This window comes from Nuphar pumila, chromosome 5 (assembly GCF_984573655.1).
Source record: "Nuphar pumila chromosome 5, dmNupPumi1.hap1.1, whole genome shotgun sequence".
Lineage (NCBI taxonomy): Eukaryota > Viridiplantae > Streptophyta > Magnoliopsida > Nymphaeales > Nymphaeaceae > Nuphar > Nuphar pumila.
The window spans coordinates 11,768,921-11,823,467 of record NC_143253.1 but is presented as its reverse complement, the minus strand read 5'-3'; the positions used below and the strand labels follow the sequence as shown (position 1 = coordinate 11,823,467).

The 54,547-nt window shown below is 37.5% G+C and overlaps 1 protein-coding gene across 2 annotated transcripts; it reads left to right on the top strand.

The window, feature by feature from the left end:
- The first annotated feature begins 20,305 nt into the window (after nucleotides 1–20,305).
- LOC149836794 (uncharacterized) lies at nucleotides 20,306–33,278 on the top strand. 2 transcript variants are annotated; one of them, XM_090007121.1, is made up of 7 exons: nucleotides 20,393–20,442; nucleotides 20,556–20,640; nucleotides 20,742–20,872; nucleotides 20,969–21,581; nucleotides 31,362–31,489; nucleotides 32,437–32,920; nucleotides 33,018–33,278. In XM_090007121.1, exons 2-6 carry the CDS (start codon nucleotides 20,637–20,639, stop codon nucleotides 32,911–32,913), a joined length of 1,353 nt encoding a protein of 450 aa, XP_089863247.1. In that variant the 5' UTR covers nucleotides 20,393–20,442; nucleotides 20,556–20,636; the 3' UTR covers nucleotides 32,914–32,920; nucleotides 33,018–33,278. The 2 variants fall into 2 exon arrangements, with proteins under 2 accessions (XP_089863248.1, XP_089863247.1); XM_090007122.1 differs by lacking the exon at nucleotides 20,556–20,640 and having other exon boundaries at nucleotides 20,306–20,442.
- Nucleotides 33,279–54,547: the final 21,269 nt, after the last annotated feature.

Genomic DNA, 54,547 nt, shown 5'->3' with positions numbered 1-54,547 from the left:
ACGGGGACAGGGGTATCGGGACGTAAGTCCATCCTTGCATGGGAATGGATTTTAACCTTCATCCCGGCCTCCATTCCCATTTCATGCCCTTCATCCCCGGTCCAAATAAGGCAAGGCAGGCTGGGCTCTGTTTTTTCTCTATTCATTGTCATCCCTACCTCTACCCCCATCAACTCTACACGTTTTGTTCTCGCCCTTACATGTTTGAAAAGAGATAAGTGCAATCGTCATCAGTGCAATCAAACACTAGTCTGGATCGAGTGCAATATGATTGTACAAAAATTTGTGTATTAAGCACCCGATTGCCCTCCATTAGGTCTTGATTCCCACACCTGACCGGTACTGTTCCCAAGATAAAGGGCGAACAGGTGCAAGTCAAACACCCTCTAAGAGTGTGAATCATATTTACGGAAAGTGACTTCCTTAGAAGAGAAGTGCCACGCAAACTAAAGCATTGGGAAAACTTGCTTCCTGTTTGTGGAAAAAACTTCTCTCTCTCTCTCTCTCTCTCTCTATATATATATATATATAAAACATTCTTTTTGTTTTCTACTCATTTTCGTTTCTCATGTTATTACTTATTTTTTTACTCTCTTTTGTTCTTCTCGCTCATTTCCCTCTTGTTTCCTTTACTTTTAGATCCAATAAGTGACATGAAGGTTGAATTCCAACCATTCCCAAGGTTGAATTTGAACCCGAAATATATACTATAATGCTAAATTTGGTAATAAAGAAGAATAAAGCAAGTTACATATATATATATATATAATATGAAAAAAAATACAACTGGATATGATTTTGATCCGAATCCAAACTAAAACCAACTTAAAAATACTGATCCAAATTTGAAATCATTCAATTGAACATACAATCTGAGCTGAATGCACATTGAAATTCTACTTTAAGAATCTGAATCTAGAAATAATACACCCAACTTAGATCGGATGTCCAATTATATATGATCTATTTGCACCACTTGACAGTAAAAAGAGCCAGTATTTTTTTATTGTTATTATTCAGTTCCGATATAGCCAATTTCAAACCCGACTAATCGGATATTGGTTGGTTAATCAGACTCGGATTCAGATGAAAAAATCTAATATAAAAAAAACAAAAAGAAATACATGTGATCGAAATTCAAATATCCATTGGGATCAGGTATCCGGTCATTGGGTTCGATCACGAAATCCTAAACCAAATCCAATTCCGATTACTAACCGAATTCAGTTTTTTCCTTGACCAAATCCAATAATCGGATTCAGAGTCGGGTCTGATATCGGATATACCTGATCCATTGACATCCCTAACTGCAGTATCTACTATCAAGTTTGGTCTTTGAGGGAAGAGGCGATTTGCCTTATGGTAATTTCACACCTCAGAACCGCATACTCCCAATGTGGGGCCCGCTTATTCGGTTAGCGACTTGCAGAGGGCATGGTGGTGGTTTATGAGAAAGGTGAGGGGACATAGGTTTGTCCTAAACCTTCTCAGGTGGGTCCCACCTGAGAGAAGGCCACTAGTGCGCATCCTCGGTGCCGTGACAGATTTTGCTGGTTTATGAACGACCGAAAAGGCCAATTTGACTTTGTGGGCCCGCTTTGGTCCCTGCTTTTTATTATTATTATTATTATTATTATTTACTTTCAAATATTATTCTCGACTATATTTTGATTTTTTTATAATTCAAGAAAAAACTTTTTGGCATGAACTCTATGATTTTTTATTAAACCCTTGATGTTCTTTCTACTCATTGAGGAGTAGAGGCTACTCATGGGTTTCGAGCTTGTGATGTCTTGTCAATTTGGTGGCATTCACAAGTTACCCCAACCAAGCCTATCCTGGGCTTGTTATATCTTGATTCTTGACAAAGCAAATATTTAAAAAAAAATCTGCATTTAAACACTTAAAAATTTTAAAGTAAGAAAATAATTACACATATTTAGATAATAAAATACATATATAATAAAATAAATAAATAAAATCTAAAAAAGAAAAGAAATTCATATTTTAGTTATAAAAAAGTAATAAATAATAAATAAGATTGTAATAGTTGATCACATTTTTTGATATAGGATACAAATGATCCCATGTCAATCCTAGTTGCCCAGATGATGCATCTGGATGGATGGCTAGGATCAATTTACATCTAGGTGACAATGAGGACCAATCGTTAACTTTCTTTGTATGCCACAAGGACATGCTATTTTGGTGGTGTGTCCAGGTGACATGAGTGGACACACTTGGACAAGTGAACAAGGATTATGGATAATATTTTAAATTTTAAAATTTTTATTTCAATAAACTATTTTTTAACATTAAAATGTCAATAAATTAGTTTTTATTGATTACAAAAATCATATCCTCATGCCTTATTTTCCAAAAAAAATATCAAACTTGCTAGTCAAAAGTGACATAGCTTTCCTTCCGCAAGAGTGTGATGGATCATGTCATATCTAAATCTGAATCCAAAATGCAAAGTGTTCATGTGGAACCGAGTCCAGAACCAAATCAATGATGTAGGGTCGAATCTGGATCCCAAAGTATATATGTTAATACTAAAACTGGTAAAAAGATTAAAGATAAGTTCTCCTCTTATAAAAAGATGCAATCAGATTGGGTTTTGATCTGAATCTGAATTACATCTGACAAAAGATATCGATTCAAATCGTCGCCAAAATAATCTGATTCAGCAAATCTTAATTAAATTCAAATGCACGTTCCAGTCTTGCTTTAAGAATTCTAATCCAAAAATAACGTCAGATTTTGGATCAAATATCCGATCTATTTGCATCGCTTACTGTCCGGTAGGTAGGGATGTAAACGGTTCAGATTCAGATGGGATGTGGCTAATACCATATCCTGACACAAAACCTAATGCGAGTTCAAGAATAAACACATTCATCACTTTTGCCATGTCAATCACTCCCCTAAATGGGTGCAAATGGTCAACAAAGGTGCATTTAATTCAAATTTGATTTTTTTTTAAAGGCAGGATGGGTTAGGCAGACCCCACCAGTTACTATTCAACTTACCACTGGGTTTTGAACCTGCAACGTCCCACCACAAGGAGACTGCACTGACAGCTCCTACCAACCACACAGAGCCCCTGTCGGTAAACCTGGATTTTCTTATTTGGATTATTTTTCAATTCGGATAACATTCAAATTAAATATAATTATTTTTTCAATTCGGATAACATTCGGTTGCATCTCATGTGATTTTGAATGACAATAGATTTAAAAGTGAATCTCATTTAAAAGCAACTAAATATAAAACTTTTGTGGCACAGAATTTAAAAAAACAAGCTTCATATTGGAAAAAAACTTCAAAAGTGAGATTTAAAAAGTATATCTCATTTGTGTCGCATTCACTTTCTAGTGAAGTCTCATAAAATTTAAAAGGTTTTAAAAATGAATCTCTTCTAAATAGTATTTATACTTTTTAAAAACACAACCAAACGTACCCTAAATATACCCCTAACTTTTAAAAGTTGTTATACTTGACGATGGAGTCATCATCTCATACAAACTAAATTGAACCTAACTATTCTTTCCCTACCACTAAGGTTGGTAAACAAATCCAACAGTTGAGCTCGATTTGGCTCGTCATGAACTCGTTTGTGATTGATTCGTATAATTGTTGAACTGAGCTACGAGTGACTCATTTAGCTTAAATGAGACAAGCTCGAACACAGGGTGTTCGGCTTAACTCAACTCAAGTGAGCTCGTATAAATAAAATATGTATATATTTTATGTGTAATATATAAAGAAAAGAATGCATAGAATATACATATGAATTTTTTAAGTGTAATACATAAAACATATATAACTTTAAGTGTAAGAAATAAACATTATATATATTCTATGCAATAAATAACATGAAATATTTTATGATAGTTCTTAGTGCAATGGGTATTTATGCAACTTTGTTTCCAAGATATAACTGAACTTTCATCCACGCCTTAGTACCGGGTGAGTCCGAAAAACTCGACATGAACTACCTTAAATAGCCTCTTCACTCAAACCAGTGAGACTCTAGGCTTTAACTAGACAGACTATTGACTAAGTTAAAAACTAAACTCACTAAGAGATGGAGAGAGGGGGTGAGGGCAAGCTAAAAAGCCTAAGAGCCCAAAAGAGAGAGGAAAAAAATGAGTGCTTAAAAAGACTTCAGAGAGAATGAAAAAGGTCTACTGTATATAAGGCCACAACTCAATAGTTAGCAATCAAGACCCATAATGTGCAATAAGTGAGTCCAAACAGTTAGAAGAGGATGAGTTACAATCAACGGATAGAAAAGACAGTCAAAGGGTCGAGAATAACACTATCAAATCTAAGGGGTACAGTCAATGAGCCTAGAATAAAGAGGGCATCTAGGGGGTGTTGGAGCATTCAATGGGCTATGCAAGAATGTTAGGCAGGTTCACGTCGTAGTCAAGGGTGGCTCAAATAGCCCACTAGACCAAGTCAAGGTAAAAAAAAATGGTCCAACAAAAATTTAAGGGCTGGTCAAAGACTTGGGGATGAAACCATTCCAACTAAAAAAAAATGGTTAAGATCAAATCAAAACTCAAACCCAAATCCAAGTCCAAGTCCAAAGTCAAAATTCAAGGTCAATAAGCTTTTGCTTATGAAAATAACTCTACCCTATATAAATTCGATTCGATGGGTATAACATTATTCTCTTCATAGGACTAAACTTTTTTAAAGAAGTGAAATGCCTAGTAAAAGCTAACTTAATTAGGTATATGTAGGATAATAATTAGATAAAACTAGTTCTAACTCAATAATTTGAAATAAAACCCCAACATTTCATACTTCTTATCTTCAAATAACAGCTAAAAGAGGGACCCGAGTTTATATTTCTCTTCTTTTCTGTTTTGCTTTTTTTCTAGTTGATTGTTGAAGGAAAAATAGGTAAGAGGGGGGATAAGGTTAGTCAGTGATACACCTGGTCACCCTCGATCTTTGAGATACAGTCTATCAGCTAGTGATGGGATCAGGTGCAATCATAATGCACAAATTCAGTGTGCTTGTCACCATCCATCTGTTGTTCCCCACTATGACAGGTAGTACAACAGAAGATGGAGGGTGATCTAGTGCAGCGGCACATTGCATTTGTGCAATGTGAATGCACCTGATCTTGCCTCGATAGCTGTAGGGCCCAACAGAAATTAGTAGGTGACCAGGTGCAAACAGCACACCAAAAAGTATGCAATCACATTGCACCTGATCTACCCTCCTTAGATAATTTGTCTAACTGCAAAAGAAAGAGACTGCATATTGTTCCGCGTACAGCTTCTCGCTGCTGAAATGAAGTCTGACCAACCCTGTGGGACTTGGATCTGCATGGCCCATGTAAAAACTGTTATTTTCATGGAAACAACGCCGTGTTTGAGCTATGCAAATGGGCCCTAAAGGTCACTTTGGCAAGATTTAACCCCAAGTATCACTTTGGGGAAGGTCCTACAAATTGTACAATTTTTTTTTTTTTAAAGGCAAGCATGGGGTTAGTCCGACCCCTACTAGTTATGATGCTTTCTTGTAATGCAAAATTAAAACTTTGATCACTAGCAACTCCAAACTGAGGTTGCATATAGATGATACAAAGAGAACGTAGGTTTTTAGCTAACCTAGATCAATGAGGTTTCTAGGTAGGTTGATTTTTTTGGTTAGGTTTGAATAAATGGTTATGATTGGGTAACCTTCAACCATATGTCCTTTTTCCTTTTAGATAATTATTTTATATTCATCATGATCATCAATACAATTTTCTTTTTTTTTGTCTTCTTTTCTTTATTTCATCGTCACCACCACTCATAGTCTTTATATTTATCATCATCATCCTTATAGATATGAGATTTTTTCTTACACTAGTTACTAGCACAAAAAACTTCTTGATAGAAAATAAAGAATTGAATAAACGATTAAAAATGGTTTTTGTTGGAGTGACCAATTATTCTTCTACTATACATTGATGAAATAACCAATCAAATTTTCGCTTGTTAATATTTTTTTTTCACTTTTAGCAATTTTGTTGATTAAATATGATAAAATGGAAGAGATGGCATAGTTAGCAAGACGTGAAATGACAAAAAAACGTTAAATATTGAATACGTTATGTGAAACTTTTCACATTCACAAAAATGTCTGGAAAAACGTCATAAAAAAAAACGAGTCACAAAAAAATCAGTAAAAAGTTCATACTGTTTTAATTTTATAAAAAGGGGTTCAAAAAATGAACATAGATATGAGATTTAATTTTCTATGAAGTTAGGATATATAGGACTCAAGAATCATTATTATCTGAACATAAGATCCGATCCAATTGGATCCATAATTGACTTTTTTTTTTAAGTATTTTGGTTAAATATAAATTTTCGTGTTTTAAATGCTTCGCTCAAAAGAACATGTTATTTTTTGTTGCCTGTTTTTTTTGACAAAGACAGAGTTTCAATTGTTTTTTCGTTTTTGAAAATGGAAAAGCTAGAACGTGTTTTTGACATAGTTTGGATAACTATGGGAGATACTCGGCTTGTGTGGTAGGAACAGTTAGTGAAGGTCACCTTGTGTTGGGATGTTGCAAGTTCAAAACCCAATTGTAGGGGTTTGCCTAACCCAGCTTGCCTATCCAAAAAAAAAAAATGATTAAGATGTTCTTTGTTATAAAGCAATAACCCATGAAGTTTTACACTGCAAGAGCTGTAATCGTAAGTACGGCAGGCAGAGCTAATGCAGCTACGTCTCTGATCCTGGTGGTGGTTTCTTCGTGTAAATAAATATCTGAAAAATGTAAATACACAAGGTGATGGACCTGCTTCCATGGTTGCGGGTGAGGGTGTTGGCACAGTGCGTACCTATATTCTGAGTTCGAACCACGTCATGGACATTCGTGCACAAGCCAAAGCTAGGTGTACACCATAGTGACAAAAGTTAAAATTGAAAAAATATCGGCAGTCAAAAACACATTGTTTTGATATTTTTTAAAAATCTTGCATGGTTTTTTACAACAAAAAATAGATTAAAAATATATAAATTAACTTTTATAAGGAAATAAAAATAAAAATATTTAAAATAAAAACTACATGGTTTTTTTCATGATAAAAATATCTCATTTAAATCATGATATTTATGTTTTGACAAAAAATCATGATATTTTGAATATATTGCAAGAAATTACCGTTTAAAACGTTCAAGTAATTTCTTGCGATGATAATAACACGAGATTTTCATAAATCTCACGGTATTTATCACTATGGTTTACACACCTCTTGGGGTCAGGAAGGACCTCTAGGTTTTCACTGATGGGTTTTTTCTTGGCTTAACCAAAAAAAAATAAAAAAAAATACTTAGTGTGAGAATTTTTTAATCAACTAAAAAAAGTTTGACTCATTTTTTGTCGATATAATGGTAAATACTAGGGGTGGCAATCAGGTCGGGTTGGCGAGTTGGCGTGTCAGCATACCTCAACCCGAACCCGACCCGTTTATTAAACAGGTCGGCTGTGGCAAACACGAACCCGACCCGTTTAATAAACGGGTAACCCGACACGACCCGCCAACCCATTTAATAAATGGGTTGGGTCGGGTAAACGGGTTCTCAGGTTCGTGGGTTAGGTTGCCGGGTCGGGTTGGCGGGTTGACAGATCGGGTTGGCAGGTCGGGTTGGCGGGTTGGCAGACGAGTTGGCGGGTCGGCGAGTCGGGTTGGCGGGACGACCCACCCGCCTAACCCGTTTATTAAACGGGTCAGGCGGGTTGGCGGGTTGGCATACCCCTAACACGAACCCGACCCGTTTATTAAACGGGTTCATTTTTTCCAAACCCGAACCCGCCTAAGAGGCGGGTTGGCGGGTCGTGTCAGGTTTTGCCACCCCTAGTAAATACTGCACAATAAAAATAAGAGCGCTCTATTACAATATTTTCATACTTTATTGGTAAGTGAAATCAATTTGACTAAAAAATGGTTGGTTGAGCACAAAGGGTTACATGAGGTGTGACCTTTCGTTAAACATAGGGCCATTTAATTAAAATCTCAACGGTCCAAATTGTGATTGGTACGTCCATCCACAATGACAAAAGCCATGAAAGGGACCTTCCCTTTGGAATCACACTAGGTTATCTCAATAAGATCAATGCACTATCGGGTTTGGGAAGTAGGCAAGCATTTTTTTTGTTTACTTTGTAGTGGCCCTCTATCGGAATCTCTCCACCAATTTTTGTTTGTGTTCCTTCAGCATCCCTCCACACTTTTTTTGGCTTTTATGCTTTGTGGGGCCCACCTTTTTGCCTATTATTTGAAAAAGAGTCGAATTTTCCTAACATTATTATTATTTAGCTCAAAATTATACTTTTTTTTGGAACCAAGGTCTTTGGCTATATAACCCTCCCCTTGCATAGTTTTTGAGAAATTCATCTTGATGAGAAAAACCTATTTTATGAAAAATGTTTTAGTCCCATATTGAACATTTTTTTATAAAATACATAAAATGTGTAGAGTTACTCAAAGGGCAAGTCTCTTAAGGAGCTTGACATTTAAACTTTGGATTTGGATTTGGAATTGGATTCGGCTCGACTCAATTGGTCTGAGTCTTGATTTGACTTTAACCAATCGATACCCAAAATACTAACATCTTTGAAATAATCGAAGTTGCGTGTTTAAGTTCACAAAGAAGATAGCACGAGAAAACTCAAAGAATCCGTTGAATGGCAAAAGCAATTTAGCTGTCTGACCTTGAACGACTACTTTAGTTTAGTCCAGGTCTTGTCGTGTGAACCTTACGTGATGCTGTAACTGGATCTGTCTTCAGGTCAGGATCTGGTGACACATTAACATCAACCAATCCCATTAAACAGCATTGGCCCTGGCAGCTGACAAAACATGAGATCCATATGGAAACTCCTGCATAAGATTGGCCGAAAAAGTGATCCAGATGATTGCTCCGATCACATGATCCTTTTTTCAGTGTGAAAAATGTTGGTGATATTTTGATAATATCTCAAAAAAAAAAATAGAGATTGGGCAGCCATTTTAAACATAAAAAACCATCATAATTGTGTTAAAATGTAAATATCATGACTCTATCGCTATATTTACATTTTTATTGGCTATTTTCCATGCAAAAACAGGTGATTTTTACTTTTATTTTTTTATTTTTTTACCCTCTTACGAATAAATATGTATTTTTGCCAACAAGAACGCTGGAAATATGAAAATTTTCATGCTCTGATGAGAATTTGGCTGGTCATCCCGTTTTAAACGTTTCTCACTGTCCCCTTTTCATAAGGCCAACCTGGTCTGTCTTACCGCATGACCTGATGCCCACCCCTACATGCAACTCTTAGGCTTTGTTAAATACAAGGTGCAAGATCACATGTCATACTTTATTTTCTGTTGGGCCCTACAGCTGGAAGGCCACACTGTAGAGATGGAGGGCGATAAGGCGCAGCAGCATACTCAAAGTTTGCAATGTGATTGCACCTGATCCACCCTCATTAAAGACGGCATCACCAGAAAACTTTGTATTTGCCTCACCAAGGAGTTGTTGGTCATGTAGGGTTACTAGGCACATGAAGTTTAGCAACAGTGCAGGATGGCCAATGTGCAACCCCTCCTGTTAGTAAGTGTACCAGGTTCCATGTCCAACTTTTAAAGCAAACATAATAACCACTCACAATGGACTGGTCTATGCAACACCTAAAAGGCAAGCTAATCTTATACGCCCGCCCGCGTTCTCTTGTATAAGATGACATGCTTCTTAATTACATCAGATCTGCGTCCTAAACTAGACAGATCAAGTGCAATATGATTGTGTGCAATCACATTGCACCTGTTCTCAAAGATGGTGGGTGATCAGGTGCAGTAGCTTTGATCTGTATTAGTACATAAAAGTACATTGCTATAACAAAAATTCGGCCTAACCACAACAAGAATTAATCTCATTTAGAAAAAGGGAAGGTCTATCAGCTCTTAGCCTTCTTCTGAACCAGAATCTTGAATATTGTAATAAAGTATGACTTGAAGAACCAAGTGTTATGCTGTCACCAGATTATTTTTTTTTAGCTATAGGTCAAGGGGAACAACAACACGCCCCCTCCCTCCTCAATCACAAACCGCATATTGGCAGGCCTCGATCCGGTTAATAAAATCCTTAAGGTCTGACTACCCACTGGATCCAACTTCCAACTCGCATCAAGGAGCATCCTCTCTATGGCTAGCTTTTTGAACTCATAACATGCTGACAACTTGGTGATGTTCACAATTCACCCCTACCAAATGAGTGGAGCTCTTGTGGGTATAGTGAAGTAATGGACTTATGCTCAACATAGAGCTCTAAATCGATCTTGTATGCCTTTTCTGTCAATAGGTTCAATGAAAGGCAATTTGATAATTAAACACCACAAATGTGCCAATCAAGCAACCAAACACCACAAATGATTGCACACTTAATTTTAGTGTGCTGATGCACCTGATCACCCTCCATATCTTTGGACCCAAGCAAAGATGGTGGGTGATAAGGTGCAGCAGCACACTAAAAGTTTGCTATATCACATTGCATCTGATCTTTACTCTTAGGCTGTTATATAGTCCTCATTATATATGCAGTAAGGATAGAGTTATGTCTGCCTAATTGCTTTTGGTTGGCCACTTGCTTTTCAAAATTTGACCAAAACAAATTGTACTTATACTTGATACGTGGAGGCTGCCGTTGCTTTACCACAGTTGGGGGACGTATAAAGGCTGGGTGGCTGTGTCCACAGCCCAGATCAGTTTTACCTCCCAGGCAGGTGGGCGCGCTCATTAAGGGCGCGTTTGTGTGTCACGGAAAGTAGGTTGTTTTTTCTCAAAAACGCATTAATGGGTGTGCGTTTCCGGGAGGTCCACAGTGACAACACAAACAACATAAACTTGTGTTTTCCACTACAAGAAACCTGTGGATTAGCGACGACCTAAATTCGTCGCTAATCCATCGTTAATCTGTCGCTAAACAGGTTAGCGACGAAAAACTTTCATCGCGAATTTTTCGACTCTAAGTAGTGCCAGAACTTATTAGTCGCTAAATCCGTCGCTAATTTGCGACAAATTAGCGACGGATATGATCCATCGTGAGTCCTTCGCTATTTTAAATTAGCGATGGATAATATCCGTCGCTAATCCGACGTTAAATTTTTAAAAAAAAAATTAAAAAAAAAATTGCTCGCAGCCGGCGCATTCTCCGACAAGGAGCAATTTTTTTTCACAGAACCGGCGCGTTCCGGCAGGCTGCGACTCCGCGCGGATCCGGGGGAAGCTCATCTTCAAGTTCCAGGTCTGCCACGAGAACCAGCCAAAGAGCTTCACGGCGGGGGCGCGTTCCGGGGGGAGCTCCTCTTCAAGTTCCAGGTTTGCTACGAGAACCAACTGAAGAGCTTCACGGCGGGGGCGCTCAGCTTCAGCTGCGACTCCGCGCGGATCTTCGCGAGCTGCAGGGGGAGGAGCAACGAGTACGGCATCTTCGCGACTCCGGCAGGCTCTTCGCGACTCTGGCGGGCTCTTCGCGACTCCGACAGGCGCTTCGCGACTCTGCGTGGATCTTCGCGACTCCGGCAGGCTCCAGTGGCTCCCCAACAACAGCTTCCTCTTTGTCGCCCCCTTGACGTCTCGGCTCCGGCGAAGCCACAACGGCTCCATCTGCGACTTCTCCATAGGTGGGGATCGACTCTTTGTGTGAGTCGTCAAGTGGGGATGATTTAAATCGAACGGGAGGAAAAAACAAAATGGAGGAAAATTTCTGAACGGAGGGAGGGAAAATTTCGCGCCTCAGGTGGGACGAAAATTAACGACGGAATTAGCGAGGGAATTTTTCCGTCCCTAATATGTCGTTACTTAGCGACAGATTAGGGACGGAAAAAATTCCTCGCTAATTCCATCGCTAATTAGCCTTTTTGTAGTGTTTTTGGCGACGAAAAAATGTTGTCGCTAATCCCCCGCTAATTAGCGACGGCTTTAGTGACGGAGATATTTCCGTAGCTAATTTTGCAAATATTTCAAACGTTAGCGACAAATAGTTTTCACTCGCTAATCCGTCGCAAATTGGCGACGGAAAAAATCCGTCGCAAATTTCCGTCGCTAAGTAGCATTTTTCTTGTAGTGTTCGCAGAAAACTCTCGATAGATGGTGTATCGTTTTACATGCCAGAGGTTGGTTTTCCACGGAAACGGTTCCCGTGGGGGGGAGTCCGATTCCATTTCCGCGGCAATGGAATCCACAAACGCCCTCTAAGTGACCTGGTTATCGCCCAGGGTTTTCTTTTATTATTAAATTTTTTTTATGGTTATACTCTATTCCATTTACATTTGACTTTTTTGTTAGGTCAACCTCTTTGACCTTTTTACTCGAAATGGTCTTCAGGAGTATCATGTTGTGTTCTGAAAAGAGTTTAGATGAGGTTTTGACGTCGCAGAAACTAATAAAAAATATATAATGATGAATGGGTATCAGGTGAGATAAGTCATGATAAGTATGGATGTAAATGAATCGGGTTTGGGTTTGATGTCCAACCAAACCTACATCCGATTAATTAGTCCATTTGTGTAAAACAAATAGAATCCAATTAATATTCAGATCGGTATTTACATGCAGTTTTTTATCCAAATCCAGTGAACTATCTTGCCTATTTACTCTTAGGATATACTTGATTAGCTAATCAAATCCGGATATGGTATTGCCTTTTTCCCATTCCAATCGAAATCCGATTAAGCTAAGACCCAATTAAGAGACACTCATCAAATGCTTAGAACCAGTGAGAGTATGGGTGCCAATAGCTATATTGGATATAATCGGGTATCTGACCTATACCTGACATGTTATTTCTAGATACAGATCCCTAAAGTAAGGCCAAATGTGCATTTGGATGAGATTGTTTAATTTTATCTGGACTATTTTCATATTCGGATCAGTACATAGGTCAGATCTAATCTGGATTCAAATTAAAATCTGATCCAATTGCAATTTTTTACATGTGAAGTGCTTATTTTTAGCCTTTTTTACATATATATTTTGGATTTCAGATTAAACCATACCTCCTCCGTATATATAATTCAGATTCAGATATACTGTTAATTTGCCTTTTGGATTTGGTGTTGGATCTACTATGGTCCGGCCCGTGTCTGACTCTTTGCACCTTAGAACCGGGTCCAACACATAGACATCCCTATGACGAGGCAAGGCGTAAACCTCAAATCTGTGATATGCGTCGTGAACAAATAATTAAATTATTAAAAACAAAAAAATTATCAAACTAAACAAGAATTAACATTATGCATGCAAATGAGAACATCAAATATCATATTTCTTTTACTATATGATAAGGCTCGTTCCTCAAAAGGAGGCATTTGTACGGCCTCGGCATCTTTAAACTTCCAAACAGAAATCATTACATGTATTAGTTTGTTCTAAACGGTTCTCATTATGCATAGGTTTGCTATTGGCTATAAATTTTATCGTTACATTCCTGCACACATTTTTTTTTAGACAGAGAAAGTTGGGGTTAGGCAGACCCCTACCAGTTATACAATGATACCATTTGGGGTTCGAACTTGCAATGTCCCAACACAAGGTGACGTGATGCTTACTAATGCATAGTTTTAATGAAAAATGACCATACTGTCCGGCATGATTTTGAAAATGCTTTACAATTTGCCAAAATGCTCTCCATGCTCAAAATTCTGATTCTCAATTTTTCATAACATTTTTACCATTCACACAAGCGAACCGACGATAGATACTTACATTATCCAAAGGCTGCAACATTTTAATAAAAAAAATATTTGCATAAACATTTCGCATACTCACATAAAGTATTTATGAATATGCTAACTTGAATCTCAACATAGGAGATTCACATATGAAATGCGTGAATCTTTTGAACCTTCTAGAATTTAAAAGTTTTAGCTCGGCAGATACATTTTATATATTTGCAACAATCCTGACATTTGCGAAGACGTCATGTGAACTTTTAACTAAAAATTTGCTTACATTTTAGAAGTATGTCTATAAATGTATATATGATGTTCCCAAATATGTATTGTGAATATTCTTACCTTCATATGTTTTCTGATTCCAGTAAAGTTGATTGGCATCACACATTTGTGAATGTCATGTCCTTTGTGCAGATACCATGTGAATCTTCTTTAATTAAAAACTCATATAAAATTTGAAAGTACGTTCACAAATGTATGTCTGACATTTATAAATATGTGTTGTAAATGAACTTATCATTATTGTAATGTCAATATATTTTAATGTGTCAATGTTCTTACTTTCACATGCTTTTTTATTCATATATAAAGTCATTGACAGTTGTTTTTTTCTTGTTAGAACCTTACCTCTTTTTTCATTAGAACACTAACCCTTTTTTCCCTCTCCTTGCTATGATTTTTGGGCATTTTATCTTAAGTGTTTCGGCAACATTGCAATAACTTTTTAGTTAACTTTTCTTGTCTTTAAGACCCCAAAACTTAAGATAAAAATTGAGTTTCATATGTTTTTTTTAATAAATTAAGGTTATATATATATATTGATTGGTTTGCTTGTATTTTATTTAATACTAGATTGCATATTTATGATTCGTTTGTTTTGGGGTAATGAGATTATAATTGATTGTGCACAAGCATTCAATTGAAATAATGAGTTTAGGGTTGAAATGACCGGATTCGTGTTTGAGACAATACGTGTTGAGACAATGTTAAATAATAATTGTGCTAGCCCTGGATATTTGTGATCACATGGCAACTAATCTCCTAAGTTCAGAAAAGATTTTTTTGTTTGGAATCCTCCTAAGGCATGACAGAATGTCATCTCCACTTGAGACAAAATATAATGCAGAAATAGAATGCTACAAGTTGGAGCGAGAGTATACCCACAGACAAAATAGAGCATTCAGTTCCTGCCTGCTCTGTTTTCTTTCTATGCAGTAGCTTCCTTGTATAGATAGTTGAAAATCCTATGAATTATTTTGCCAATTTACTTAATTGCGTATTCTTGTTGATTATGTCTCAGAAATCTTGTTGTGCAATAGAAACTCCCACACCATATAGCTCATGTGTGTTTACAATACTCTCTCTCTCGCTCTCTCTCTCTCTCTCTCTATCTCTCTCTCTCTCTTCCATTAGAATTGCATCTCCTATGATGAGCCATGGTATTTATGATTTGTGAACACTTCTTCACAGGAAATGCTTACTGACTTCAATTGATCAACCAGAGGGATGACTTTTCCTTTGCACTATTTTCAGGTGGCATCTCAAAAGTATGTTCTTACTTTCCTATAGTTTTTATTTGACATTCCCTTTTACTCTATAACTTCTCTAATGTGAATGATGTGTTACTGTTGTTTCTTTATAAAAAGTTGATTTGCCAAAATGCTTAAAACAAAGCCAATGGTGCACATTAGCTGTAATATACACATACATTTAGATAACTTGATATTAGCAGACCTGTACATAACTGCCTTGGTAGTTCAATACAACTTTCTCATTTACCGTTCTCAATTTAAGAAGACCTATCGTCCCCATTAGCTGATTCTTTATGCAATCCTGCAATCATACACTGATAATTACATGTCTGGTTGTCTGTAATGTGTGAAGATGAACAGAGAAACATGAAATGAACTATTTTTATAAAGTTAATTTCAGCTAAATCTTAGCTTGGTATAGGCAAAGTCTAACCAACCTGGCAACCCAATTGGACTAGGTTCTGCTTAGACTCACTGGCCACCCAATTGGCCCTGGTTGTACGTGGGCCTATATCTAAATGGACCTGGTGTGATCAGACCTGGCAACTTAGCCAGATTCATCTAACAGAATATATATATATATATATATATATATATATATATATATATATATATATATATATATATATATATATATATATATATATATATATATATATATATATATATATATATATATTACGAAATGCATCTGGATTTGAACTTACAAACTAAAAATACAAGAACAAAAAACAATGATATAGCTAACTGACAATCACCAATCGATAAGAGAGTAAATTGTCTTTATAATACATGAAGAACACCTCATACTCTCAATTAAAATTAAAAAAGAAATAGTGTTAATTAAGAACAGGAAATATATAATTTAAAAAAACAAAGTTTACTGGCGCTGTTTTAAACTGCGCTAGTAAAAACAGTATTTCTTGTAGTGAATGGTGCTGACACGTCCACCTGTCATTTGCAACTGAGGCGTAAGCAGCTACACATAGAAAAGAAAAAAAAAGTGTTTAGATGAGACTCGGTTATTAGGTTGAATTTAATCTATTATTGAGTCTTACTAATATTTTTACACGACTAGGAGCCGATATGGGATGACTCGACCAAATAATGAGCTGACTTGCAAAGTTTGTCAATTATGGTAGGAAACAATGAAAAGATTAACTTAATTTAGTGGGGAAAAAATTTATCATAGGAAAGGAAAATTTTGCCTATGAGAAGTTTTGATATGATAACTTTTTCAAATGAAAAAAAAATGTTTGTTTGTGTAGCATGAGAAAAACAAAGTAGAAAATGTGAGAAAAAATGAGCGAGAGACCTAAAAATGGTGGTGGGTGAGAGGAAGATGAAATAGAGGAAGTTCTTCTTATAGCAACTCATGAAATGAAATGTATTGTGGGTGAATGGTTACCCAAATGCAAAAAAAAAAAATTAATAGAAAATTTTCCTCTATCTCGCTTCCAGGTGGAGGATTTTTTTCTATAAAAAATCAGACTTTTAGAAAAACTTGCCTTTCAAAAAAATTCTTTTGTTTGAAACGGTTGGAAAAGTTATAACTTTTTCTTTCATATTTCACTTTTCTTACTATTTTCTCACTTCCAAAAGTGCCTTAAAGGTGCATGAATGCATGGATAAATGGCCGTGTGCATTCATTTATCTAATATAAATAGTCAAACCCGTAAGGTCCCACTATTTATCTTCACTTTTTAAGGATAATTGTGCAACACAAATAAGAAATTTGTTTGATTCAATTATGTTTTTTGACATTCAAACGCTCCCTAAATTATTCTGATTGAAATGATAAACTCCTAGCTAGTAAACAAGGATGGTAATCTTGCAATTATCAATCCTCATTTGCATTATTTGTTATATATATGTAATTTATTGTTTCCAAGCAAGAAAGAGGATAAAAGATAATTGGGTATATTGAACCTTGAAATAATTGGGCATCTTGAATATTTGAAAGAATTGAAGTTGTTGCCAAACAAGACGGATTCTTCTAATTTTCTCCAAATTCATTTCTTTCCCTTCCCCTCCAACTCATTTATGTCAAATGCGTTCAATTACCATCTCCCAAACATAGCCTTATTCACCAGATTGTACTAGAAAACAACCCATCCTTGTGGACGGGTCACACAGGCAACGTAGGAATCTATTTAAAAATTTAAAAGTAACTTTTTTACTCTAAATCAATGTTGTCAGTATCATTGAGAATCGTCCTGAATCTGCTGATCTATGTATCGTTAAAAAACAATATGAAACTGAGTTGATTCGGCTTATTTTTAAATAAATTTTAAAAGTTGTTTAAACTAGTTTTTAAATATTTTTTTCTGACACACTGTTGGTTAAAATTTGGTCGATTCAGCCTGATTAGATTCAGAATCGAAATTGACCGATTCTCTGATACCATTATGACAACATTGCTCTAAATCATTTTTAAAAAAATGTACTTTTTTAATGCTTAAAAACATTTTTTCATAGATTCTATTTTGTGCTGATAAATAATCATCATAGGAAAAGAAGATTAATAAACAGGTAGCACAATGTCATAGTAACATGTGGTGAGAAAGTTTTGTGCATTTGTATTTTTTATCTTGAATGAGATTGTTGTTGTAAAATTGATCTTTGTCAATCACCCGTTTCTTGCTCAATACAATTTATACTGTTTACGGGTCACTTGTTGCCCTTGTTTTGTGCATTTGTATTTTCGAATGTGAGAGTTTCTTCTATTCTATAAGCTTGTAATGAACATATCATAAAACATATTCCAATTGAATCTTGCTTGCTGAACGTCTGAATACTCATCTTTGTTGAAGAATAGGCATTCCCACATTTCATTGAAAGTTTCATTTAACATTTGGTTGCTAAACAAACCAATGAGTTCAAGTAACGACCAAACCAACTTTGAAGTCTTTTTTTTTTAAAGAATATATCATGCACTCAGCAAGTGACGCACCTACGATGAGATATCGTTGGGATGCCGAATGAGATCAGTATAGAGCAGAAAAACAGAGAAACGGAACGCAATCTGCTATACCCACATCTGGAGTGCAGAGAAGAAGAAAAAACAGTAATCAGAAAGAAACAACATTTTCTGCATAAAAACAGATCTGCTGAAACAGAGAAACCGATTAGTAGTAAGCCGGTCCTGCAGGAAAACAGCTCGTTGAAGTCAATGAAGTGGAAGCACCATAGACTTGAAGAAATGTAGCAAAAAAACAAAAGAGCCAAAGAGAAAAACGGTGTTAGAGAGAGAGAGAGAGAGGAAGCCAAGAACCTTCTTTCCCAACTTCTCCTTTTTCTCTAATCAAATGGGACCCTAGGTAGCAAAATATAAACAATTAAAGAATCTGGTCAATCGCGGGGAACTGGTATCCACCACCATTTCAGTGGCTCAAGCTTAACATTTTCAGCATATTGAGGGATCGGTGGCAATATGGTTACTCCTCAAGAAATGGGTTAGCCCAATTTCTTGCTCGTATATGGCTACCACTGTTATCGATCACCAGTGGCAGGATATGAGTCCAGATTGGACTCCCCCATTGTAAAGTTGTTTTTTTATTTTCAGTTAATAAACAGGTAGGGGTTGGACTAACCCCAGCTTTCTCTGTCGAAAAAAAAGTCTAGTTTATTTAAAATTTAAAGGTAAATTTGAAAAAAAATGTTATATTGCTAGGCACCATGTCGCCACACTTAGGCTGCCAAGCTCTATCTTCTTCCAAAAAAAACTAAGTCTCTCCAAGTTAGACATGTCAATGGATCAAATTTTATCCAATATCTTACTAAATTCCACTCTGTTTAGTCAAATATAGTTTTGATTTTTTTTCTTTTTTCTTTTCTTGTAGAATCCTGCGAATATTCGGATTTAATGGATATTCAAATCTGATTACATGTAAAAAACACTTTTCACTATTTGAATCTAAATTGGAATCTGAATCCGTTTAGCCAACACCTGATTAGTAGGATTTGATTTTGGTCATACCCAAACCCAAAATCAAATTGTTTGCATCCCTACTCCCAGTTGAATAAAATAGTTCAAACTAATTGGAGTCCTACTCTACTGACCTAAGGATTGACATGGGTTTCAATTCCATGGGGCTCCCTCACCCTGACTGTTATCCAAACCTCTGTGATAAATATCACAATATTTGTAAAAATATTGCCGATATATAGTGAGGAATTGCCTGCATGAGATTTTCAAATCGTGACAAATATTGTGATATTTATATTTTTAAAAGATATTTATCATGAAAACCCTCGAGATTTTTATTTTTAAATGTATTTTATTTATATTTTCTTATAAAAATTATTATTTTTTTATTTTTCATTCCCAAGATTTTGCCAAAAAAATGCCAGATTTATAAAAATTTTCAAAATCTCCTGAGATTTTGGACTGCCAAGATTTTGCCGTTTTTAACTTTTGTCAGTGATCCAAACTGCAAGATAGAGAGAAGAAAAAAAAACAATAGAAGACACGTGATTTATGTGGTTAGCAAATAAGTATGTCAACGGGTTGGATGTAACCCGATTTCTGTTTCGATGAATCCAATTAGTTGGATTTGGTAGATAAATCTAGATCCAATTAAAAATCAAATTAAGATTCAGTATTAATTTTTCATTGAATTCCCAATTTGAATCCGATTAAGCGTAAATATTAGGTCTTGGACTAATCTGATCTGGTTTCGGTTCTATCTTCTTTCCATCCCACTTCAAATCTGAATCCAAATCTGATTTGCTCAGATCTGATGAAGTCAGATTGGGTAATGCTTAGATCCGACCTGAATCCAACCGGTTGACATCCTTAGGAGCAAAAGTCCACTAGCAAGATGCGAGAAAATACATGAGCGATATGGAGAGACGCTCGATACCCATTACACCCTTGACTATCGGACCGATACAACCTGAATCAGCTGATTTTGTGTTTTCTATAATTTGTTGTTTTATTTTTTCGAAAACCGATTCGTTTCATAAACCGATTTTGACATCATTGGTCTCCATTCCACCCCCACCCCCACACACACAGAGAGAGAGAGAGAGAGGGATGCTTCCGTCCGCTGTTTGCCCCGATTCTCTTTTCTTACCACAAAAAGATCACCACATGGAGATTTGGTGATGGCATCACTCTCTCTCTCTGAAAATGTACTCGTTGGATCAATCCTTTGCTTGAGAACGAAGGTAATAATAGAAATTCTTCAGCTTTCACATTCTTCCTTCCTCTTTTCATTCGATGTTCGGATTAAGGTTAAGGTTATGCGGCTAGTGCATTTGTCCATGTTTGGTTGACAGAGTGCATAGAAAAAATTGAGGCCTGATTTTATGCTTCTTGCTCATCATGGTGGTGAGAGTTGTACTTCATTGTAATTTCTGAAATGGGTAACGAGTTTAGTTTTGTTTTTCCTTTTGTTTCCCTGTTAATTTGTGTCCAAGTGCAAAACTTTAATTCGTTTTCGCTATCTTTGTGTTTTGTGTATCAGGAAATGCAATAATTTGTGATACCAATGTAAGGAGACTTTGGATTTCTTTTAATCAGATGGGGAAAAGGGGGATTGTGGTTGCATTTCTGCTACTCGTTTGTCTAGTGGAATTTCATGGAGCGGACTTGGAGGTAGCTGCTTGTCTTTTAAAAATAAGATCAGTTGGCCTTTGTAGATTTTGTGGACAGTTGCAGTGGTTTTATGGACATGGTTTTATTTGACTGCAGATTGATGGCAAGGATCCAAAAGATAACGCCGGTTCAGAATTACATAAAGAGTCCGGTTCAACGCCTCTTAATAACAGCGGTTCTGTTCCATTATCACATAGCAATTCAACTTTTGATGGCGAAGGTGACGATATAAAGCATGATATTCAAGTTGGGAAAATAAATTCCTCGCAAGTGGAGGTTGAACAAATGAAGAATCGTACAGAACAAGTTCAGGAACATCTAAAACTGAGTGGGAATGATACTGCTGAAAATGGGATTGAAATAAGGGACCGTGAACGTTCGCCCCGAAAAGAAAATGGAAAGCCTGATGAAATTATAAAAACAACCAATAAATCGGTTCCTGCAGATACACTTCCGGTTCACAAACATAAGGTTTCTGCAACCGAAGAACAGAAGCCAATAGATGATTCTGAAACAAGTGATAGAACTGGTGATACACGTGAAGAAGTACAACATAAAGCGGTGCATAAAAAGAAGAAGAGAAGGGGTGGATATACATCAGATAACCCTTCTAAGAAAGATAATTCTGGTGCAGAGGAGTGCGATACGTCTAATAGGTGCATCGATGAGAAGAACAAGCTGATTGCTTGTCTTAGGGTTCCTGGAAATGGTATAACTGATGCTTTCTCTGGTGCCTTTGATGATCTGATTGTTTTTATCTTTCTGCAAAACTGGTGTTTTAGTTGTTATAGTTCCACATGGTCACCATGCAAGAATTATGCATCATTGTGGTAGACGGAATTAAGTCTATGGGCATCTAAGGCCGCACATAAGCCGATCTTGGGTTGTTTGAGCTCACATCCCAGTTCCCACCCATTAGGGCAGGACTCTCTTTGTTTTTTTGCAACAAAAACTCTATAGGACCTAAATAGATTAATTGCACATTTTAAACAAAAAAACCTATGTAGCCTAATTGAGCTTTATCAAGCTTTAATGAGCCTAAGTTCCAGCTCAAGCTCAGCTTGTTGAATTTAGTGCTCAAACAAGGGCTCAAACACAGGTTCTGGTGCATCCCTATGGACATCCTTTCTGCTGGAACTGGTGATGCCTAGTTATATGCTATGTAACATGGACTCTTCTAACAGGGTGCCGGTGTGGGTGCGACACTTGGACATGGCTTCCTTTGTGTCCGGTGAAGTCAACCACACTGAGGTTCATTTTTGTCTAAAAGTAGATTCAGTTAACCCTAACCAAGTCCAGTTTTATAATATATATATATATATATATATATATATATATATATATATATATATATATATATATATATATATATATATATATATATATATATATATATATATATATATATATATATATATATATATATATATATATATATATATATATATAGCACCAATGTGGTGTTATTATTTATTGATGAGGAATAGCAATTGTAGATTGTTAATTTCATTTATTTCATGAATTTATGCATGATGATTTGATGATATGATAGTGTTAACTTAAAAGTGTTAATATATATACTCTCCCTGCACCCCCACACCCAAGTTTTTTAAAGTGCTGCATCACCACACCTGCATCCACACTCGCACCTATGTGACATAGGTTATAAGCTATCTTTCAAAACTAGCCAAAATAACTGAGTATAGTGGTTAGCATATCCATGTATGTCCTGGGAGATTTTGTTGTCTAATTAAGACTTCTATAGGTCCAATTCTTTTTAAGATCTGATACAAACTTCATAAATGTGTTGATATGTAATATATCTAGATGTCTTTTAGAAGAAAAGGATAATGTGCAACATAATAGGCATTTATTCTGCAAATTGAAGTGTTGAAAGATAGAGCTACTTGAATAAGTCATTGACGGATGATGATGAAAATCAAGAAATTGTCATGATCTTTTTCTTTTCATGATAAAATTTCATTTTATATTCCTGTACTTGATTTGGTGCCTATGACTTACCAGCATATTTTCCAAATGCAATGAAAGGGCACTGGGTACATTTTCTAGTTTTGCATTCAGGATCGAAATAAATCAGCTTATATCAATTGTCTCCTCAACTTTTCTATCATGCAATCGTTGAATATCTAACTCTTGTCGAATTAAGCTACACCTGCATTCTAAACGGAGAATCTTATCATCTGAACGAGGCTTGGAAATATTACAGAAAACCAAAACTAGCAAAATTGTTGGTTGATATTTGGGCTTCCATCGGCATCACCCACTTGGTGGCTATAAGTTTTGTTTTAATCAGTGCAGACCTTTTTAAGCTTGAATTTTAACCATCGGTGTTAGCACATGTTATCTCTGAATGATATTTTGGTTATTTTACACTTATGGGTACTTAAGTCTTTATTTGACCGTTATGATATACTTGCATTTTCTGTTTCTTCTTTTGTTAACCTTGATGATTTTATGGATGTCATATGTATGTTGCGTCAGTGGCAGTTTTGTAATCAGCCAAAACCTGAAACCGTTATTTATATGAAATGTTAATAAACAATCCCAAAGCACATTCCATGGTTTTGGTTACTACTGCTGCCTCAGATATTCTTCATCTCTCCATCTTCCTTTCATAAACTTAGCTTTAGTTGCTTATTAATAGTTTGCTTTTTAATATCTTATAGGCCCTTAAGATCTGGTTTCTTTCCTGGTGATTGGCTCCCTACAGATAGAAGACATCAAAAAGTTTATCTTGAGAGAAGCCCTTGATATTAGATGATGGTTTCTCTGCATTCACTTTCTTTATGGATGAAATAAACTGGAACAATAGAAACAAAGAGAGGAGTAGGGACTAGTGGTGGACTTGCTACATTATGCTAAACTTCAGAGCCTGGCCATATTGCTCGCATTGTGGGTCCTGCAGGGTGAAAACTAACCTCTAACCTAATAGTTGCTCAGAGGTACAAGCCAACTATGAGGGAGGAGTCAGGTTCATTTCAGGTCAACATGAGAATGCCAAGACCCTTTTCTAGTGAGATAGCAATGCTTATTGACTCTTGTTGGCAGATATATATAGGTTCTCATCCCAATCTCCTTGACAAAAGGTTTGAGGATAGGGAATGTATGGATAGAAAGGGAGTGATACTCAAGAGGGAGTTTCGGCTGCCAGGAAGTCGAACAACAAATTTCAACAATGCACTGTAGGAAAGGGGTCTTGGATCTGTTCATGGTGGCTGTCCAGGGTGGCATCTCTTTGCTCGATGTTTGGACATGCTGCATTGTCAGATGGAGGGACTTGATACCCACTACAAAATTGAACCTTTATATGGGTTCAGCCTCAATTGAAATCTTACTTGTTAAAGGTTCTGAATGGGTTTAGATTGTGGTATGGGTCCACAACTGTACTGATTAAGATCATAAAACTACTTTTTTGGTTTTGGACATGGAGCGGGAAGTGATTTTTGGGATTTTATATATATAAAACCATATAGAACATTTATATAGGCTCAATGTACATCCTATAGAAAGGGCCCTCGTAGAGCCCTTTTTCAGGGCTGACATTGATCATCTGGTAGTGAGCAAAGATACACAACGAGCCGAGCTAACTTGGGCTCGACTCGAACTCATTCAGGTAGATAAATGAGCCGAGCTTGAACACAAGCTCAAGCTCGGTACACATAAACGAACCGAGCTTGATCAGGCAATCAAGCTCGGTTGAGCTTAATTAGTTTGATTAAGCTTGGTTTGCATAGTTATATAATGCACAAAGTATAGTATATGTATAATTTATGTTTGTAAATCTAACACATCAAATGGCCTTTCCCAGATGGGTAAGGTGTTAGCCTATTACGAAGTAGGTGAGTAGTTCAAAACCCAATGTTTTCAGTGCATTTTATTTTATTTTTAAATAAAAAATGCTCGACTTGAGCTGAGCCGAGCGAAGCTTGAGTTTGACTCGAGTTGAGTTTGGACAAAAGTTGTTCAAGCTCGGCTCGAGCTCGAGCCGAGCTTGAATGGCTATTTTTTTATTCGAGCCGAGCCGAGCCGAGCCAACCTATGCTTGGCTCAAACTCGGCTCTGTGCATCCTTAGTAGTGAGTCTTCAATGGCATTGAGAAGATGATCAAGGGTAGCAAAATGGTAGATCCAAAAGAATTAGCTATAGGGATTGGGGACAAAAATTCAGAACTCTGCATAGCATACATGGTGCTAGATTTGTGCCCTATTCGCAGTATCATCTTAAAGACATGATCTTATGGGCACCCATCTTCCCAAGGGCAAGATACTGGCACTCAGAATTTCATTGGAAAGCAAGATCCAAGAGGCTATAAAGGGGAGTTGTGCTGGTCAAAGGAAAAAAGGTTGATGGGAAAGTTGAAGTCTCTCCAAAATCTGTATAATTTGATGGGGGATCTTACCATAAAAGATCTAGGAAAAAGGAAAAAAGGGATGATGGGAGAGTTGAAGTCTCTCCAAATTCTGTATAATCTGATGGAAGACCATGTGAAAGTATCCTTAACAAGATACTATGATCAAGACCTTAATATTCTTGATGATAAACACGTGCACACATGCACAATAAGCACTTCTTAGAACACTTGTGCACAAAAGCACAACTCACTAAATCTCACAAATGCACAAAGGCATAAAAAGAATAAAAAGCTTTATTGAAAAACACTTGGGCTTTGACGCAAAGCCTTAAACTTACAAGAGGGGGAATACCCCTTTATATAGAGGAAGTGGAGGCCTTGGAGGGGCTCCACTTCTAGTCGTTGGAGCCCCTCCAATGGTCACAAATGTGACCGTTGGAAGGGGCCCAACGACTAGATGGTGGGCCCCTCCAAGGTGTACACTACCTTTTACAAAAAGAAAGGAAAGAAAAAAAAAAAAAAAAAATAATTACAACATATTTGAAAAATGAATGTGTAAAAAGACTAAACTACCCCTACGACTATTGCAAGAAATAAATAAATATATTATATATATATATATGTGCATGTATCTTCCTATATATATATATAATAACATTGATTTGATATTACAATTTAACAGATCTTACCATAAAAGATCTAGGAAGAAGGGAAAAAAAGTTGATGGGAGAGTTGAAGTCTCGCCAAATTCTGTATAATCTGATAGAGGATCTTACCATAAAATATAGGAACTTTGCAATCAGTGATAGATGAAGCTAAGCATTTGGAATATTGGGGGTTTGAATGGCTTGGATAGATAGAACAATTTGGACGTGGTGGATATTATGGAGGCAAAGAGGAAAACCATAGAGAGATCAGCGGAAAACCTCTTATGACATGAATGCAATTGCACATATGAAACTGAAACTTGCAGATTTGGAGGAGTATTGGTGATGTGAAGGAATATTTTCACTGAGCATTGCTTGAGGTTGAGATATTTTTCTGTTACAATTTGGCTGAATTTGGATTCAAATGAGGGTTGTTCACAATGTTGTAAATATCGTATCGGAACCCATATCAGAAAGGCTCAGGATGTGGGTGTATCATATCATAAGATATAAGAGAAAAAACACTTAAATTTTGTAAAAAAATCACAAAAAAAATAAAAATTAAGAAAGAAATATAACTTATCGGAACTTGTATCATAAAGGCTCAGGATACAGGTGTATCTTACCATATTGTATCGTATCATAAGATACTGGAGAAAAAGCACTTAAATTTTATAAAAAGTTTACAAAAAATCAGAAAACTTTTAAAATTAAGAAAAAAAATATAAAAATTAGAATACAAGAAAAAAATAAATTTAAGAATTAGTAGAAGAATAAAAAACAAGTAATCGAATAAAAATAAACATAAACTATTGACATGTCATTAACATGAAATAGAGTTCAATAATTCATTACATAAAGTCAATAACAGAAATGATAAAACATAGAAATATAGTTCACTACTTAACTACAAAAGTTAAAAGACAAAAAACAACTCATCACTAACATACAAGTTCACTACAACTGCATAGCTCACTACATGACTAAAAAAGTCAAAAGACTCAAAACAGCAAGACTCGTCAATCGTCTTTATTAACGAACCTTGCATTCATAATCGGAAATGGCATCTTGTTGTGCAACTTATGCCTCATGTTGCTCTTCATCTGATGCATTATCGATATTTCATTGTGTCAGTGCATGAATGCTCTGCGCATGTGCCAATTCTTGTAATCTTGCTTCTCTCCTTTCATATATTTTACCCAAATTGATGGGTATGAAAATACGTACGTCATATAGAGCTCGCATGCAGAGTTGCACTGGTGTACCAGGTTGTTGAACAATGTGCTGCTTAATGCGATGCAAACCCTCATAAATCAATACATGATATAATATGCATATCAAAGTATTATGCCCCCCGAAATCATCAACAACCTCACAAACTGTCACACTGGGTCATCAACATGTTCAACCAATGTTGTATCGTATGATACAGTACGATACATATCATTACTTTGGGGAAAACGATATGATACACACTCGTATCTTGATACAGGTGTGTATTGTACGTGTATCGGATGTATTGTACGATACTCGTACTATGATACATATCACTTTTTTTTGGATCGTATTTCATAAACTTGGTTATTTTGCTTACGTTTATGTAATATGAAAGTATGAGTCTTGTGGCATTGTTCTTGTAAGATATGCATGCAATATTATCTATGATTCTATATTAGTTGATGTTTGATGATGCCTTATGTAGCTCATAGAGACATAAATGTGATTTTATGGTTGTATTTTGTGCAATTCATCATTGTTTCATGTGTTATGATATTTTTGAATTTTTGCTATTTTTTTTGAATTTTTTGGAAGTTTTTTATTGAAAATTTACTATACGTCTATGATACAATATGATACGGTGTTACTTTGAGCCCAACCGATACGGGTAACAATACGATACTTACAACCTTGTGTTCAACTATTGCGAAATTTAATTATCATAATTCACAAATGCAATTAATGAAAATTTAAAATAAAATATCACTACATACCAAAGTCAAAATATTTACAACTTTACATAACATGATGATAAGACAAAAAAAGACCATACAAGGTTACAAATAAAAGCTAAAAAAAATACATATATATCAATATATGTATGTATCAACTCAATGATTTTCTCTGTTTGCTGCAACATCCACTAGTCTGAGATGTTGATGATTCATCTTCATCTTCTGAATCAAGAACAACTTCTGACAATTTTTCTTCGACGAATGTTGCATGTAGTTGTGCATTTTTTATCATTTTCTATGAGACTTGTAAGAAGCTCAACAAGAGCATCAGAGGGAATACGATAAGTACATAATTGAGTTGTTATGGACTATGATGTGACATTTAAATCTATATGATCCACCATGTATTACAAAACCACAAAAGTTACACTTTACTATCCCTTTCAAAGGTGTCCTTAAATCCATCGATTTACAATATTTTCATGCTGGGTCATTTGAGCCACATCCTTTACCATTCATTGACGTTTAGGACATGCTGAGATTTAAAAATACAAAAATAGGTGATTTAGGATGAAAAGGACCCTTTCTAATTCATCACTACTACCAGGACAATGTTGAATTGGAAAAAAGTGTTAATAGTTCCTATTGAACTGAATTTCACCAACCATATGGTTATCTGGGCCTTCATTGTGGAGAATTTTATAACAAAAGATAGTTCAACCCACACGTTGAGCCAATGTATGCAAGATCACTGCTTCCATTCAATTTCATATGTGGTCCACCATTCATTTATTTGGAAAAAGGGTGGTTTTAATTTTTTGTCCATCTCTAAGGGGATCTATCAAAACATCTTCTTGCTTACAGCTTAAGAATTTCCTCTTCCCACTCCTTAACTAGGTGGAACATAGATTCATCTTTCTCCTCGAGTCATTCTAATAAGACTTAGTTTTAGAGTTGTCACAATTTTGAAACTAGTCCAAATGACCCCCAACAGGCAGGTTACACCACTAGGATGCAAATTCACAAACTCATTATCCTCATCCACCATCATTCGATACAGAACCTTCTCTTTCCTTTAAAAAGTGATCCTATTTCAATACAACTGCATTGTGATTAGAGAGGGATTTGAGGTTAATGAAACCTGAAATGTCAGAATGAGCTTCAATGATCTCTTGTGACACTAAAGCCCAACCCAGCTTCCTCATGCAAGGTTTGGTCCAGTTCTTTGGCATGAGTATTTACTACCACTCACCAGTATATCAATCAACCAACAAATATCTATAAACAATCTGAATTGTTTGGCCCAGCTTGGCCATCTGTAGGAGTGTTGGTGCCTTCCAGGTATAAAATGGAATTAGTCACCAAATATGCACCAGGATTGAGTCATGCTTTCCCCAATTTTCCGTAACTCCTCTCAAAAGGATCCCTTCTTAGTACGGGTTAAGAGACCATAACCCACCATTAATGTGAATAACCAGTGTTATCAGTATCGTACAATACGAAGTATCATCAGATAAACCAAAACGATGACACATATCGCAAACATTCCGATTATCGGTCTGGTACAGACCATATCACACGATATAAGATGTATTGTACAATACACCCCATATTTTACTAGTCGACTATAGTTTTTATTTTTTTACTTTTCTGAAGCCGAAAAAGTAACGACCAACCACTTATCGGGGTTATTTTTAAGCCACATGGGTCATTTTTTGACCCCTTTTTTTGTGTTCTCCCTTTCCAAACCTCATTTTTAAGCCTACCCACAAATTTTTTAGATCAAATTCACCCTAAAAATAAGGTTTTTATTGTATCTAAGCCTTAGTGATTCACCTCAAATCTCACCCATTTTTGTCTTATCTAATGATTTTTTTACCTTTAATCCTCAAAATCAGACCGTAAGAGTTTGATTTGTATGAGATTAAAGTTGGAAGAGGGCTTGAAGCACCAAAACCGAGGGTAAACTCTCTTTTTATGTTGTTTCAATATATTTCTTCATTTTTGCTTTTAACCCTTTTTTAGCGTTAAATGCGCTGTTGGTCTTACATTTTTTTCTTAATTTTTATATTTTCTGTTTTTATTATTTATTTATTTATTTATTTATTGCAAAATGTAAGTGTTTTTTCTCCCATATCTTAAAATAGGATATAATACAATATGATGCACCCGTATCCTGAGCCTTTCTGATATGGATTCCGATACGAGATTGTGAAGAGACCTGACTTTCCCTCATTGGAACAAACATATGCAGTGGGTAAATCTTAGAAACTACATGATTAACATAATTAAAGAAAGTTAAATAACTAAATAACCCAGAATAGTTAGAAACTGATTATTTTTTTGGCTTAAACTTGGCTTACAATTTCAAAGAAATTATGTTTAGCTTAGATGCAGCCTTAGAATACTATTGGCTGTAACTTGCTATAACTCAACAAAGATACACAATTGAGTGTAAAAAGGTAAAATCTTCATTAGTGGCTAAGGCTGACAGATATTAAGTCTTTTTTTCTTAGATTTGGATCATTAAATTTTATTAATATAAAATAATAAAAACCATCAAAACAAATTTTTTATTAGAATGATCGTAATAGAGTAATGACCCCCTCCCCCCACTTTCTCTCTCTAGCTTAGTTTGCACTTGTGGACATATATTTTGCTAGTGAAAGATAAAGACACATGAAATGACAAAGTTTAGAAAGGTGATAAAATTGCTCCTAATAAGAATCAATAAATACATTTTTGTACACTGACCTAACAACTATAAAAAATAAATAAGGACATTTATGTACACAAAAACTGTGGTTGGTTAATGGAATAATAGTCGAATGACTCTCAGGCCACAGAAGTTACATTGCTCATGAAAATGCCATGATTTTAGCCAGTATGACACAACTCTAAGCATAGGTTAAGTACCAAAGTATCTGCCAACCGATTCACTATGATATGTGATTTCCTTCAGGTGTTTGCTTAATTTAGGGTACATCTTTTGCTGGTATATGTCAGCTTGACCCATGGCTAAATGATGAAATGCTATCAGTACTGATTATTGGAATCAGTCTTCCATGAAAACAAAGGCAGCACTGGATGTTGCATATAGTAACATAAGCTTATGCATGCATTCATAACCGGACACAAAAATAGAACTAGAAATAAATCAGTTATTAAAGGACAGAATAAAGTTACTGACCTATTTTCATGCTAAATAAACTTATTGAATTTGTGATAAAGGGAAAGATGAAGAAGACTGAAACTGTTATATTTTTGTATTTTGAAGTAAAAAATATGCAGTTGTTATGCTGGCTCTGTTACTGGGTCCTGGATATAAAAATGAGTTACAATTTGATGTACAATGCATGTAATTGACTGACTTACTTTCTTAAAAGTATCATCTTTGGTAAGCCTTTTCTTTTGGATTTTCTTTTTCCTTTATTTGGTCAGCTCATGTTACAGTGTTCTGCTCAAGCACTTGTTCCACTTGGTCAGCTTTTTCCTGAGAAACCAATTTCTGTTGCCAGAATCGCCACATCTTTCACTCTTGATCCAGAATAAAGGTACAAAAGCACTTACCATCAAGATTTCAGCACCAAGTTTTGCTCAGCTGGAAAAAACAACAGTCCAACTCAAAGAGAAAGAAGATGATAAGGTATAACTATCATATTCAAATGTTCGCTTTAAAGCTGCTTTTAGAAAATGTTGCTGCAAAGCTAGCTGTAAAGTGAGTTTTATGCATTTGATTTCCTGGTGCTCTATAAATCTAAAAGGCTGTTGTATTTCTACCATCTTAATGAAGCATTCCTTTTGAAGGTTCTGTTTGGGAGCCTTGCATTGTGATGGAAGCACTGTTTCCATTTCTTACCAAGATGTAATTTTGCCAAAATATGGTGTGGTCAAAATGTGGTGTAAGGGATGGAGTTGCCAAAAAAATCCTCTTGTCAATGGTGTTGAAATGTGGTGTTCTGGTTGTCAACTCTGTCCCTAACACAGTGTTTTGACAGCCCTATTGCAGTAGAGGGTGTTGGGGAAACCGCAATGCACTGCTCCCAAACAAGACAGGGTTATGTCACACGGATACTCCATTTTGGCTCCCGTTCCGTATGCCCTTATATTAGTCATATTGGAAACATGATAAATTTGTGTCTCCCCGTATCCACATCTGTATGATCCTATTTCACTTGGATACTTTATTTTGACTACTGTTCTGTATCTCCTTACATATTAGTCATATTATAAACATGACAAAAAGTGTCCCCCGTATCCACAGACATATCCATGTGACATAGGCAGGGGGTGTTGGGTAAACTGCAACACTCCAATTCAAGGCTTCTAAACAGATAGTGCTAACCGCATGAAGCCCATGGTTTTTCATATATTTCACTTAGTCCTTGTATTTCTTTTTTTTATTATGATAGGCTGAAATAGATTTAGGCTTTTTTGTCTTTTAACCCCAGGATTTAAATTATTTGTTCGAGTGTGCTTATTGCTCTTGAGTGGGTAATCCCCTTGGTTGCCATTCAAAAACAAAGATAAAACATAAGAGACTCTTGTGACCTTTCTATCCGCTGAAACTTTTCTTGCGTTTGTCATGTTCAGGTGATGGTTTCCTTGGGAAATAATGACACCGACGTCAACAACACAATACTGTTGCTGACATCTGGAGATGGCCAGTGTGCTCTCAACCTCCGGGGCATATTTCTCACTGAAATCAGCAAACGTCCATCTTCAAGACAATACCCTTACATCAAAATGATAACACCAAATTTTATCATGTACTTATCGTTGGTTGCTGCAGTGCTCATTTGTGGAGGCTGGATGTTCTTCAGACTGCGGGGAAGGCATGACAGTCGTAGCAACATTAAGTACCAACAGTTGGACACAGACCTGCCAATTTCAAGTGGAGGGAGAGCAGAATCTATAAACGGCGATGGATGGGATGACAATTGGGATGATAACTGGGATGATGAAGAGGCTCCAGTAACATCTTCAAAGCCAGTCCAGAGTTTCTCATCTAAGGGCCTTGCATCTAGGCGTTCTAACCACAAAGATGATTGGCATAACTGGAAAGATTAGCAAAAAAGTATGAAAATCTTTGGTAAAAAAACACTCCTTTTCCAGTTTTTGTTATAGAACTTTTCTCAATGTTAAGCTGCTATTGTTTTGGTGGTTATTTTCAGGTGATAGGTCAGATGGCTTATTTATCATACAAGGAAACAAAGTTTATTCATGAAATGATTAAGTGATAGGTCCTTCATTGTGTGGCTTTATGTGAACCTTGGCTGTTGAACAATTTTGCATCTTTGCTTAGGGTTACTAATTTTTGCCATGACTGGAAAGCATGCCTCACTTTTTGTGGTTAACCGAAATAGTGCATGCTTCCATTAGAGAATCGTTTCTGTGCCTGTAAAATTAAAAAATACTAGTAGTGATGTTATCCTAAAGTTGACAACCAATGTTTTCCCCCCTCCTTTTTACAACTCACTGCATGATGAACCCATCTTCAGAGGACTCTCTCTGGTCTTGCTCTGTCAAGTGAATGACATAGGATTCCATCTCAGTTAAATGCTACACTGCATATCCAGTATCTGATCCTCAAGCGTTTTTTAGAACTAGTGTTCTTTCAGGGTAGCAGACTAATTCATTAGAAGATTCCATGATCCATGGAAACACATGTTACTATGGTTTTTTTGACAAAGCAATAACACCTGTTACTATGTTTTTTTTGGGAGAGTAGATCTAATGTGTCCACATCAAAATGGGGTCCTAATGAATGGGCCTCTCTCTCTCACAGATCATCCAATCATTACACACTTCAAAAATCATAGTTCCATGGTTTTTTCCTTGATCTGAATCAACTGATGCTTTCACCACATTTTACTCGGTATACAGCATGTCTTAGATGATGTACTTTTCAGGCTCCAATGCTCAGATTTGTTTTGAAAGATACAATTGATATTGCAGTAAAACTTGACACTAAAATATTCAAAGCGTTGTACTTAAATCAATTTGAGGCAAAACATGTTTTTAGTATCATAAAATTATGATTTTTTGTCTAAGAGTCCTAACAAGTGATCTAGCTTCTTTGGGGATAGAATTATCCTTGTTCTCATGTATTTTTAAATGCATAAATAAATAATCGACTTATTCTTTATATATATATATATATATATAAGTAGAGAGTAGCTGCACACTGATCCATGCCTACGGCTAACTACGGGGCTTATTAAGGGTTTTTTTCTGTATTTTTCTCGAATCTGACAATACAGATGTGTTCTGCGTTTGATTTTATAGGAATAGACTCTTGTATCGTTCACAGGTATGTTTTTATAAGGTTTGAAAATTGATGGTATAAAATTTCTATAAATATCATAAATATTCAAGGATTAAAAGTCATTTTTTATCAAAAAAACATTATACAAATGTTGTTTCCTATCAAATCGACCATGCCTAACATATTTGTACGGTCAGATTTGGGGAAAACAACTTAACCCCCCCCCCCTTTGATCGCAGTAGGATGTTGTAGGTAGCTATTCCCTTCTCTCTCTCTCTCTCTCTCTCTCTCTATATATATATATATATATATATATATAGAGAGAGAGAGAGAGAGAGAGAGAAGGGAATAGCTACCTATATATATATATATATAGAGAGAGAGAGAGAGATTAGTACTCTTGAATCATGCAAATTAATTTGCCAATTCACTAGTTGGAGCACAACCACTTTTTGAGTTAATGGGTTTGTCAACTATACCCACAAAGTTGACAAACCCATAAGGCTCAGTTCTTATGAGTTTGCCACGGGCCTCGATGTCGAGCTCAGAGATGCTCAACCACCGCCGGTGTTCTCTCTGGTGGAAGCAGCGATAGGAAGGGTCTGAGTGGAATCCCAGGGGCATCCCCCACCGGAAGGTGAAGGTGATAGGCATGTGATCCAGGGGCGAGAGTTTCAGGGATGTGGAGGATTGAACGAGCAGAAAGATAACCCTAAGTTCTCATGGGCGGATGTGGTGGAGGGGAGAACAGAGTTGCAGAAGGAACCAATCAAGGAGGCTATTAGGAAAGACTTGAACGACCTTCGTCTGAAAGTCATCCTCCCTTCCAAGAGATATGAGCAATTGTTAGCTCCAACGCAATTCATGATGCTAGAAGGTTTTCCTAAGGGGGATTACTGTGAAGTCGATGGAGTACAATTTTATGTTCCAAGCCCTGAAAGCCCAATGACCTTCGATGCCAGACTTGGTGTGGTTGTCCATCACAAAGGGGCTTTAGCTTCGTAGGGAATTCTCAATCGTCGCATCTTATGTGTGTGGAATCCTTGTTGGGATAAACCACCGCGTTGGTGGTGGTTACCCACGATGTGGGTAACCCTCTCCCATGGAAGGTGTTCCTTCTGTTAAACCCGCACAGAATCAGGGGAGAACGGTTATGAAAATTGTTCCCACTCTGTGCCTATAAAAGGGGTATCATGAGCGACCCCTTTATCATGGCAGATACAGAGGAAAAACAGGAGAGAAACATGGGTCATATCCCTTACCTTTTCATTCGGGATTTTTTCCATCCGGTGAGGGAACAGTGATCCTGCTCACCGACTGCATCCAGTGGCCTACACTCGTGGAAGGCAACAGTCTGGCTGAGGAGTGAAGCCTTCCTCTACTCCATCCACCACCAACGGCTTCCTCTACTCCGTTTGCCACCACCAGCCACCGATCTCGGTTCATCGATGGCGGCATCAGGTACGCCTTCTTGCTATTCTCTTTTATGCGCAGGTTGAACCCAACAATGGGTTATGGGCCCACAATTCCAACTGCACCTATGCTCGTCCGACCGGTCTTCTCCGCCGGACGGGGCTTCATCCGCTGCGCTTTCTCCCTTGTAGGGCGCTACTGGTTGGTCACTGGGTTTGTCGTTGTCCATGGCCGACATTGCCTCCTTCTACGGCGTACTGGACTGCCGGAGGTAGCGCCTCCCCACCGTCGACCGCAGATGGGTGGTGGAGGCTGCCGCCGGCGACCATTTGTTTGTCAGATCGTCGGACCGGTGATGGCGCTCGCTGAGAAAGGGAGAGAGAGAGAGGAAGCGGAGACGATTTGGGGTTTTTCGAAACCCTAAATCGTAAAGAGTATTCATACTCTTGGGTCGGGTCTTGACCCGGCCCTTACCCGGTTTGCATCGACCCATAAGAAATTGAATTGGGTCCAAGTTCAGATTTGGACCCTCCCCAACCGAACCGATCTATCAGGTAATCTGGATCAGATCAGGGATTTGGGTGGGGACCCAGTTATGTAAAGATCCATGACCCGCGGGGATTTGGGTCTGGATGGGGTCTATAAGTGGATTCAATCCATATTACCCGACCCGATCCATAAAGGTCTTTTTGGATTGGATCTGGTTCTCAGATAATGGATCCCAAATCCTTTTGATCCCGACCCGTTATGATTTTGGATTCGGGCCGGGTCTGTGAGATTCGTTTTGGATTTCTGGAATCCTATCCGATCCACTAAGTTCTTTTGGATCGGGTTGCGGTTCAGACTCAGATCTAGTGACCCATATCGACCCATGATATCGATCCGGGTCAGATCCGGATACAGATCTTCGGGTCTTAGATCCTGAATCTGAAAATCTTTCTCTGGATCGGATCCAGGTAAGTTGGACCCAGTTCTGTCAGTGGCAGATCCATAATCCAGTTTTAAAACCGGATTATACAGTTCTGAATCTGTCAGTCTGACAGAACCAGATCCGAATGATCTGTAACAGGGTCTGAACCGGTTCAGTCGGTTCAGCTTGTTTCTGAACCGATCTAGGTCTCTCTGGAACCGATTCTCAGACAACTGAGACCGATTCACTGTAGCAGAGACCGATTTAGAGTGTTACAGACCCGGTTCGATGTATTTTGAACCGATTCAGAGCTTGTTTTGATTGGTTCGTCCAATTTTGGGGCCGGTTCGGGGGCCTTTTGATCGGTTCATCCAGTTTTGGAACCGGTTCAAGGGTCTTTTGACCGTTTCATCCAGTTTTGGGACCAATTTAGGGGTCTATTTGGTCATTTTTTTCAGTTTTAAGATCGATTCAAGGGTTTATGTCACTGGTTCAGAGGTTTTATAGTCATTTCATAAGGTTTGAGAATCGATTCAATAAATTGGTGATCGTTTCAAGCTTTTATTTTATCGGTTTACCAATTTTTGATATGGATATGGGGCATAAACATCAAGTTACAGCTTGTTTAAAGTGTTAATTCATTATTTTTTTATGAATATTCAATATTGGCATTAAGGATAGTAAGATGATTTAGTGTATTCATGTTACCAAAGTGATTGAATTCACGTATGTTGTCGAAAAGTGTCAGTATTGTCATATAGTTTTTAGCCAATATTAATATTGTACTTAAACTCATGAAACGATAAACAACCCAAATGTAGTTTTATCGTGTTTGAAATTTAAGTAAGGTAAAATACGGTAAATGTGTCGAGATACATCGCACACGTGTATCCAAAGATACCTTGTGTTGATTGTCTAACTTCAGATGAACCTTAGTTTTATCAAATCTGGTCGGTGGGCAGAGTGGTTTCGTGTGTTGGAGTTCTTACCAAAGCAAGGCTTCAATGACCCCCTATACTCACATAGAAATAAGCATATTAAGGGCCTTTATTCATTTGCTTTTTTCATTAAGTCTTGTCTCATACAAATGCTTTTTGATACATGTCTTTTGTTGTGCAGTTTCTAGTCCTGTGATTTTAGATGACTCTAGTTGTATTCTCTTTCTAGATGGATCGAACTTTGGTGATTGAAAATAGATTGTTCTCTTTACATTAGGGTATATGGATTTAGATCTGGCCCTAAGGATAGATGGACCCGCTGCCCTGACTGATCAAAGCACTGCTGATCAAAAGAGTGCTTTTGAGAAGTGAGAGTGTTTGAATAGACTTAGCTTGTTGCTTCTGCAATCTAAGGTGGCTAAGAATATTCGAAGTGCCATCCCGCAGTGCAGGACAGTGAAAGAATTTCTGAGTGCTATTGAAGCACAATTCGTGAGTTCAAACAAGGCCAGAGCCAGTACCCTGATGTCAAAGCTCATATCTATGAAGTATACTGGAGGGGAAAACATTCATCAGCATATTTTGGACATAAGGAACATAACATCTTAGTTGAATGACATGAAGCTGACCATTTCTGATTCTTTTCTAGTGCATTTAGTTCTAGCGTCCTTACCCTTGGAATATGTACCTTTCAAAATCTCTTACAACACACGTAATGATGAATAAACATTTAATGAACTTATGTCCAAGTGTGTTGAAGAAGAAGATAAATTGAAAGGAAAGAAGGTGCATAGTGCACATATGACTTCTCATGCACCCAAGGTAGGACTGAAGAAGAATGCATTTAAGAGAAATGTTAGAAAAAAACAAGCAGGGGATAAGACATCTCAAGGCAAGTAATCTGGCCCTGCTTTCATAAAGTACTTCTTTTGCAAAGAAGAGACACAAGAAGGCAGATTGCATAAAGTACAAGAAGTGGTTGGAAAAAAAAGGTAATTTATCATTTGTTTCTCATGAATGTAACTTATTACAAATTCCTGAAAATAGCTGGTGGATTGATTCTGGTGCTACTTGTCATATTTCTAACTGTCTACAATTGTTCTTGAGCAGAAGGGAACCAACAATGCATGAGAAGAGCATCTATTCGGGAAACAAGATGTGTTCACATGTGAAGGGTGTTGGGACCTGAAGGATTATTTTAGATACATGCGTAGATTTGGATCTTCATGATGTCTTTTATATTTTATCATATAGTAGAAACTTAATTTCAATTTCAAAATTGGATAAAGTTAGATATTGTTTTAAGTTTGAAAATTTCAAATTGATCATTTATAGAAATTCTGTTGAAATTGGTTATGCATAAGTTTATGATGGTTTATAGAAATTGAATGTGAAGATCCAAACTTAGGAGTCTTTGACTTCTGAATACGCATTGGTTGAGAATAAACATAGCATGATTAAAGATAAATCCTACATGCTTTGGCATCGAAGGTTGGGTCATATCTCTAAAAAAAGAATAAAGAGACTCGTAAATGAAGGGATCTTGAAATCTCTAGATTTTACCGATAATGACCCGTGTGTTGATTGCATAAAGGCTAAGCATACAAACACATATAAAGATAATGCCAAATATAGTAGTGAGATATTAGAGATAGTCCATACGAATGTATGTGGACCGTTTACCCCCTGCTACACCGGCGAGAAATATTTTGTCACTTTTATTAATGACTATTCATGGTATATGTATTTCTACTTGATTTTTAAAAAATCTGATGTTTTTCATATGTTTAAGGAATTTAAGAAAGAAGTACAGAAACAAACCGATAAAGTTATTAAGATAGTCAAGTCTGATAGATGTGACAAATATTATGGTAGGTATACTGAGATGGGGCAAAGAGAATGACCATTAACGCAAATTTTAAAAGAAGAAGGCATTGTGCATCAGTATACCATGCTTGGTAGTGCCTACCAGAATGATGTAGCTGAAAGAAGAAATCATACGCTTAAAAAAATGGTCAGGGCCATGTTGAATTATTCAACACTTCCCATGAAGTTGTGGGGATGAAGCCTTAGTGACAACTGTGCATATTTTAAATAAGGTACCTACAAAATATGTGCCTAAAACTCCTTACGAGTTGTGGACAGGTAGGAAACCATCATTGTCTTATATGCACATATGGGAATGTCCTGCAGAGGCTAAGTTATATAACACTCACATTAAAGCCTTTGATTCAAGAACAACCAGTGGATATTTCATTGGTTATCCAGAGAGATCAAAATGATATAGATTTTATTGCCCATCTCATTCACCATAGATTGTTGAAAGGGATAAGAAAAAATTCTTTGAAGATGGTTCAATAAGATTAAGTACACTTTAAAACCTTGGTTTTGAGGAAATACAGGATTCAGTTTCATTACTTGTTAAGGAAAACACCAAGAGATACCACATTATTATCCATAATGTTGATGTGGTTGATCACCCGGTTGTTGATGCACAAATCCAAAGTGAACCTATTGTGGACAATGCAGACGAGCATGAACAGGATAAACAGGTTCAATCTAAGCTTGAAGAATGACCTGTTTGGAGATCCACAAGAGTTAAGAAATCTATCATACATCCTGATTATGTGGTGTACCTTCAGGAGCCTGATGATTTCATAGATATAAATGATGACCCGTTGACTTTTATGAAAACTGTTGAAAGCAAACAATCTTCGCACTGGATAAAAGCCATGAAAGAAGAGTTTGACTCTATGGCTAAGAATCAAGTGTGGGATCTTGTCGAATTACCTAAGGGAGTAAAACTCGTAGGGTGTAAATGGGTCTTTAAGATCAAGAAAGACTCCAAAGGTAATATAGAGAGACATAAGGCAAGATTGGTTGCTAACGGGTTCACCCAGATGGAGGGCATTGACTATAATGAGACATTTTCTCATGTCTCAACTAAAGAGTCAATGAGGATAATTTTATCCCTCATAGCTGCTCATTATGACTTAGAGCTACATCAGATGGATGTGAAAACAATGTTCCTCAACAGAGATCTGAATGAAGATGTATATATGAAAGAACCTCTTGGTCTCTCTGAAGATAATCGTTTGGTTTGCAAGCTTAACAAATCATTGTGACTTTCGGGTTTATAGAAAACATTATTCATCAATATATATACCTTAAGGAAAGTGAGAGTAAGTTCATTATATTGATGTTGTATGTGGATGACATTTTGCTGACAACCAACGATATAAAGTTACTTTTAGAGACAAAATAGTTTCTTGCATCATATTTTGATATGAAAGATATGGGTGAGGCTACTTATGTTCTTGGCATTGAGATCCGTTGAGATAGAGCAAAAGGTTTTTTAGGCCTCTCCCAAAGATCCTATATAAATAAAGTATTAAAGCGATATGGGATGGTGAATTGTTCTCCTAGTTCAACACCCATATCAAAATGTTGCAAGTTGAGCCTAAAGGATTGTCCACAGGACGATGTTGACAAAGCACATATGAGTGCTTATCCATATGCATCAGTTGTTGGTAGCTTGCAACATGCGCATACTTGTTTTCATCCAGATATCTCTTTCGCAGTAGGGGTGCTTGGTAGATTTCAGTCTAACCCAGGCATACCCTATTGGAAAGCTGCTAAGAAAGTCCTGTGGTATTTGCAATGGACAAAAGACTATATGTTGATGTATCATAAAGTTGACCACCTTGAGGTCATTGGCTACTCGGATGTAGACTTAGGAGGATGCCTTGATAGTAGAAAGTCTACTACGGGGTACGTCTTCTTACTTGCTGGGGGCACAATCTCTTGGAGGAGTGGGAAGCAAACGACCACTACTGCTCACACCATGGAGACAGAATTCATAACATTATACGAGACTACCTCGCAAGCCATATGATTAAAGAACTTTATATCACAGTTAAAGGTGGTCGATTCTATTGAGAAACCACCTAAGGTCTACTGCGATAATAAAGTTGCAGTGTCCTTTTCGAACAACAACAAAATTACTACGTCATGCAAGCATATGGAGCTAAAGTATTTTGTTGTTAAAGAAAGGACAGAGAATCATCTAGTGAATATTGTCAATATTGGTACCAAAGAGATGATTGTTAATCCTCTTACTAAAGGGCTATCACCGAGATTATATTCTAAACATGTATTGAGGATGAGCCTGTTAAACTCTTTTTGACATATGCATATGAATAAAGTGATCACATTCAGTTAATTGATTCTCATTATTACTTGTTTGTTGTTAATCTCATGAGGATTAGAGATTCAACTAAGGATCTATAGAATAGATTATAAAGGCCAATTTATTCATCAAGTCATTACCATGAAGTTTTTTTATTAAAGGTTTATCGTCGAAACAAGTGGGAGAATGTTGGGATAAACCACCGCGTTGGTGGTGGTTACCCACAATGTGGGTAACCCTCCCCCACGGAAGGTGTTTCTTCCGTTAAACCCGCACAGAATCAGGGGAGAACGGTTATGCAAATTGTTTCCACTCTGTGCCTATAAAGGGGTATCATGAGGGACCCCTTTATCACGGCAGATACAGAGGAAAAACAGGAGAGAAACATGGGTCGTATCCCTTACCTTTTCATTCGGGAATTTTTCCATCCGGTGAGGGAACAGTGATCCTACTCACCGACTGCATCCAGTGGCCTGCACTCATGGAAGGCAGCAGTTCGGCTGAGGAGTGAAGCCTTCCTCTACTCCATCCACCACCAGCCACTGATCTCGGTTCACTGTCAGGTATGCCTTCTTGCTATTCTTTGTTTATGCGCAGGCTGAACCCAACAATCCTGTCACGATAACGTTAGAGGTTGGGCTAGTGATAGGACACCATGGTGATTACGAGAGTGTATACTCAATGTGAAGCCTGGAAACGCGGAGAGTTGTGTCAGATCCTAGGCAAACATTGGAGGAGTTGAGATCAAAGGAGCGACCAAGTGTCATGGCTATGTGACATTAGCCAATCACATGGGACCCACGGCTAGCCCCACATGAAATATTGTCATGTGATTGCCTGTGTCAAATAGCCATGGCACTTAGCCGCTCTCTGGATCCCTAGAGGCCCCATGGATCTTGCTTGGGGATAGGAACATGACTAGGACCATAGCTGAAAGGGGCAGGTCCAGGGTTGGTCAGCTGGATCACCAACAATTCAATGAAATGATCGGAAAGTGTCTGGCCTGTCTGAAATCCAGAATTCAGGACAATGTTTCCGGTGGCAGAACAACCAACAGGGAGCTCAATTCTGGGCAGGCATGTTAGACCGTGTGTTGGTTAACATTCAGTGGATCAGGAGAAAATGGGGCCCGCCTTGTCTTGCTCTGTTTGGACCAGAGATGGAGGACATGAAACTGAGATGGAGGTTAAAATAAAAAACGGTGTGGGAATAGAGGTGGGGATGGACTTACACTTTTCCCCACCTCGCCCCGTTAGTAAAAATAACTAAAATACCTTTAGGGATGGCAGTAGATCTGAAAAAAACGGGGGCCCGCCCTACCTCACCCAATTTGAACCGGGGATGAACATGAAACTGAGATGGAGGTTAAAATTGAAGGGCAGAATTTTGAGATGGGGGTAAGAGTGGAGACCTTGTCCCCACCTTAGCCCCGGTCCACTGTCATCCCTATTGTGGCTAGCCCTTTTCCCTAACTCCCACATCAGCCTTTATATCGAGGTCTATATCAGATCACAATGGTATGGTCATGTCAAGGTAAGCCTGAAACCTACGACCTCGTTTAAATTCTTTAAATTTTGGATTGATCATGAAGGATGCTCAGAGGTCATTAGAGACAGTTGGTCTCTGGAAACCCAATGTTCAAACTCATTGCACCTTTGAATGCAATTAAGAGGAACATAAGTCTGGTCAAAATCCCAGACAGGGCATATCCCTGCGAAGATAAGGGCCATTCTAAGGGACCTGGAAGCGAATCACCTTGGGCGGACAGGGGTTACTTTGAGGCCCAATCCAAACAAATCTGCTTGCGTATAAGCTGCAGAATCTGAAAGAAATTAATGGAGAAAATGTGGAGGCAGAAATCACGGTGTAAGTGGCTGCATGAGGGATTCATGAACCGAAATGTCCAGAGGAATAGAATTATGAGGCTGGTCAGAGCAAATCTGTCTCACATATCTACTCAAGATGATATTAAAAATGAGGACGCCAAGTATTTTGAGGAATTGTTCCGCAGTGAGGGTTGCAGTGGAACAAGGCTGTCAGGATCAAGGTATCCAGGAGCAACAAAGGAGGATAAATGACAGCTTTTAACTAACATAACTGACCCAGAGAAAAAACAAGTGGTCTTTGAGCTGGATGAGGACAGCGCCTCAGGCCTGGACGGATTCTCAGGAGCCTTTTTCCAACGTTTTTGGTCAATTGTTGGAGAAGATGCGTGTAGGGCAATAAGAAAAATTTTCGCTCTAGAGAAATGTTAAGGGTAAATTGCACCAGTATCGTTTTAATCCCCAAATCCAAGGAAGCAAATCAATTATCACAATATCGCCGGATTAGTCTGCAATTTTGTGTATAAAGTGATTATGAAGATAATAGTGAGAAAGAATAATAAGTCACAACCAGCGCACCTTATTAAGAAGGCATAACATCCAAGATGGTATCTTTCTCGCCCATGAGATGGTAGATTTGATGGGTAAGGAGAAGAAGGGGTGATCTTCAAGACGGATTTAGCCAAACCTTGGAGTTTTTTGGATTTCACAATAAATGGACAAGTAGAATCATGGAGTGTGTGTTCTCCTGCGTTCATTGTAACAGTGAATGGTGATCAAAGCAGACAATTTTGGTGCAGTCCTAGGTTACGGTAGGGGGACACCATGTCCCTCTTATCTCTTTTTGTTGGTCATGGAAAGGCTCTCCAGATCCTTATCCCAGTCAAAAAGAGAAGGTGATATCAGGCCAATGGATTCAAATGGCATCACTCCTATGCGGACGATACATTGTTTTTTTTGTGAGACTACAGAAATTCATACCACAGTTTCCTGCAAGTCATTAAGGAGTTTGAAGAAGTCTCTGAGCTGCGTGTGAGTAAACCAAAATCAGTTGTGATTCCTTTTAACCTAAACAGGCAGAGAGTGCATCAGATCTATCAATGGAGTGGTTGGAGGATAGCTTCTCTTCCACTGGAATATCTAGGTCTCCCTTTATTTAAAGGCAGTCTGAAAAAGCAAACATCTTCTGTCGATGGTGGCCTGCATAACACTTGTACGGTCTGTGCTGATGTCATTCCCTCAGTATTGGTTGTGGTGCTTTCACCTGCCTAGCTGATTCTACTACAAAGGAGATGGAGAAGGACAATAGACACCAATTCCATTTTCATTTACTAAATTGGGAGCAGGTAGGTAAGCCTATGGAAGGAGGAGGTTTAGGAATACTGAAGTTGGAAGAACTCAATAAGGCGAGCTTAGCTAAGACGGCATGGTTGGTGGCTCAGCATGCAGAGAACCCATGGGTCCAATTGGTCGAAGCCAAATACTAATAACGGATTACCTTCTGATAAGGAGAGAGCTAAGGTAACCGATCGACCAAGATCATCGCATAAAGGAAAGTGCGATATTGGAGACTCCTTGCAAAGCAACAAAACAAATTTAGTTACCGTAAAATCCTGATAGAGATTATGATAATCTTGGAAAGCTGGTTCAAAATGATAAGGAATGTAATCTTACCTTATAAGAATTGAATGATGAGAGAACTGAGTGCTCGTGTATAAGAAGTGGCGTTATTAGCCACTATAAATAATAGATGTATAGACCTCTTGATCTGTGGATGTAGGTTTTCATCAAAACCGAACCACGTAAATTCTCTTGTGTTCTTTTTCGTTTATGGTATCAGAGCCACAGTGAGTGCAAGAGCTTCTGTCTTCACTCATGGCTACTTCATCTATGTTAGCAACCAATCCAGCCTCTCCTTATCCCTATCCCTATAACCTAAATGTTTCAAACTTCGTATCTCTCAAGTTGAACCAGGATAATTTCCTGCTTTGGAAAATGTAGGTCATGGCTCTGGTGGAGAGCCAAGATCTCTAGGGATTCTTAAATGGAGACTCATATGCCATCGCCAACCATTACAGAGACGTCTGACAATGATGAATCGCTGAAGCAAGTTTAGAACCCTGCCTACATTTCCTAGAAGAAGTCTGATCCCCTTTTGAAGGGATGGGTCATGAGTATGTTATCTGAAAGTGTACGCGGTTTAATTGTTGGCTTGGATACATCAAGAGAAATTTAGATTTCTCTATCTGATGAATATGCTCATGACTCTCAAGAAAGGGAGTTTCAGTTGATGCAGAGAACGTCGAGTCTCAAGAAAGGACCCGATTCAATAAATGACTACAACAACAACAACAACTACGCCTTCATCCCAAAACAATTGGGGTCAGCGATATGAACCAAAAAAGAAATTCATTTTGGGTCTTCCACATGAATCCTTTTCCTCCAATCATTTCTATCCAATGCCATGTCCTCGGTGAGGTTCAAAGCATTCATATCCTTTCCTATCATCTCCATCCAAGTCTTCCTAGGCTTACCCCGACCTCTTTTAACTAATATATTTTCCCATTTCTCCAACCTTCTAACTGGAGCATCATTAGGCCTTCACCGAATATGTCCAAACCACCGTAAACGATTCTCTCGCATCTTATTTTCAATGGGTGCAACACCTACCTTCTTACGTATCTCCTCGTTCCGAATCTTATCTTTTATTGTATTTCCACACATCCATCTAAGCATCCGCATCTCAGCTACACTCATTTTTTGAATATGATGTCTCTTGGCAGCCCAACATTTCGTACCATATAGTAAAGCGGGTCTAATAGTCGTCCTATAAAACTTTCCCTTCAACCGCAATGGCATTCTACGATTGCACAACACTCCAGTTGCACTTTTCCATTTCATCCACCCAACCTTTATCTTATGATTTACATCTCCATCAATTTCTCCATACTTTTGAATGATGGATCCCAAATATTTGAAATAATCATTCACCGGTATTTCTTGCTCACCAAGCTTCACTACTCTCTCATCACTACTTCGTTGCTTAATAAATCGACATTCCATATATTCAGTCTTACTCTTACTCAACTTAAAACCTCTAGCTTCCAATGTCTGTCTCCATAATTCTAACTTAGCATTAACCCCAACTCTAGACTCATCAATCAAAACAATATCATCAGCAAACAACATACACCACGGTACATTTTCTTGAATTGATCTCGTAAGCTCATCCATCACTATCGCAAATAGGAAAGGGCTTAAAGCAGATCCTTGATGTAACCCAACCGTTATCGGAAAATTGGTTGTCACCCCTCCACAAGTGCGGACATTGGTTACTACTCCTTCATACATATCTTTAATTATACTAATGTACTTTAGGGAAACACCTTTCTTCATCATTGTCCACCAGAGAACGTCCCTAGGTACTCTATCATATGCCTTCTCTAAATCAATAAAAACCATATGCAAATCTTTGTTCCTCTCTCTATATCTTTCAATAAGTAATTGTCCAAGAAGATGTATAGCTTCTATAGTTGATCTTCCAGGCATAAAACTAAATTGATTCTCCGATATCATGACAACCTTCCTCAACCTAGACTCAATCACCCTCTCCCAAAGTTTCATAGTATGACTCATGAGTTTTATACCACGATAGTTTGTGCAATCTTGTATATCACCTTTATTCTTATATAAAGGCACCAAAGTACTCTTCCTCCACTCATTAGGCATCTTATTTGTTCGCCAAATCAAGTTAAAAAGATTTGTCAACCATTCTAAACCTTTCTCTCCCAAGCATTTCCATGCCTCGATAGGTATACCATCTGGTCCAACTGCCCTTCTAGATTTCATTTTCTGTGACTATATTAAAAAATTCAAGGCCATCTGTGATGATATGGGAGCCATCAGAAAACCTGTTAGTGACAAAGCCAAGGTCTTTTGGCTTCTTCAGGAGCTTGGACAGAGATATCATGCCTTCGTCACGTCCATGCTCAAACCACCAGTACCATCCTATAAAGAGGTGATAAGGCTAGAGGCAACATCAATGAAATACATCAACAACCTCAAATGAGCTATTTTGCGCAACGCGGGCAAAATAGAGGAAGAAAAGGCAATCAAAACCATGGAGAACAATTCAACTCAAGAGGTCAAGGTTTCTTTCAAAGCAACAATTATAACAAACAAAGGGTAGATCAACAAGGCAAATAAAAGACAAAAGTGATGTATTTTGCCAGATTTGCAACAAACGAAATCATACTGCTTTGAAGTATTATAATTGTTTTAATCACTCTTTCCAAGCCCAAGACCTCCCTCAAGCCCTGTCAGCCATAACTATGTCTGATAGTCGGGACAATGAATGGTTTGCAGATATGGGAGCTTCAGCACATATGACAAGTGAAGCAGGTAAATTATCTAATCTTCATCCTTACTCTAACCGAGATTCGGTTGTCATAGGAAATGGTGAGAAACTGAAAATTTCACATATTGGTAACACAACTATAAACTCTCATGACTCAAAGATTCATCTTAAAAATGTGTTATATGTTTCGGAGCTAAAGAAAAATCTCATCTCTGTGAGCCAACTCACCTCAGATTTTCCTTACATTGTTGAATTTGACTATTTTGGTTGTGTCATTAAGGACAAGAGGACCAGTCAAACGGTTTCGAATGAAACTAGCCGAGGTGGCCTCTACAATCTCGGCAATGAATATGTTGTTTATTTCTCAAACAGGTTCAGACGAGTAAGTTTGGAGCATTGGCATGCCAGGTTGGGTCATCCACAATTTGATGTGATTCGTGTCTTAAATAAAAGAAATCTTATTTCAGTTATATCTTCTGAAAATAAGAAACCCATTTGTACTAGTTGTCAAATGGGAAAAAGTTGTCGATTACCTTTTCTTTTTTGTCATGAATAGTGTGAAGAACCCCTTATGAGAATTCATTCTGATCTTTGGGGGCCAATACCAATTAGGTCTAGGAAAAAATGTCATTTTTATGTGATCTTCATTGATGAATGCACTAAGTTTACTTGGTTTTATCCGTTAAAAAATAAAGCAGACTTCTTTGGCATTTTTGTGCATTTTCATAGGCATGTTGAAAGATAGTTTGATAAGAGGATCAAAGTGTTTTAATCTGATGGAAGAGGCGAATACAATAGCGAAAAATTTATCCGGTATCTTGATCATGCTGGGATTAAGAGGCAAACTTCATGTCCTATGACACTTGAACAAAATGGAATGACCAAACACCGTAACATCACAGAATTGGGATTAACCATGTTTTATCATTCTCATGCTCCTAAATCCATGTGGGTTGATGCTTTCAGTACCGCTATTTTTTTAATAAATAGCATGCAGTACTCCTCATTAAATATGGAGTCACAAATTTTTAAACTTTTTGGAAAAGTGCCTGATTATTCATCTTTTCAAATTTTTGGGTGTAGGTGTTTTTCTTACCTTCAGACGTATAACAAAAATAAATTTGATCATAAATCTCTTCCTTGTGTCTTTCTTGGGTACAATATAAGATTCAAAGGATACCGGTGTTTTCATCCCCCTATTAATCGTATATACATGTCTCGTCACGTTGTGTTTGATGAAGCCACCATGTCATACAAAAACCCAGCAAGATTATATCAAGATAATGATATTCATCAGGAACTAACCAATTTCAATGATCTTGATAGACCAAATTTTCAACAATTTGCACCAGATCTGGACTATTAGCCATCCCCACAAAATGGCATGGACAACCAAAGTCGTATTCACAATATTGATCTTGTTCCTTAGCCTCTCACTGAAGAGCCCAGATCAAATCTATCTGATACAGGATTAGAAGTTGAAGCTTTCAGTCACCATAGCACTGCCTTCAATAGATGAGTAGCCCCCTTCTTCACTGGATTCTAACAATCATCCTACTATCCAACCGATTATTGAGAACACCAGATCCATGGTCACCAGAAGCATGGCAGGTATTCATAAACCCAATCCAAAGTAAGCATGTTTGCATGAAACATTACAGTATTCCAATATTCTCAAGGAATCGACAAATTTCAAAGATGTTTTGCGACATCCGGGTTGGAAACAAGCCATGGATGAAGAAATTGATGCCTTGAAGGCTAATGATACCTGGGACCTAGTTCTTTTAAGCCTGGCATGAATATCGTAGGAGCCAAATGGGTTTTTAAGTCAAATTAAAAGCTGATAACACTGTAGAGAGGCTTAAAGCACACTTTGTAGCTCGAGGTTTTACTCAGGTTGCTGGAATTGATTTTTTAAAAACTTTCTCTCTGGTTGTCCGACTAGGCAGCATTAGAATAATTCTTTCTTTTGCTACTATTCACAAATGGGAGATTCATTAACTTAATGTTAAAAATGCCTTCCTACATGGTACTATCAATGAATCAATTTTTATGCAACAACCTTCGGGATATGAAAATCCATAATTCTCTTATCATGTTTATAGATTGAAGAAAGCCTTATAGAGCTTAAAACAAGCTTACCGTGCCTAGTTTGACAAGTATTTTCTCCTCCATTATGACTTCTTTTGTAGCTTTGCAGATTCCTCTTTGTTCGTATGTCATAAGGGACGTGATACCATCATCTTACTCATATACGTAGATGACATGGTCCTCACAGGGAGTAATTCAGTACTTTTGGATCAATTTATCAAGCATCTTGCCAAAGAATTTGCTATAAAAAGATCTTGAAAAAATTCATTATTTTTGGGTGTCGAGGTTACTCATTTGAATAATGATCTTTTTCTTTGTCAAGCTAAATATGCCAGGGATATTCTTGAAAGTGAAAATATGCTTGAGTGCAAACCCATTACTACTCCTATGATGGAAAAACTTCAACCAGGAACAGATCATTCTGATTTTTTTCAGATCCAACTCAATATTGCAGTCTTGTGGGAGCACTCCAATACATGACGATTACTAGACCAGAGTTGTCATTCTGCGTCAACCATGTCAGCCAATTTATGCATAATCCGACGTTTGGACACTTTCAAATCGTCAAGAGGATTCTTAGATACATAAAGGGTACTTTGGATTATGGTCTCAGGATAATGCATCAAAGTTCTCTTGGTTTCTATGCATTATTAGATGTTGATTGGGCAGGTTGTCTCATCACACCACAGTCTACTTCAGGATTTTGCACATTTCTTGAGAGTAATTGTATTACTTGGAGTGCGAAGAAATAGAACACTATCGCCAGCAGATCCAGTGTTGAAGCTGAGTATCGCTCAATGACCTCCGCCACCACCGAATTGACTTGGATATCATGCATTCTTAAGGACATTGGGGTCAATCTTGATCAACCCCCTACGTTGTATTGTGACAATATTAGTGCTCTACGTATGTCCATTAATCTTGTTTTTTACAACATGACTAAACATATACAAGTCGATTATCACTATGTCAGAGAAAAAGTGGCGCAAGGAAACCTGATCACAAAATATGTTTCATGGAGGCATCAAATAGCTGATATATTTACAAAGCTGTTGACCCCAGCACTTTTTCAAGGACTAAGAACCAAACTTGGCCTTTGTTCTCTGCTAAAGTTTGACAGGTAGTAATAACGGATTACCTTCTGATAAGGAGGAGACATATTAGGTAACCGACCAAGATCATCGCATAAAGGAAAGTGCGATATCGGAGACTCCTTGCAAAGCAAGGAAACAAATTCAGTTATCGTATAATCCTGATAGAGATTATGATAATCTTGGAAAGCTGGTTCATAATGATAAGGAAAGTAATCTTACCTTATACGACGAATTGAATGATATTGAGAGTAAGAAGTGGCGTTATTAGCCACCATGCATGAATAATAGATCCGTGGATTCAGGTTTTCATCAAAACCGAACCACGTCTTTTTCGTTTAAATACCTAGGGCAAGAATCATGGTCTCTTTTGGGAGGAAAGGCGTGCGGCTGGGAGCATCAACGCCCCCATTATCCAAACACTCCTCACCTAACACGCGAGCCATTATGGTAGCCTACGGTTCATCCGGTTGGGAGAGGCTATTGATAAATCAGTCCAACCAGAATGCTGGGTTGAGCAACAAACATTGAGAATGCCAAAGGAAGTTGATGACAGGATTCAGGATCGAAAGTGGTAACCCAATAGAGAAGATGGACCGGCTTGAAGGAATTCTCAATGAGGGCTGTGTGGGAGCGCACAAGAAACAAATGCCCCGTTTTCAAAATGGTGTGGTCTAATTCCAACTAATTAAAGCGAGTTGAATATCAAACAGTTGGCATTCTTAATGCCGAGATACTATTTTCTACACTCTCGTAGATAAGGAACCCTCGTGTTGAAACTCTTGGTATATTGTAAGCCCTTGATTTTTCAACCCTCATAAGGTCTCACGTATACTTAAGAAAAACATGATTCAAACACTAAAACCGGAAGCTAAAGCTCCTGTTTTCTTACCAAAAACGAAGAGCAAATTAATTAGTCAAAGGGACCTTGGCCTTGGACAGAAAAGTTTCCAAAGAAGCTTTGACGTACCTTGGATGCCCTACATCATAAAAAATTAACGCACCATAAAGAGCTTCTTGTTTTTTTAAACGATTCAATACCGTTAATCTATAAAGTGAACGACATCCAAACTTTTTTTTAGGACCCCATATAGCTGGGGAGGCCATCTTTTTAATAACTTTTGAGTGCCGTTCATCTTGACGATGGACGGCATCTAAGGTCCCTTAGACCTGATCTGCCCTCCCAATAAAACAAGAAAGATAACAGTCAAACTTCATGGAGCCCGCAGTTTCAATCAGGGAAAACAACGTTTCAGTCCGCAGAGGTCAGCGGCGCGCTTTCTGTGAGCACTGCTGGGACAGCAGGTGACTCACCACGTGCTCGACCCAAACGTGTCGTGTTGATGGGAGTCAAGTCTCATGCACTACATTGCTACCTCGGTATCAACTCCACAGATCAAACTTGCGGGGATTAAGAGGCAAACTTCATGTCCTAAGACCGGGGGCAGGTTATATGTGCATCCTCCAACATGCACTTTGGGTTCTCGACTGAGCATCGCGTGGTGCTCAGTCAGGTGTATGAAGATGTTGTACACTGTCGTACGTCAGCCTATGAGTTGTATGACACCCTTTACACCCGACTGAGTGCTACGCAACACTCAATCAGGACCCAAACACGCATTGTAGCTACAGTGCGTGTTCAAGAAAAAACACGCAATACCCTCTCTCCTAAGACACCAGAACAAATGGAACCGCCAAACACCATAACATCACAGAATTGGGATTAACCATTCCTAAATCCATGTGGGTTGAAGCTTTCAGTACTGTTGTTTTTTTGATAAATGGCTTACCGTCCTCATTAAATATGGAGACACCATTTTTTAATTTTTTTTTTAGAAAAAAGTGCCAGATTATTCGTCTTTTCAAATTTTCGAGTGTAGGTGTTTTTCTTACCTTTGGCCGTATAACCAAAATAAATTTGATCCTAAATCTCTTCCTTGTGTGTTGTTTGGGTAAAGGATACCAATGTTTTCATCCCCCTACCGATCGTATATACATGTCTTGTCACATTGTGTGTTGATGAAGCCACCATGCCATACAAAAACTCAGCAAGATTATATCAAGATAATGATAGTCATCAGGAACTAACCAATTTCAATGATCTTGAGTTTTATGATCTTGATAGACCGGATTTTCAACAATCTGCACCGGATCTAGACTATCAGCCATCTCCACAAAACGGTGTGGACAGCCAAAGTCGTATTCACAATATTGATCTTGTTCCTCAGCCTCTCACTGAAGAGCCCATATCAAATTTATCTAATACAGGATTAGAAGTTAAAACTTTCACTAATCCGGTCACTATAGCACTGCCTTCAACATATAAGCAGCTCCCTTCTTCATTGGATTCTAACATTCATCCTTCTATCCAACCGATTATTGAGAACACCAGATCCATGATCACCAGAAGCATGATGGGTATTCATAAACCCAATCCAAAGTATGCCTGTTTGCATGAAACATTAAAATATTTCAATATTCTCAAAGAACTGACAAATTTCAAAGATGTTTTGCGACATCCGAGTTGAAAACCGGCCATGGATGAAGAAATTGATGCCTTGAAGGCTAATGATACCTGGGACCTAGTTCCTTTTAAGCCTGGCATGAATATCGTAGGAGCCAAATAGGTTTTTAAAGTCAAATTAAAAGTCGATAACATTGTGGAGAGGCTTAAAGCACGCCTTGTAGCTCGAGGCTTTAATCAAGTTGCTGGAATTGATTTTTCAGAAACTTTCTCTCCGGCTGTCTGACCAGACAGCATTAGAATAATTCTTTCTTTTGCTACTATTCGCAAATGGGATATTCATAAACTTATGTTAAAAATGTCTTCCTATATGGTACTATCAATGAATCAATTTTTTTGCAACAACCTTCGTGATATGAAAAACTGCAATTCTCTCATCATGTTTGTAGGTTAAAGAAAGCCTTATACGGCTTAAAACAAGCTTCTCGTGCCTGGTTTGACAAGTTAAGTATTTTTCTCTTCCATTATGACTTCTTTTGTAGCTCTGCAGTTTTTGCTTTGTTCGTATGTCATAAGAGACATGATACCATTATCTTACTCATATACGTCGATGACATGGTCCTCACGGGGAGTAATTCAGTACTTTTGGATCAATTTACCAAGCATCTTGCCAAGGAATTTGCTATAAAAAGATCTTGAAAAATTTTATTGTTTTCTGGGTGTCGAGGTCACTCATTTGAATAATGATATTTTTCTTTGTCAAGCTAAATATGCCGGGGCTATTCTTGAAAGTGAAAATATGCTTGAGTGCAAACCCATTGTTACTCCTATGTTTGAAAAACTTTCAATATCGCAATCTTGTGAGAGCACTCCAATACCTGACCATTACTAGACCAGAGTTGTCATTCTGCGTCAACCATGTCAGCCAATTTACTCATAATCCCAGGGTTGGACACTTTCAAATCGTCAAGAGGATTCTTAGATACATAAAGGGTACTTTGGATTATGGTCTCAGAATAATGCATCAAAGTTCTCTTGATTTGTATGCATTCTTAGATGTTGTCCCATCGATCACACGACAGTCTACTTCAGGATTTTGCACATTTCTTGGAAGTAATTGTATTACTCAGAGTGCAAAGAAATAGAATACTGTTGCCAGA

Excerpts from the sequence above, each read along its gene's own strand:
- LOC149836794 (XM_090007121.1), top strand. Across the intron at positions 21,582-31,361 it reads TCTTAGGGTTCCTGGAAATG|AATCGCCACATCTTTCACTC; the intron begins GTATAACTGATG and ends TTCTGTTGCCAG. Across the intron at positions 31,490-32,436 it reads AAGAGAAAGAAGATGATAAG|GTGATGGTTTCCTTGGGAAA; the intron begins GTATAACTATCA and ends TGTCATGTTCAG.